The following is a 63,953-nucleotide window of genomic DNA, read 5'->3' on the forward strand; positions in this document are numbered from 1 at the left end:
GGGGGGAAGGAAATGGCGCAGTATCTGTCTCATATATCGGCGGACACCCGAACCGCGCCGTAAGGGAATGGATAAAGGAGGGAGTGAAAGAAGGAAGGAAGAGAGAGGTGCCGTAGTGGAGGGCTACGGAATAATTTCGACCGCCTGGGGATGTTTAACGTTCACTGACATCGCACAGCACACGGGCGCCTTGCAGGGCTAGAAGGTCGCGCAGTACATGACGTCACAAAAAACTGTCAAGAAAGGAAACTACATTACTACGGAGGGATACCGAATAGCCGCTAACACAAGTGCTTCCCTTCTTTTTGATCATAAACGCCTCAAGAATTTCACGTGCCACCTGATCGCGACTCCTGCTCAGAATCCTTGTTCCGTTAAGCACCGCCTCACACTTGCAATCTTTACAATGGGGACCCTCCTTAATAAAATGAAAGGCAAGAAGAAATCTCACGCTCAGCCGGGATGAAAGCGACCACAAGTGGTCTCCTATATACACAGAGTGCCGCACAGCTTGAAGAAGGTTGGTGGCCGGTTCGACTTACCTGTCGTTTTCTCCGCGCCCAAAAAGCTGAGCGGGTTATGCTCACGGATCGGCTGGAAGAAGAAAGCCCTGTGCAAAAAAGGCACGGCCAGCATATCGTATCCTGTGTCGTCGAAGTGGTGTACGAGATTCCTCTGACGTGTGGAAGGGTCTATATAGGCGAAACGGGTCGCTGCATTAACGACAGAGCACGGGAGCATGAGAAATCGTTAGGAAACGGAGGCGGGTCGAATTTTCCTCCCCATTGTAAACATTGCAAGTGTGAGCCGGTGCTTAAAGGAATAAGGATTCTGGGCAGGAGTCGCGATAAGGTGGCAGGGGAAGTTCTTGAGGCGTTTGTGATCAAAAAGAAGGGAAGTACTTGTGTTAGCGACTCTTCGATATCCCTCCGTAGTAATGAACTTTCCTTTCTTGACAGTTTTTGTGACGTCATGTACTGCGCGACTTTGTAGCCCGGCATTACTAGCGGCCGTCTTTTGTTTGTTTAGGTGGGCTGCTAATTGTTTGTTATTGGTTTTATTTTTATTTTTGTCGTTTTCTGGTTTCTAACGGCTTTTGCTTCCCATGTATGACTCTGCTGTTGCTACGATTGTTTGACACTGCTTTTGCTAAGAGATGGCCCCTCGTTTTTGCTTCTGATTTCTTTTATCAGAATCTGTTAGTTTATCTGCAGGGGTTAAAGTTTCCCCTTGGTTTTTCCTGATGTAGTTACTTTTTATTGCACGTGCTGGGTTCGGAGCCATAATGCAATGAGAATCTTGCTTGAGCTGAATGCTTAAATATGCCACCTTTCCGTGCAATAAGCAGTTGATAGTGTGCGCATGTGGTGTCTTTTTCATGTTAGTGTCCGTGTTTGCGCCGCCGTTCATTTCATCTTTAGGACTCTCCCAGATCCACTTCCCGTTCTCTCATTTGCGGAAGAAGGTACTGACGATATCTAAAGTATTTGTCCCCACGAACTACACAAATAGCTCCTCCCTGATATTCCTAGAGTCTAAGCCATAGAAACTCTCGGCCCGGTCTCCAGCTTGGTTCTGGCCATCAGTACAGTGTACTGTGTTTTTACTTTGCTCATTGCCGAGTCTACGTGTTCATAGAAGGTTTCGACGATGTGGTCATTGTTCCTGGATATAGCCGCATATTGATGTAGCCAATTCTGATTGTATTTCTTATTGAGCTAACTACGATTATACTAAAGAATTTTTCTATATCGCCAGCTATATCTTGGTTGATGAGAAACCCTACACATAGCATAGTACGTGCACGACCATTAGATCTGTGTACACCTCATCTGTCTTCCTAATTTCGCTAAGACATCCTGTTTAATACCCGCTTGTTCATCAAACAGCACTGCTGGACTAGCCTCACTGGATAAGATTTTAGCGGTAAACTTTGCCAGGTTCCGTTTCCAATGGCGGCCTGTCAGGAGGCAGATATTGTTACCACCCTTCACTGCGTCACAGGTCTGACCGCAGCCTTGGTCAGCTGCTTTTCAGCTGCTTGGGACTAAGAACGGATGGTTAATTGGCGTATTCGTGGCCAAACCCGGTTCTGCTGAGGGAGTGCGTTGTGAATTATGATAACCGAGATCAGGCGGCACACCAAAGTCGAACCAATGTCGCCTTGTATGCGCGGTGGATGCTATATCCCTACACCTCCGTTGATCTACATTTCACATCAAGTGGCAGGCAACCGCAGTTTCTCGGTGCTATAACCATTGCTACAGGGCAGTGTCCTATGAACAGGACGACCAGGCGTGATTGTGTTTTTTTTCCATTTGCATATAAGTAATTTCTCATCTAAACTATGCTTTTTTCTTTCACGAGTGGGGGGGGGGGGGATACGTGTACCTATCACCGCGTGACCCCCACGCTGACCTGCAACGACAACGAATCATACATGGCTCGTCAGGAGTGCTCCGGCCAGACCCGGCTAAGTAAATAAATATCTTCCTCGACTTCTGCGTCTGGCAGCATGAGTCCTTTTGATCGTGACAATATAAAGCACACTGTAACAAACAGGCGCAGACCACAGAATAAAGAAAAACTGACAGTCTGATAGCAGGACATCATGATTTCAAATAGACGTTCGCCTGAAAATAGTTGGAAATGCCTGACACGAATTAATTGGAATGATAAGGATCGCTACGGTATGACAGAGCTCACTCACGGCACACCAAGGTTCGCCTTTTTTATAAAGGAGAGCAGAGTGAGCAGTTGAGGCTTAGAAGAGGGTCTCCAGCGTACATCATGCACCAAACCTCTCCGTTGGTCGTCGTGAGCGTGTGTGCTTTAGCCCTGTCGGTCACACTATCTCCAGCACAAGGGAGGCACAAGGAAACGCATGATCTCCCTGATGCTTTAAAGGTAAGTGTTGCCCCGGTTGAAAACGGAACGGTACCGACTGTACCAAACATTTGTTAGGGCGCTCGAGCTCTGCTTGAAATAGTGTGGCGTCTTGCGAGGAGACACTCTGCGCGACTCCAGCACGTCAACCATTTGTCTCAGAGGCAGGCCAAACATAGGAAGGCAAGCAGATGTAGGATACTTGTATCGACCTCAATGCAAGCGCTATGATAGCAGTGTGTTCACCAAAAATTACCAGAGAAAATTGATGCCGTTCATAGTGAATTCACACTCTATCTGTTGTAAGAATCAGAATGGCTGCGGGTGTCCGCGAACGTCTGTATGAACATAACTGAGAAAGTTTGAGGTATATCTCTTACATTAGTTAAGAGAGCCCGAAACTTTTCAGGACCACCGGCTCATGATTGCGGTCAGTAACTGACTAGCTAAGCACGTCCGGGGCACTAACAAAAGATTATTTGCCACTCATTATGAAATAAAAGCTAAAGCTATGTCAGTGGCTGTAGGTGAAGAACAAAGAAAACGGTAATGAAGCAGAACTTACTGTGGATAAAAATGAAAAATTCACTCACAAGGATTACTTATGGCACACATGCAGTCCATGGGCAGGACTTAGCCGCTGCCATTTTTGCTTGCTTGTACCTGTGTGGATCTCCAGGATTGCCTCATTCTAGAGGTCCTGATGTCAAATATTAAACTTCGCTTTACCTTGTTTGATTTGATACAGAGATAGCAAAGTAAAACATCTGTTTCATAAAAGGCGGGCATCAGGTTTAGGTGTGGGCGTTTAAATACGGGCTGTAATGGACACTGGAGTCTGCGAGACGACGAACACGCAATGAAATTGCTAGACAGCCTGAACCAAAGGCTTTCATGTCGATTGCAGGTCGCTGCCCTGGCTAGTTTGCCGCATAAGTTTGGAAGGAAAATGTTTAAACTAAGCTCGCAGAAGTGTTAATGGGCTAAACTATTCATATTTCCCATTATGGAACATCGGGCGTGCAGCATCGTAAAAACATTTTCAACTATGAGTTTTCATTAGATCAACAAAATAATTGCTCACAGACAAAATTTTGAAACAGCGAAGCTTCATTTAACAGTGACCCGACAGTGGTCCAGGAAAACACAGTTCGCCTTTTAGAGCGATAGCTCTACTCGATGCACCAACTTCGCTCAACACCACGTGACCTGTCCGCTGTCTGAATTTGACCTGCATCCTAGCTCAGGTAAAAATGTGCCTATATAGAAAAGGGAGGTAAAAAGAAATCCTATCCACGACTGGGAGTGCACTTGTGGTGGCACGAACAGATCAGCTTCACAGCCCGCTGCTCGAGACCACTGGGCTATCGACACAGGTTTTTTTCTTTATAGCACGGGAGTAAACCCACCCTGACGGGCTTCAGGTCCGACTTAACCACGTGTCATCCTGGAACCCGTCACATACAGTCAGACCAGCATCCTGCTTTCTTTTCCCGTACATCAAGCTTCCTGAAGACATACACATGCATCAAGTAAAGGGACCTAGGCAAGAGGTCGATCCTGCGCAGCATATACTCCCCACATGATAACACATTGCTTTCTCAACAGGGCAGGAGGAGGAGGAGGAAGAGGAAAGGTAGGGAGGTTATCCGGAAGAATAAGCCGGTTTGTTACCCTTCAGAGGAAGAAAAGGGTAAGGCTATAAAAAGATGGAGAAAAGATAGTAGCAGGAAAAACAAATCAGACTTCGTTGAGCGCGGAGGCTCTGCGTGGTGATATGCCATGCGGCTATTCCACAGGCTAAACAGTCCCGTGAGCACTGAAACATCAGATGGAACCTTTGAAGCCTTCATTCTAGGCAAAATCTTATAGTATAGGGTATAATCTCAAAGTTTTTTCTGTCTGTCCAATGAAGAATGTCCCCCCTTACCACACCTAAAAATAAACACGGCATCACGAAAAGCCCAAAGCAATGATGAATTGTTTCTAGCTACTGACACAAGCGACAGTTCAGAGACCATGACACAAAAGTTTCTTTTTCACAAGCCACGTTTTTTACAGATAAGGTTGAGATGTGAAGTTTAAACAAGAAAGACTTTGCGGCCGAATGAACACGAATCCGTTGCACCCTCTTTAACGCACTGTTGTCTAGAAAGGGTTGGATAATGTTGCCAATACGTTGGTACAGGAACTGACGTCTCAATCAGAACTTTTGCCATCTCTGCTCTGGATAGACTGTAAAGGAATTCTAAGGAAAAGCGTACAAGAGGAAATTGAATGTGTCGGCGACTTTTTTAAGAGAAGCCCACAGAGACTCTTAAGTCCTATGGATACTGGGCGCAAGCAGCATAGGCAAATGGGCACTTAATCGTCTGTAAAACGGAGCTAGAAGGAAGGGGTTGTTTCCTGTTTTAAAAAAGAAAAACCTTGAAACAAGCTCATGAACAAACAAGTGCGGAAGAACATCTCCATCTGCCTCTAGAGGAAGATACAAATTGTCTCGACGCATAGGCTCCCATCAAGAGATCCGTGGAAAAGTCGCAATAATTCGATGCATTGGGCGCACTTCTTTCCTTGTTGAATGCAAAACTTGCTTAACATCGATAAGCTTCGAAATCAAGAATATATATAAAACTTGTGCTAGCGCAAACAGAGAGAGCTCGCTACTCATCCAAGCCTGGGTTTGTGGCCTAAATGACGAGATCTGAAAATCCCAGTGAGGCCTACTGTTACGATGCGCATGCTAGAGAACCCCAATTAATGTAAGTCTTTAGAGTTTCACCCAATGCCACCAAAAAAAAGAACCAAAGGCACAACCCCTTTGATTTATCAAGGTTAAATGACGTACCCGAACTTTCACTCAACTGCTCAATTACACGCAAAAACTGGAGCACACTGTTTTTATCCGAACAGAAAAGGGCAGCGTCGCCAGCATAGCCCAAAATGTTAATTTCACATTGCGGTACTGAGAAGGCACGAATTGATGTATTCTTGATGATACTACGCCATAGGGGCTCAAGATGTAAAGCAAATTAAGAGGCGATAGCGGGCAGCCCTGCTCAACAAATGCTTTAAGTGGAATAGGTTTACTAAACATTTTATTAACAATAAGTCTTGTAGTGGCCGCTTATAACATGGTTCTATGCCTTTAAGCAAGACGCCATCTTTGTTTCCACTCTCCAGTACAGGCAACAAAAAATCATGATGCACCTTGTCAAAAGCCTTTGCGAAATGAAGCTGAATAAGAGCCACTTGACAGACCTCATTTGACAGTGTCTCTAACACAGAACGTGCGATATGTAGGGTTTTGAATGCCACGGCTTTTGATTGCGCCCAATTGGTGTGGTCCTAATAAATCTAAAGCCACAAGCCGCAGTCGAGAAGAACCTTCGCAAATATCTTATAATCTACATTGCCTAAGGATATAGGGCAGCCGAAACGCCTCGTGTTAAACTACACCACACTCTCGCGCTGTGCATTGCAGGGCGCCGTGTTCACCAGCTTCCATCTGCTCCGCCCGGCGGCACTGGCCGCTAATCGCGGTCTTCTACGTTGCGCAAATCCATGTTTTGCGCTGATTCGTTTGTCGTAAACTTTCTCTGTAGTTGACAAAGTTCCAAACTTCAGCACGGCCCACCTCCGAAATTTGACATTGGCCGACTTGCTTTATAATCCATGTCAAAACATGACTGAATGTGCCCGACGCGGTTGTGGCCTCCAAATTTGGGCCGGCCTATTGCCAAATTGCTATCGCTCGACCTTCCTTTGGGTATGAACGTGATTAAACACTGCCGGATTTTTTCTTCTGAACACTGAATACAATTAACTTAGATGGAGAGTAGAAAATTGTGTTGCCCATTCAAAATTGTGCGCTCAGTGCAGGATTCGAGAGGGTGCTGCTGTCGCTTCATATAGTACTTCTGCTTAATAGCACGGATGAAGAAAGAAAGGACAGAATGTTACAGTTGGTGAGCGTAATCACATTCGTTATACTGCCCCGCACACGCTTCTGCAGCATTGTGCGTGTTGAGTTTTCCACGGCGCTGAAGTTGATGGGTGATTCCATTATCATGCACGCTCTGTCCGGCCAGGGCATGAGGACAGAAACCTGATTTTAGGCAGCCTCTCTTCGAGGTACTTGTAGAGTCCCCAGTATTGACCTAGAATAAATTTTTTCCCTTCTACCCCCGGAAACGGCCCAGCTTTAGGACCATCGAGATCCTGAATCAATTAGAGCCACTCCGTGCATGCGTATCTTCAGATTTTACGACAGACCTCTCTGAGAAAACTATATATCTGGATAAACTAAAAATGTTGAAATTTACTACGCTTATAAAAACACGGTGGAAGGTATGACACAGCATTAAATACGATATTCATGATCACACTTCTGTCGACGGGCTTTGGTTTTTGTCGCAGTTATTCGAGACAGTTTTATCGGGCACAGCCATTTTCGATCAAGATCTTGACGGAGATCTGGATTGTGTAACGGGGGTTCGTACAGAATTCGACAAAGAGGCGCAGACAGCGACTTACGTCTGGCTCCTGAAAGGACAGAATGGACAACCGGGGTGAGTGCTAAACGATTGGAGCAAGGCACAATACCGGTGTTTTACCTAGTTTCTATTGCAAAACCATTGCTTAGATAATTATTCTTGCGAGAACTATCGGTTTATGGATGCTAGCTTTGAGTGGGCATGTCGCTATAAATAATTGTGACTATAAACCCTGTCTAAGTAAATCATTTAATTGTTAGCCAGCGGATGCGTCTTTGTTCTTCGCTTCCGGCCTATCTATTAGCTTTGTTCTCTCGTTTCCATGAATATACACCAACCAGCCCGACTAGGCCTTCTTATTTAATGGCGATGGAAATGAACAATGTTATATATATTGCCGTGCTCAAGGATCTTGCATAAGTATTTTGTCAAAGAGATGGGCCTATAGTTTGACAAAAGTTGTTATTACTAGATTTAGAAATATGTCGTAGAGTGGACAATCTCCACGAGGAAGAAAAAGATTTTCTAGAAAAATGCGTGAGGTAATGAAATGACGAAAGGGCATAACGTAAGGGAATTATGTAATGTAAGGGAATCATGGAAGTGTATAAATGGATACGCGAAATCACGCATCACGAGGTACACTATCGGTAACTACATTTTTAATGTGATTTCAGGACCAACATTACTTTCCATTTGAAGCCTGGACCGACGCCTGACAAGGCTGACTTTCTTTCGGATGACTGTAAGTATTAAATTTGATGCGGCCACACTTAAAGAGCGCCGGCAATCTATCATTATGTTTCAGCGCGTGTAGCCAGTGGACGATAGATTATATATTGCGGGCTTCGCTCAAGTTAAGCTTTGTTTTTTATTGATTGAAAAAAAAAACGTTTTCAAACAGAGCAATCTTTGAAGTACATCTGAGCACATTCTTCGAGGTAGCAGAGCCCTTCGATGTGGCACATTGCGGCACCATACCTGCGCTGGAGTGAAAGACCAAGTTTTCCCTCATCGTAGATTTGCGTCATTATGAACCACTATGATGCTAGGTGCTATGCTGAGTATGACTGCGAATGTGACCTTGCATCATGAATGAATTAAGAGCGCATTGTTTTGCCGATTCCCTGCAGCTGACGGCCCCTGGCAGACTATGGAGTACCTTTACTCGGATTACAAAACCTGTCTTGTGTTGGACTTTCCGTTTAAGGAGGGCGACCGTAAGTAAACACCTTTTTTTTTTCTACGGCTTCCAACATTAGGTCCCTCTCGTCGGGTTCTTGGCCGTTATGACTCAGTTGTGGTACGCATTATTCATGCGCCAATCACACGTATGATCGAACTTTGTGCAGCCGCTTGTTAAATTGTATTCCCTATTTTGGCTGTTCAATTCCAACTCGTCCAGCCTTCTTGCTGAATAGGTTTAACACGTGTGCAAATGGGGAAGTCCGTGTTTACGTGCTTCTTTATTTAGCTCAGCTGATGTTTCACCATTAACCAAAAAGAAACGTAATTTTCAAGCGTTTAACGCGAGGCATCATTAGGTTGGCAATGATGTAACACTGGCTTTAATTTTTTTACACACAAAAAAAGCCAGAAATCGTAAAAAAGAGCACAATAACTTCACAAGAACCATTAATCTATTAGCGTTTACTTATGTGTGTCTTTGACTGCAGAGTGCATGTTGTGGGTGTGGAACCAAGTAAAGGATGACGTCCCACAGTGGTGCACAGACAATTTCAAGGACATCTGTGGCTACGAAGTGCTGGCTTACGACAAGGACAGCTGCGGCGACAAGTAGAAGGTCGCTGCAATGTTGCAACCTACAAAGCAACGCAAATGACATTTGATTGATAATCCACAGCGCGGTTGTCCGCAGTGGATGCCAATAAAAGGTGTCGTCAGACACTTAGCCGTCAAGGTATTAACGGTACATTAAGAAACAAAAATTACGCATAATCCCTGTTTTGAAGCAATCGTTAAAGGTGCACTGAAGATGAATCTGAACTCGTCTTTTTACCACGGGAACTCTATCTACACGTTCTGCGCATTGTCAGAAACTCCGAATTATTATCATGTGCTGCCGATTTCCCTAATTAAATCGGCTTAACCGTTTCGGTTCCCGCCTTTTTTTTGTGAACTGAACGCGGTAGGTAGGCGGAGTCAGCCAACTTGTGGAGTGCTTTTCAGCCAGTCCCGAGTAGGCTTCACTTTTATGTTGTTTTTTTAGGTTTCTTTGAATAAACAGTTTCTGTCACAGACAATATAACGACAAATTAGGCCCACAGAAATAAAAATACATGAGGACTCTTTGATTTACGTATCACTTCGTCGATGGCAGAGCGGCAGGCCGCCACGGGACTGGCTCATGTGTTCGTTGACTCCCCCTACTTACCGCGTTGAGTTAAAAAAAAAGGCGGGAGCCGGGACGTTTAATCTGGTTTAAATTAGGGAAATTGGCCGCAGAGGACAATAATTCGAAGTTTCTAAGAATGCCTGGAACGTGTAGATAAAGTTCCCGCAATAAAAAGACGAGTTCGGATTCCTGTTCAGTGCACCTTTAAGCACATTAAATGTGATTGTAGACAGAGGTGGTGTGACGTCGTCCATACAAAAATCTTCTCTGCACGAAGTGCAGTCTGGAGAAGAGCAAGCGTTTTCAAGTGCTGTCTAACATGGGTAAGTGATTTGGATATTCTGCGTGTCCGAATCAGTTATATAGCAGCATGGAAAGCCGTTCTCGTTTTATTTAAGCGGTAGGTAGGCTTAACATAGTGTGATCGCGATGATTGCATCGCTGTTCGGGTGGAGGGGCTTGTTCACCCTGTCAGGCACTTGTCACCGATCTATCCCGATCCACTGTCGCTGTCACTGATCCCACGCTGGAAAAAAAGTTTTGTTTATAGGTGTTTTAACCTCCCAAAGCGACTCAGGCTATGAGGGACGCCGCAGTGTAGGGCTCCGGGAATTTAGAACAACTGGGCTTCTTTAACATGCACTGACATCGCGCAGTACACGGCCGTCTAGAATATCGCCTTCATCGAAATTCGATCGCCGCGGCCGGGATCGAATTCGCGTCTTTCGGGCCAGCAGCCGAACACCATAACCACTCAGCCACCACGGCGGCGCTGGAAAAAGTGATTCTCAATAAATCTCTGACCGAACCCCTCGTCATCTGCTGCATAAGATGTCAGCTTGCTGTTCTGTTCTTCCCTCAAGAGGCATTGTTGATGCTGCCGACTTTAAGACCATCTGCGCGATAGGCAACTTTGTACAACCATTCGACCTCCTGGAACTCCACTAGCTACTTGAGTTTCCCGCGTCGGCGCCTTTGTGTCTGCTCAACTGTTAAAGCAGCGGAAATTGTAGCGCGAATAATTAGGCTCATCACATCGCATATTGTCCTGTAACCAGAGTGTGACAATACTAAGTTGTAAACCTTTTTTCGAAACAAGCGCAAGTCCTACTGACAGTGGGAACGAACGAGAAAAAAAAGGTTGCACTCGGCGGGAGGCGCAGGCTAATTATGAAGTAACAATTGATCTGTATTTGTTCGCACATTAATCACTTGGCGCTCCTGGTTATAGATATTTTTGTTCCTGCTTTTATTTCCCAAAACAAACAGTGGACGAATTGGAAGAGTAGCTGGCCTGCAGGTAACTGGAACCACTATAAAGGGCTAACGCTTGTCCCCTTTTCCAGTACACCTATGAATTTAGGCACACATGACTCAGTTTTCCGGCCGTCTGTTATTTGGTGAACAGAATCACAGAAATACTAGGGCATTTCGCTCTCGCTAACATCAACACATATATGGAACCGCCCTTTGTTATTTCTCTTATGTGCCCGTTTCCGGTGGGGTTCCGCAATCATCATCATCATCATCATCATCATCGTCATCAGCCTGACTGCACCCACTGCATGGCAAAGGCCTCTCCCATGTCACTCCAATTAATCCTGTCCTTTGCCAGCTGCCCCTACGCTATGCTTGCGAACTTCTTAATCTCATCCGCCCACCTAACCTTCTGCCGGCCCTTTTCCTGTGGTCAAAGTGTTGAATGACACACAATACAACTCTGGCTAACCTAGCGGAGAACACATACTGCGAAAAAACTGAGGGCTGATTGAAATCTAAGAAGTGCGGTAAACTCAGTTCATTTTGGCTACTGGAAAAGGTGGGAAACAATGTTGCGCGCCCGCCCCGCAGGAACTAATTGCTCGTTGACGCTTATTAGTTTTTGTACAAGCATAAAAGCAATGAAAACTTTGTGTGGAGCTCGAGCAAAACACGCTGCCTAGCTAAATGCTGCATCATTTGAAGAACCGAAAGGTCTGCATAGCTCAGAGCGGCCGCTAAAATTCGGAGCACACTTCGAGCTAAGGTCGGCCAGTTTTTGACCGATGCTTTTTTCCGCGTCTTGGGTGCATGCGGCGTGCATCTGCTTTATTGAAAGGTAGTCGCCTCAGTATAAATAAGTTACTAGTGGCACTCGTTCCATGTCCTTGATGATGATGGTGGATTTTTATGACGCAAGGGTGTCTGTGGCCAAAGAGCATCACGGTACAAGGTTTTTTTTCTGCCCAGGGTGGAGTCGAAGACCCAATTTCCCAAGCATTTAACCCTAAATAAGCCGACCAGCAGACCAGGGGAAAGCTTGCACCCATTGTATCACCGGTGGGTAGCCGGCGGCACTGAGGATCGAACCTCATGTTCCGTTTCCTTTTTCACCTTATCCTGTTTACGCGAACGTTACCAATTTCATAAATACGCCATTCTTCGTAAAACGTTTATATGTCGACGGAATATACAGGCATGACTTCAGCCCTGCATATTAAACCTCAATAGCGTGGCCTGCCAAACAAGTAAGTGCATCTTGTAGAACAAACAAGCAGTCCATAACAGTGCTATTTGCGAAATAATAAAAGTACGGCCAATCTCATAAACGGGAGCATGACTCTGACTTGCTTGGAAATATGTAAGACAATAACGGCCCGTGTACAGGTTGAATTCTTAACGAAACGGCAATGATTTCTTACTGTTTGCAGATCTGTTGCACTAATATCACTGTTGTAAACAAAATTTAGAGATAGGGCAACTGGGAGTAGCCCACGCGCACCATGAATTGAAGGGACGATGGTTTATTATAAGGATTGCAATTCTTACAAACGTTAACTTCATAGATTATGGATGGAATACCTGTTGTTCGAGGTCAACGTTCGCATCTTTATTGCTCACTGGCACCCGAGAAGAAGTACCAGAAGAAAATTGCGCCGTAGGTCACAGAGCGGACACAGAGAACCTAATAGATACAGCTAGAGCGACACACCGATTTCGACACATGACGGGACTATTCAGCCGGCGGCTTTGATTTTTGTGTGTGACAGAGAAAGTAACCTTTAATGAGAGGAAAGGTGGCGATGTCGGCCGGCGGTAAAATAACCACAGCTTGCTACTCCACGCGAGAGAAAGGAGAATGAAAAGAAAAGAAGAAGACTCGAGTGGACGGTGACGACGTCATTGCAAAATAATCTGCATGAGGTGATGCGGGCATTAGAAATGTCTACGTACACCCTGGCTGGCATTCATCTCACATATATTCGCCGCGTAGAACACATTCGGATGTATATTAGACGTGCTTCAGGGATGGGCCTCCATGCAAACGTACAACCTCGCTCACTGCCGTATAATCATGAATCTCTCTATGCGTGAGTGGGGTGATCCACGCATAGTCGCGCAGACGAGCTCTAACAGACGCACACACATGACGCAGGGCGGTCCACGCATAGTTTCGCAGGCGAGCTCTAACAGACGCACACACATGTGCTAACCCACACGCTTATCTACATGGGCGGTCCCCTGTGCATATCTTATATGTCATGAACAGCACGCACGATGTGTCACAGGCCGATGACGAGGGCTGCGTCACATAAAGCTGGAGAACGGCCTACTACGTCGCGCACCGGCCATCAGTGAGTTTCGACGGGGCATCCGAGAGAATTCCTCGGGTAAAGGACGAAAGCTCAATCTTCTCAGCGTAGCTTCTAGAGCTCTGCTCACATTAGTGTTTTGACGGAACTCGCAAAAAATGTGATAAATTGTTTCTGGAATGTTGCATTGCAAGCGATTCGGGCTAGCTTCAACTTTGATCTTGTGGAGCTTGAGTTTTGTGTACGCCGCGCCAAGCCGCGATTGATGGATGGTACACAGCTGCTTCGTGGCACATACATTTAAATGATAGTTGAAATCGTAAACCTTCCTGCATGGCAGCTTGCAGTGAATGGCAGAGAAATGCGGCAACAACACGTAGAATCAAGAGTGCTACATTGGCGAAAGCTCTATCAGCCTAAGCTAGCCTAGATTAAGTATCAGCACCTTTATTTCTCGGTAGGTCGCAATTGGTGAGTATCTGCTGAAGCCTTATTTTATGAACGCGTTGACGTCCTTCAGGTAGCAAGAGCCCGATTTCTATGACTAGCTGCTCGCATGTTCTTGGCTTCACCTATGTGCGTTCACTTCTGTTTTCTTTCTGGTCAATCAGAGGCTTTTTATCTCTATTTAGTGAATGCGCAGTTCCTGCATAAAGACTCCCTCTGGAACCGCAAAGCAGCCTTTTTTTCTGCGACGTGTAACACGCGCTGAGAAAGACCAAATAAAGACTTATGTTAAGCTGACAAGGCTAAAGGGAGATGCGGGGCTGAAGAATCAACTTCTGAGCTGCTACGCCAATTTTTATGAAATTTTAAAGGATGCTTTATCCTCACACCATTAGAACACATCCTAAATTGCAATCTTTATCTCGATCGGGAAGTGAGCCGTAGCCATCAGAATAAGCCACTGAGTGTGTCCGGTTAGATAAACTGGCACTTGAAACATACTTGCAAAGCTTGCAAAAATGCATGCCAGATGAGAAGAGATTGTTTATTACGAGCCCTTTTCCTCAATATCACACAAATTAAAAGCAACGTTGCTTTCATTGCTGTCCTCACTATTTTAAACGCATTTTTTTAAAACCGTAAAAGCCTTAGCATTTCACATGATAAATACATTATTTTATTCCGCACAAAATGCTGGTGCAGAAAGCCCCTTGAAAGCAATTTTCGGCTGGGCAGTATGAAAATAGTACTGCTCCTAAAGTAGAGTTTGGCTCAAAAATAAAATGGCGAGAAACAACTATCGCTCGCGTTTCTTCAATTACTTTGCATTTGACATCGCAGCCGGTAAATATTGGGCCGGGACGCAGGATACAGTTTTGCCGCATAAACAATGGGGTGCATTTACAGGCCCTTGTGCCATCAGCTTCAAATAAAGTGCGAAGAGGACAACTGCATCGCGAGCACAAAAGCCCAAAGATATTGCCGGCTGCAGAGGTGGTACAGGCGGCTTCGATTAAAGATTCAGGAGTGCGGTCTGGAAAGCATGATAAATGTACGTAAAATGCTGCATTATTTCCGTCATCCTCAATTAACTGCCGTGTTTCGTTGCTTGCAGTGTTTGCTTTTACATAAAGCTCAGAGCCATTCCATTATGCCCCAAAACTAGTGAATAATTTTCGCGATATCAGGTGTTAGAAATAGAACTGCTGTAATCCGCAGTGAAATATTAAACCTAAAACTTGACTCTGGCACTGCCTAATTTTCTGACTAATCCAGAACGAAAGTTTAACCCAAGGTCACCACCTAACTAAAAAAAAAAAAAACGAACGGCGCACGGTGGGGCCAGGCAGTTGTTGCCTATTCGTCAGGAAGGGGAATCAGGTGGTGTAAGTTCGCGGAGTCATTTCTACTACACTGGTTGCGTGGCGGGACGGCAGCAGGCGCAAAGTCACGGGTAATGCGTGCTCGTGGGATGAATTTGCACGTGCTTTTAGGCCGGACGGTTTTTATGTGTCTTGCTCCTAGAGAGCCTCCACTAGTTGCCTCAAGTAATTGAGGAGAATCGACTTTCTCGCAATGAAAAAAAACCTTGTTCGCCTTCCAAACGGGTAACTGCATCTCTCTAATTATTAAGCGCCGCCTATCTATAGTAGTTTACAGGTAACTAAAAGATTTTTTTCAGAATGTTTATTAATGAACGAATATCTCGCCTCTCCGACATATTTCACGATAGAATAGTGCTGCACGATGAACCAATTGCATTTTAACTGTAAAGCGCTCGCTTTTAATATTAATGGACGCTTTTTTCTTGGACCGGGAATAGTCGTGTTTCAATGAATAAAACGTGAGTTATTCGGCGCTGGTTAGTGTTTCCCGTTGCCGGAAATCATTCCGTGCTCTCGGTGACGATTTGAGTTCTTGTGCGAAAGCGACCTGGCTATTTAACTGCGCGGGGAGCGCTTGATTTGGCAGCTGAAACTTGGACAGGCGTAAATCCAAGCCACGCACAACGCTACATATCGGAAAGCCCGCACACTAAACCTGAAGGAAAGCAAAACAGGCGCCGCGTGGAAAAATACGAGTAGTCGTCCATAGAAGCTACAAGCGACAGTATGACATGGACCATTGAAGCATTCTGTGGGAATGTACATTTATGAATGTAAAACTGACAGGAAGAATGGCATAGAAGGAAAGACGACATGAACAATGAAGCTGTTGATACGGATGCAGCTGACACGGACGAATGAGAGAAATTGCAGACACGAGTTTATAAGAGCGAGTTGGCGGGATAGTTGGTTTTCTTGCCCCTGTGTGTCTTTCAATGTCTCGTTTTTTGCATCTCGTCCCTTACGATGTTCCCTCACCAAATGTTTATAGTAGAACTCACATGCTCAAAATCTACTCAATGCTTAATCTTTCTGGAAATGCAGCCTCACGGGAAAGTGGTAGTCGCGGCGCTAGCAGTATGAGCCCGCTTAAAACTGCTATCTTGTGTTTCACTTCTTAAAGTATGTCACAGCAGGCTTAGGTACACACGACCGCATATGCTTTTTATATAATTACCTGCTCGTGACCATTACTCGCTGGTCTGGTACCAGGTTCCTATTTATTTAAGGCTCGGTGGTTTTGGCGCTCGGCTGCTGATACCATGTGGCCGGCTCGGCCCACGCAGCGGCAGCTGTATATTGATGGACGCGGAATATAAAAACGCCCGTGTGCTGTGCGATGTGAGGGCTTATTATAGAACCCTACGTGTCTTAATTAACCCCATGATTCAACAGCTGTGCACATCCTAGTCCAGGTCGTTTCTGGGCGATAAACTTTAATTTGCAATTTAAAATTCAATTAACTGCCGTCAGACTCCGCCACGTGCTTAATAAATTCTCCATTGTGGTTTTTCATAAACACCTTTCTATTGGGTTATCTTGTACTGTCGGCTGACATACGCTCGGTAAAATGAGGCTGACGCAGCAAACTTTTGATAGCTCAGTGTAGAGGTATGAAAGTTTCATAATTGAAATGCGTTTCGCGGCGTGAGGCGAAAACAAGGACTATCATATTGAATAAGTGACAACCGACCATTAGACGACTTTTTTTTAAGTGACAGGAGACGCAGAAATAATGAGAAAACTTGTGACCAAACTAAACAGAATTTCAATTGTCACTTTGATATGACAATTGATTATGTCTCACGAAGTTAACTTTTACTATAAAATAGCCGAGAATGGGTTGTGCAGAACTGTGAGCTCCTCTGCGCTGTAAGCCATGCACTGGCCACTTCCGTTAGTATTGGTAAGCTTTTGTCTTCTAACATCGCTCCTCCCTCGTGCACGGGCAAGAGCGAAGCACCAGTTACAGCATAAGGAAGTGGACGCTTTCAAGGTAAGTACACCGCGGTTCAACATGTGAGACTGAACGCACTACCTGCGTAAACTACCCGTAATGGGTTAGAAAAGCAATAATTATATGCAAAGATTCATTTATAAAAAAGCTACGTAGTAGGCATGCACAAATGGTGGTAGCTGTTACCCTTGCATATTAAAGTTCATCTATAAACTAAATACCTGCCCTTTTACATGAAATCAAAATTGGTCTCGATGACAGAGCGGCGATGCATATAAGCTGAACTTCAGGGCGTATTGTGATCTTGCTAAACAACTGTGAAGACCAGTCATGATAGATTTGTCACGGTGCATTCACATCACAGAAACTTAAAGGAACAAGACACGCACGCACTGACATAACTGGATTTCGGGACTGCATTCAAACGAATCAGAAAAATTTTGGATTTCCGAAAACAATTTCGCTATTGTTGGGAGAAAGTAGAGTGGCGATGCTGGTGCCTTTCCTATCGTTGTAACCTTGTCTATGTCGCAGCTCAATGCTAGATAGAATAAGGAGGGGCACAGTGCCTGGTTTAGGCGTTCGGGATCTCCATAGCTTTTTAAGGTGTCGGATTTCCAGACCTGCCCCTAAAAACTGTTAGTGTTCCAAGGCCACGCGAACATATCACAGCGGCAAAATGTTGAGCAAACTAATATCTAACAAGAAGAAAGTGTTACTTCCCTTCCGTCTGCATCTCGTTCAGTCTTGTACACGTTACAGAAAGTAAATAATCGATTACAATCCCAATTACAATTACTCGATCTGAAACGTTACTGATCACAGTAGCCAATCACAGACACATAAAAATAACAAGAAAAATGTAATTGATTACTACTGCATGATTTTTCTTTCACCTTTTATTTCCATAACACAAATTTATTCTGACTACAATAAACTAATGTTGTTTACTTGATATATTGTTCCACGTTAACTTTCAAGAGGAGTTATTTTTTGAAGTTCTGGCTAACTGAACACTCGCTGAATATATGGGCTGGGGGGATGGTGGTGATGGTGCAACACGTTTATTAAAAGTCTTTATATTAGGCGTTATACATGTCCTGGCCAAAGTGACGATGGCGCGCTGCAGGTTTAGGTCCCGGGAGGTGAGCCAGATGGCACACGGTGGGGGCGGGGGGGGGGGGAGGATAGGCGGGGGACTGAAAGGCTGAGTGGCACGTGTAAGGCAGTGCTGAGCACTGAGGTGTGGAAGTCTATCGGTACAAATAAAGTTTGGCTGATGTACGAAGATGATTAAATTGTATTCGGATAAAAGTGTGAGTTTTACATATCGATAAGCCGACATAATGGCTAGCGCGCAAGGAAGACGCGCACAGAAGGAATCCAGACAGGACAAACGCTGGACTTGCAGCTGAATTATTCTTCGGAAAGGACGTATTTATACAATGATTTTATCTTCCATTCTCCTCTACTTGCGCCTCTGGTGCCACCTTTAGCTGCACTCGCGTCAAAGTGTGATAATAGAACACCTAAAAAAGTCATGTGTTACAAAAAGGCACGGGCGTTACTAAAACTGATGAGGCTGGTATGCAGAAGTGAAGAAATCATGAAAGATGTATATACGATCTAAACCCGAGGGAAAAATATAAGAGGTCGGCACAAAACGAAAACGCAACGGTGATGGTGAACGGAGCTTGTGAAAGGCAAGATAAAGGCTAAAACAGACCTGTGTATAGGCAGGCGAAGGTAAAACAGAGAATTCACATAAGATCACTAAAACAAAGAAACAATAAAATACAAAAAACCACCATAACCCGTGGAACGATAGGAGCGATTGTGAAAACAGCAAATGTGAAAAAGACATGCAAATATACGAGAGAACTACTGCCGCAAATACGCAGGTGCAGGCCGAAAGGCAGACGAGAATATCGCTCTTCAAGGCAGGGGCATTTAAACCCGCCAAGAAACCTAACGAAGGCTAAGTGGAACAAAAAAACCAAACACCAGCTGACCGGTTGGGAACAAAAGTAGCGGAAGTTCATAAGCTAGGGGGGCTGCGTACTGTTCTAGGAATTTTGTTTCTTTATTGGTGAGCGCGCCAGAGGGCCTGCTCACGCATTGCTTTCAAACCTGAAGGGCTTCTAGGATTTCCCTGCCCTCCCTTATTCTCATCTTCCCCATGGCAGCGGCTTCTTTCCATTTTGCAGTACAAGCTGGTTTGTGAGGGCATTTTTTTGCAAAGTTTGGCCAAGTGGTCATCTATCGCAACGACAGAAACCTTTAGCTGGTGCTCTTAGAGACTTTTATTTAGGCAACGGACTATTTTTCCTAGGTAGCGTTTGCCGCAGAGCAGGGGAATGTTGCACACAACGCCCTTCTGACATTTCGCGGGTTTTGTTCGGTACTTCTTGGTGCACGCATTATTCCTCTTGCTGTCGTTGACGGCTCTGCATAGCCTGCCCAACTTTGTCGGTGCTGTCAATACTAGCGAATCGCCGTTTTGTAGCGATAGCTACGTTACAGTAGCATTTCGAGCCTTCAGCGTGGCGGCGCCGTGGCGGTGGCTGCGCCACTACGCTGTCACGTGGTTGGTCACGTGGTGCGTAGCAGCTGCCGGTGGCGTGGCTGATCACGTGGTTTGTCACGTGGTTAGTCACGTGACTAGCCACGTGGTGCGGGGAAGCTGCTGCTGCCGGCGGCGCGGCGCGCCGTGGAAACCGAGCTGCCGCAGCTGTGCGCATGCGCCGTGTCAAGTAGGACAAAGATGAAGAAGGAACGCCCAGCAAAACGGAGCGGCGAAAGACTGACTTTGCAATTCAACTGAGCAAGTTCCACTCGGCCAGCTGTAGCTATCGCGCCCCTTCAGGTTTAACCAGAGCTTAACCACCGCCAATTTTTTCCCGCTATTTCTTTGAGGCGGTGAGACACGCCGTGTATGTACGGTACGGCCACTCTTCGGTTCTTTGGTATGCTTTTTTCAGTGTCCTTAGGGCAAGCCCCCTTATATACCTCTTGAACGAGGCCCTTTGCTACGGACGCTACGACTTCCATCAGATAGCCCGATTTTCTCAGCCGTGCCACCTGCTGAATGCCACCAAATTGAATACAACTACCAAGAGCCATGCAGTTCTACAGTGACAAACTAAACCATGCCGCTATAAACTTTTCACTGAACAAGCCCTCGGAAGTTGTAAAATCTTGGACACTAATCCACGTACCGCATGAATTGATCTCCGGAAAGAATTCGTTTGGATTGGTTTATATGGGCTTAACTTCCCAAAGTTACTCAGGTTATGAGAGCCCTAGTCAAGGGCTCCGGAAATTTCGACCACCTGGGGTTCTTTAACGTGCGCTGACATCGCGCAGCACACGGGCGCCTTAACGTTTTGCCTAAATCGAAATGCGACTGCCGCGGTTGGGATCTCCGGAAAGAATTGTATACAGATTACGGGACAAGTGCATACATGTACAGCCTTAAGGCTGCAATAACATCGGTGCGCCTCTATTACGTACTTACATGGCTTTCGACGTGTTTTATTATCCATTGATGTGGGCTTCTGGAGAAGCACCTGTGCTTTAACGAGGCAATCTCCTTTGTCGGCTCTTTTTCTTATTTTTTAGAGCGATAGCATTAAAAGCCTGACGAGAGAAAAAAACCCGACGGCGTCCGGAGATGTCCCGCATAAAATTTGATGATTGGTCGGCAGGGGGTGTAATGTCACGAGACCACCTTGCATGATAGGTGCTCTGTCACATGACTCGGTAGAGCACGGTGTCGGGCTCGGCGTGAGCTATCAGGGGTACTTGTTGGGTGCAGAAGTATCTAGACAACTCCGAGTATCAGCATTAAATGAAGCCAGAGTTAACGCTGCGTGTGTATGCTGCAGGGGAAGATCCCCATAGGCCGAGAGGGCGACTACGAGAGGGCGTGAGGGCCGCTTGTTTCGGTTGGATACATATACGTGTCAAATCGAGGTCTGCGGTTAACTACAATGAAAAACGTAACACATAGGGAGCGTAACTCCTGTGTATTCAGCCTTTCGTCCTTGATTAACTATTACTTCGCGAATACAGGAATCTTCGCCTATATAGCTCGATGTGTTAAAAATAACTAGTTTCTCCGAAAGGAACCTGCTCCCCCGCCATACTGCCAACCCCACCTTAAAATTTGGTTTCAACTGCAACACAAAACTCTTCTCTCCTGGAGTGCTGCGGTGGACTCCGGATCCTGGAGTCACGGTGAAGCTAAGGACTGTGCACGTGCCAAACATTGCAGACAATGCTTAGTTTCAGGAACACCGGTGAGCAAAATGCATACGCCTTTTCAGTGTGCAAAGTCTCTTGCCAAAACAAGGTATAAATAACAGAATACACATCTGTTAGCGCTTCTCTCTGCGCCGCATACGGGCTTAGGCTCAAGTACGCAAGCTAAGGTACATATCTAAAGCACTTGAGGGCCTAAAACGCCAGTAGATATATTGAGCCTTGGAGCTTTAAGATCTTCAGCATTCTTCTAATAAAAATTTGTGGTTAATGAGTGTGCGTTAGCAAAGAGACAGGAATTATCTCTGAGGACAAGCGTTTGCAAATCCTGCTCCAGAATGACTTTGACTCTTGGGATTTTTGCAGGTGTTCGAGGCATTTCCTGTCGGCATTGCCGTTTTCGACGAAGACTTAGACGGAGATTTGGATTGCCTAAGTTCCGTCCGGACAGATTTTGACAAGGAATCCCAAAAAGCGAGTTATACGTGGTTCCTTATGGGAAAGAATGGACATTCAAGGTGAAAGACAAATGACTGCAGCTAACTCAGCCGCTATATCAGCCGTAGAGCAGTGGTTTCATTTTGAAAACCACCTGGGCAAAATGTTTTGAGTTCATATTTTACGTATCATTATTTAAGCAAACCGGAGTTTTCTTATTCCTTCCGTCCCGGTGTACGGGCCTGACTCGATTAGGCAGAAAGTGGAGGCCATCCACTCTTTTGTCCGGTGGTCAACACTTAGTAAAAACGTGTACAGCATTGCAACAAAATGACTGCATTAAAATGATTGCAGGTAAAATTACAGTGCAAGAATTCCTCCTCCTTGCTAACCTTAAGTTAAAATATGTTCACTGAATATTCTTGTGAAGACGACTTAAGTGTGCTAATCATATGGCCTCTCGATGAATCAAGGGAGTCGTGAAAGGAAGCCTTTGAAGGCAGTCGTGTGTTACATTAGCAATGACTTGCTTCTTATCGACGTAGAATGAGGGCACACTCCAGGCAGGAAACGGAAGCATTGGTTAGGGGGCTGCTTGCATCAGTCAAGCCACAAAGCATGTACAAGAAGACTACAGTACGCCTAATTTCAGTAGAACTGGCACAAGACGCATACCTTTCGCCTGTTTATAATGATCCTTCCCTGATTCTTCAGTGAACGATCACGCAGATATGAGCGTAGCGAGTGCAGACCTCCTGCGCGTCATTGCTAAACTTCAGCATTCTTTCACGTCCTTCTCTGTGGCGACGAAGCTGTCAAGTGCTGATAGCAAAGAACCTTATATGTCCAACATATTGAGCGCAGGGGTTGTGAGGTTGGGACCCCGCATCTTGTCAACCAATTTTGCAATGAACACCAGCTCTTCCTTAGTGCTCGACTTCCCGGGTAGATATTTTAGAATGAATAGATCATTGAACCAACAGTAGTCCGACCAAGCACGTTAGTCACAGCACTGTTAGGCTACATCGCGTTTGCGCCATTGAAATCAGATCATCGTTACTGTCATGTTTATGGTTACATTTCAGTTCATTCGGAAGGCTCAAGAGAATTCACCTTATTGACAATGCGTACTCCAATTTTACCGCAGCCCACTGACACTATGCTGAATCCCTGTGGATCCACGTCCCTGTGGATCCAGAGACAAACCACGCTTCATACAGATGTGCATGCCATTTCGTATGAATAACTGTTTGTTTAGAGCCTTGTAATTGCGCACATCTGTTCTCGAAAGCGAAAGTCACAAACTTGGTCTTAACTGCTCCACTTCTCGCTGGAACCGTGCCGTACGAAAATAGATGAAGGTGGGAGCCAAAAAAGAAAGCCGTACAGTGTTGAGGGCCTTGAATATTTTTCCCCACCTTGGAATCATTAAAGTGCACCAGGTGGTGGAAATTATTACAGAGCCCTATATTACGGCCCCTCTTCCTCTTTTTTTGACACGTAAGGCATTTACTGAGACCTGAGTAAGACATGAGACTGTCACATTTTCCTTTGCTGAAAACAAATTTTTGTTATAAATCTTGAATTTTTTTTTGACGATATGAAATCATACGAGAAAATCGCTGTTATACAGATACAAATAATTTTTAAACGAGAATTGGCACTTGGTCAGGAAGGAAAGCTGTCAAAGTGTGTGTTTAGCAGTGCGTGAACCAATGGTCTTTGGGCAGTAGGCGATTTCGATATGCTCTGAGACATCGGGTTCTCTGCTTTGCACGTATGTTTCGTAGTCGCATGATCGTGAGCGGCGCATAGAAAGCAAACGTGAAAAGACCTCACTGACAAATTTGAATCGGTTGAAGGAAAGGCAGAGACATTTATATTTAATGAGTACAGGCCTGCTGAATCACTCACCCAACTCCTCCCTGAAGCCGACATTCTTACTCTGAATGAGCTAAACTTGCACTAATAAAGGTACCGTATCAAATGCTGCAAAAACTTAATCTTGATAATATCAACTTGGCCCATCATTCCTCCACAGACACTACCGACACCCTTAAACACTTAGAAACACTAAAAGACGATTCGTTATGAAATGTCTACTTGCAAAAAAACCTTTTTTTCTACTTGCAGTAAGATTACGAAAGTTACCTTGGTAATTTCATGACTAGGAGCGTTTCAATGCATATCTTCGCAATGCTAGAAGAGGACACCTCAGCCAATAATCACAGATTTCAAGCGTCAGCCTGTCTTACAGCTTCATGTTTACTGCTGTATTGTATCGCCATTAAGTTCCGTGTTTTTGGGATCCAAATCTAGTCGTGTCACTAATGTATCGAATGTGCCGGTGTTTTCAGATGAATGATGGTTTCTGTGAATTCGTTACAATAAAGCTTTTAGGTGTGGTACTTTTTTCGCCTTAAATTACCTTTACGTTCGTTCTTGGTGTACACGTCCTGTATCGGTTATTTTTGAACGCTGCAGGGCTTTTTATCTTGATATATTTTATGCTAAATGCCCTTCCTGTTACAACACTGAGGGAATTTATAATACGTGTACATTAATAAATTCACTTCGATTGCTGTTTATCTCACTGCTGGCAGTAAAACGTAGCTGCTAACGTACCTCTAGAAAAAATTTATTGATCAATTTTCAGTTTTTGGTTCTAGCCGTGTGCTCCCAAATCACGCTTTGCTAGCCACGCTGCGGCATTAATGTGTTCACTATATTTTCAGGAAAAACATGACTTTACATTTGAGGCCTGGAGCGACGCCCGACAAAGCTGTCTTCACAGTGGACGATTGTAAGCATTTATCTCGGTATTCTCATTCTGCAATAGAGTGCGTACTCGCTGATTAACCTTATTGGCTTTGGCTTCGAGACGATGGCGAAACCTTTGTGAAGATCAGCAAATATAACGCATTTTTACTTGTGTTGGCGCATAGCGGGATCATACATACGTCATATTTAATAAGAACGGTTTTTCAACACCGACGAAGTGAATTCCTGTGATATTCTGTTTGAAAGCGCTATCTTTTCAAGGGCTTCCTAAATAGTAAGTAACGCTTTCATTTGCGGACGCTTTGCAGCCGACGGGCCTTGGGAGACTGCTGAGTTCGTTTATTCGGACTACCAAGACTGCAACATTGTGGACCTTCCGTACGAAGGGACGGAACGTAAGTAAAAAAACTTCAATCGTGTTTCGCCCAGCTATGCCATCCTGCGATCACGTTTTTAGCTTTCATGTACATTGTCGCGCCCTTTGTTATGGAAAAAAATTCGATTATCAACCATTTACACTGGGCTACTAAGCAGGTTTCCTACGTCAGCGAACTAAGCTTGTTTTCCGGCATGTGCATGTTGTTTCTCGTTATGTTAATGTTCATACGAGTGCTAGGCGTCCTCATTCTTAAGTTAAACATAATAACGAGGAGCAGTTGAGGTGGGACTTTTATTGCTATATCCTCGCTATGAGAGAAAAAGAAGTCTTGATCGATGTTTACCGGAACAAAGTTCGGGTGTGCGCAATGAGTGTAAAACGGTGTTTAGTCTGTCTAAGTGTGTTCACTATTGTGTGCGAGTATGCTCCTAAAATAAGCATTTCTCGCTCTGCAGAGTGCATAATGTGGGTGTCGGACGAAGTCAAGGACGACGTGCCACAAGAATGCAAAGACCAGTTCGAGTACTTGTGCGAGATTGAAGTGATGGCGTACGACAAGGACAGCTGCAACGCAGTATAGAAAAACACTTTACTGCAGAAAGATGACTATGGCCAGCTGATAACGTTGCGCTCATTGTTAACTGCGTGATTTCTCCTCGAAGAGGAAAATAAAGTTTGTTGCTACGTGGTGCTGCTTCAAAGAAAAGGGCTTCTGTTCACTGAAAGACAATAAAGGTTGTAATCTTAGTTATTTCTTCTGTCTTATCTGAGATCGAAGACAATTTTGCGAACAGCATTGATGGAAACTCCGGGCATGTGGACAATTGACTATTTCTGGCTGAGCAGAGACAATAAGCTCTGCGTACTGCCTTAGAAGAAATTTTGACAGTGGTCCCATGGAATATATGTAGCGCAGGCCACACTTATTCAAATATTTCAGAAACGTGACGAAACATGTAAACTAGTATTAAACTTAAAACGATCCCCAGTGCCAATCTTAATGTTTAAGAGCGCAAGAGGGACTTTGCGAAGTTTAGCAAGTCATTTTAGAGGAGTTCCACTATCCTGGGATCGCAGGGTAACAAGGAACGTGTGCCGTAATTAAAGTTAACTTCTATCAAACTTGCATAATCTATCTTGCTTAATGTATGCCTAATGGACGCGAAAAGAACCGGAAAGATCAGTTTGCTGAATGGGTGGAAAATGTTGGCTAGCGCCCTCCCTTGTCAGGGCCTTATCGGTATTTGCATAATAATTGCCCTCGAGAGCCCACACGCAATGCACAAAGAAAGAACGAAGAACACGAGCTGCATGTACTAAACTGCAGCACGTGTAGGCCTAAGTGCAATGTGCTGCACTATAAGTATTTTTGTAGCATAAGCTACATTACGCTAGCATTTCGAGCCTTCAGCGTGGCACCCCTTGAGCTCCGTGGGGGTGCCGTGGCTGGTCACGTTGTTGGTCACGTGGTGCGGAGCAGCTGCCGGCGAAACCAAGTGGAGGGGGGGGGGAGAGACTGAATCCACGTCCTGGGACGAAGATGAAGAAGGAACGCCCAGCGAAACGGAGCGGCAAAAGACTGACTTTGCAATTCGACTGAGCGAGTTTCACTCGGCCAGCTATAGCTATCGCGTCACTCCAGGTTTAACCACAGCTAAACCACAGCCATTTTTTATATGTTAAGAAAATAGAAAACGGTTCACGTGAGATTAGAGAGGCTGAAAAACAAAGCAACTGGGTTAGGGAGCATATACTTGAACCCAAGATCTCTCTGACAGCGGACTTGCTTCTCACGGTCCCGATAAAATTGTCGTAGTCATTCGATGCTGTGGCAATTGCACGTTTTTCTAACCAAAATTTTGGTAGTTAGCGGTGTTTTTTTTTATACCGTCTTGTGTTCACATCAAATACGGCTTCGCGAAATGGAGCCAACAAGCCCAGGCTCTGACGTTTGCTTTTGCTCCGCTTTAAGAGGCCCAGGTTCATATTTTCGCTTATTCCTCGCTGGCACTCGTATTTCAGGCGACGTTTAGATAATTGTATTTTGAAAGGGTGACATAGTTTTTTGCTTCGGCAGAGAGCGAGACTGCTTTAGCACTGTGACAAGCCACGCGCCATGTGATGTGGAAATTAAAAAAACAGTATGATTTCGGACGTCGTGATAGTGCTGCACGTGCCGCAGCACCTAGGGCTCTGATTGGGTTCAAGTGTGTCAAAACGCCATGAGAGCGCAATGAATCGCCCTTTTCATTCGATCAAACTAATGTAGACTCAGTCGAGAGTTGCAACAGCAGGTCGCTTGGCAAATCAGAGGTATTTCGTGCACTGTCCATTCTTCGATGCGCGTGCAAGCACCAAAATAATTCGTGGCTCCGAACCCCTGATACAAAGCATTGTGCCGAGACTTGGCTATCTTAAACTGTCCACCCCGCCAGGTGGCAGGTAAAATAATGATTGCCGCGAGACATTGCTCGGTAAGAGCAACGTGCGTCTCACAAGCCCCACCGATGGCTGTGTTTGAAGGATCCACCTACCGGGGCAGTGGCGCAATGCGTAACCGCTAAGGTTAACCACTTAACGTAACGAGGTTAACCACTTTACCACGGTGTTAACACAGTGAACGAATTTTGACATTCAGGATAGTGCGAGAGGCAATGATGATACATTTGCGCAGTAAACAAGATCAGCAGATAAGGTATTCCACTGGAGAGCCGCTCTAGGAGAGAATAATTGTTAAAAACTATTGTTCTTGCAGGAATACTCTATAAGCTCTTGAGGGTGATAGGAATCTGTTGCACGTGGATTAGCGGTTTTAGTGTAACGCATTGTATCAAATCCTAGCAGGTCATTGTAAATCAAATCAATAGTTTGATCGCTCCTGTTGCTGTTAGGTGATATTTCTTTTTTTTTGGGACAGTGGCGTCAATTTGGATTACCAGTCATGTTTCTTCGTTATGTTTGTCCTGTTTTTTTTTTCTTTGAAATATGTTGTTGTGTTTTGCTATGTAGCTCACTGCTTGCTGGCGTAATGCTGGGTTGTCTTGCTGGGGATTTTTTACGATCGAGTGTATCAAATATTTTTGATCCTATGTATGCCTTATACGCCTACTCCTGCCTATACCCTGTCACTCAGGCGGGCAGTATTCTTCTAAATAAATGAAGAACAATGTCCCTGTATGTGAACTTTCACGCAAACAGATCCCCATGCCGCTTAAAAGGCTCATTAATGCTTTCGCGTCATATCCTAAACGAAGCCTAATTGTCCCCTCAGGTTTTTGCAGACACAACCTTTTTTTGAAATACATTTCGCGGCAGGAACTCGTTCTCACAATCCGGCGGGCAGGCTGCCACCTGTCACGGCGGGCAGATTGTGAGGGCGCCAAGAACACCTCTAGCACACCGCGGTTGTTTCCTATTATATTAAGTAGGAACAAGTAGGAAATAAGCACGGGGTCTCACTGGTTTTCTCGGCGCACTGCAAGCTGAGTCAGCTATGTGCACACGATGGAAGACATACTACCAAAAAGAAGGAACATGGCTGCGACGTGAAACACAAGAACCCCTATGTGGACTGCCAGTTCGGCGTAGTGCACCTGATCAATCTCACATGTGGCAAAATCTATATAGTGCAAACAGGCCGATGCATCAATGTTCGTGCTCATGAGCATGAAAGCTCAACTGAAAGACAGGTGCACCTTTATTTGTCGATGCATTGCTTAGCACATAAATGCAATCTGCTGCTCAAATAAGTAAACTTTCTGAGCAATTGCAATAATGAAAAAGGACAGGATCTTCTAGAAGCGTGTTTATTAAAAAGAAAGGAAGATAATGCATCAATGACAAGTCACTCACACTTTATAATAGGGAGGCATGCTGCCTCGAAAGTATGATGACGTAAACGCGATTTTTTTGTTTTCTTTTGTTTTTACTATACCTAAATGCTTTTGATATTCCTTCGTGCTTACGCTGGTAAGCATATGTATAAACCTTTGCTCCTCGAACAAACCCTACTTGATAGTTTACACCTGTCCCGTCTTCTTTCTTGTGAATGTCCCGTATGCGCAACCTATCTCTCTACTAACGCCATGAACCAACTTGGCCAACGACGCACCCTGCTGGAGAGGAACAAGCTAGCTAGGTGAAAAACCAGGCACGAGCATTTCTGGAGTTTGCCATACCATCACTGTCGCAGTGATCGGGAGTCTTTTTTCCAGAATATGAAATAAAAGGGCCACTTAACAGCCCAAGAATGCGGTTTTGTTAGTGTTGGTTCGCAGTGGAAAACTGAGCCTCTTAGAGAAGACAAGAAGCATATATTCGAGCGAGAGTTGGCACGAGAGACAGGAGAGACCTTTCGCTCGTCCAACCTTTTGGAGCTTAAAGTCACCGCCTGCTCTTAAACACAGAAATCACTTTAACTACAGGCGCATAAAAGAGAATTCGTGCTTCTCGTGTACAGTTGCCTCTGCTATTGGGTGTAGGCTAAAGATCTTAGCAAGGTGAGTTCGAAGGCGAATTAATGTGAAATGTGCTGCTGCGCATTAGTCTGGACTCGGAACCGTGCCACAGCTGACCAGTAATAGGAACTCATTTTTCTCTCTTCACACGTCCAGCCTCCTTTTTCTTCTTGCATTCAAATTAAACCGCATTTACGCCTTGCTATGCGTATGATCGAGTGATAACAAAGATACTTTTCCTGCCCTGTTTTCACTCGTCTTGATGCCCTGATTTTGAGAATGATCGTCGTTAGAGAGCAACTGCCTATTTCCCTGTCCCCTCGAAGAAATGCGGCGGCTTTCTTGTCAGGCGCGTTGTTATCTGTTGTTTTCGCCATTGTTTACCACATGAATGCTGGCCATTATCAATGCATGCAGGATAAAGTAGTCGGGAGGCTCCAACCAGCGTGCGGGCGGTTGCAAATCGAAGCACACTACCTGCATAGGCATGCAAGGGCCCGGACACTGAACGAGGAGCTGTAGGAAACACGCCTCTTTTTGTAACAATAGCTGTTTGTAAATAAGCACAAACAAATGTTTTACACCACCACCACCGCCACAGTTGAGCGGGATTTCATATACCACGCACAATTCACACTGCGCTGTATATCGGAAGACAAAGAAATAAACTTTAAATGCAGTGAATCAGGCAATGGTGCAAAAGGCCACCAGTCGTCACGTGGAAGGCACAAGTGTCGCAGGAATTCTCGTAAGTCATTAATGTATACATTATAAAAATTACATTTGCGAAAGAAAAGTTGAACGAAAGAACTATAGAGCAGGATAGGTGACATAAAAAAAGGAGAAGCTGAGGTGCACGCAGCGGATATGGCATAAATAATAGAAATACCTGGCATGCAATATAGGTGAGGTTCTATTCAACGTCGATTCAGTACTGCTGGTGGCGGTAACAAACCTATTGTTCAATAAGAACCTTTGCGCCCACCAAACTGTAAGGGACCCTTGACTCCTGAGGCCTTAGTTCTTGCTCCTCCTGGTGAACCTGCTATATTTAGTCCTCTATAGGATTCAGCTGGACATGACGGCCTCTGACTGCTCAGGTTTTGGGTTTTGAACTTCTGGGCTTGCTGTGTGCTCTGGCAAGCCCATGCGGCATGAAGTAGTGTACGGCGTTCCCCGCATAGCGCGAAAGTTTTAGGGTGCACAGTAGGGTATATGTGGTGTAAGAGGCTGAAGTGTGAGTATATGTCCGTCTGTAGCTGCCTCCAAGTGACTGTTTCTTCATGCTTGAGCGTCTTGTGTAGAAGCGGGGGGGGGGGGGGGGGGGGGGGGGCTAGATTTTTCTTTTCGGCTACTGGGGGTTAAGGATTTGACTGCATCACCTGACACCGGCTCCAGGACCGCTGTGACTTGTCCTGAGGCCCTCTTGTTGCATTAATCGACAGTATGTGATCGCGGCGCTAAGTGCATGGGCCAGCTTATAACTCTGAGCACGTGTTTTGCTCACCGAAATATGCCATATCAGGGACCACACTGGCTCTGAATACTCATACCTGCTGTCAGACTGAGGCGGGGTTGTCTCGTGACAGCTCGTTATTCAATGGAAGCTTTCCGACGGTATTTGTCATTTCTAAATTCACCCTAACTGTTCTTCGTGCCTCGCTTCTACCTCGGTCAACATGAGCAGTCAGCTCCAACGCGCCCGGTCAGTTGTGTTCGTGGCAGCAGTCATTTGATAGGGTGAATGTACGTTCGCAGAGCTCATACTTCACAAGCGAACAGTTCGTAGAATGAGTACTTAATAAGGTCTAGCGTACTGAACAGCTGAAAACAGGCACTCAGAGATATATTTTTGAAATTACATGGGGGGAACAATGAATAAAAAAGTCCAACAAAAATTAAGCAAAATTTCAAGTGTCACTTAGCTATGACAGAATTGGAAACGTCTAACGAATGTTACCTTTGTTATAAAAGAGTCCAGAATCGGCTGCGCTGGTCTGCGAGCTTCTCTGCACTGTACACAATGCGTCTCCCTCTTCCGTTAGTAATGGTAAGCATGTGTGTTCTGGCAGTGCTCGTACGCTGTGCTCGAGGAAAAGTGAACCACAAGTTACAGCATGAGGTGGTGGATGCCTTCAAGGTAAGTGGGGCTCGGTTCAATATATGAAGTGGAGCGCATTATCTGCGCAAAACTGTGAGTAGTGTAGTTAAATCTACATTGATTTCAGAAGAAACTGATTCTTTTCTCTGAAAGAAACACAAGTGATAGGCTTGAACGAATGGTGGTATGAGCTATATTTGAACTGAAATTAGAAACTTTAGTCTCACTGGATGCTTTTTGCTTAGATGCCACTCGTTCTCTGTGACGTTATGTCGATACTTTCTCAGCACTCTCTTCTGATCCAGGCCAATAGCGCTGCACTGGTCAGAGTGTAATTACACTCCAAAGGTTCAAAGATGAACGTGAAAATTACTTACTCGGATAACGTGATTGGGACCTCTTCAAATTTACCAGATGAAAGAATAGTTTCTGAATAAAGTCTCACTCGAACGTTTCTTTGGCGAGGCAATGCTGAAATGTATGTGTCTTTGATCTTGTTATAAATTGTATTTTTCGCAACTCAATCCGAGACGGAGAAAGGATGGAGAAGGGGACTGCATTGCTGATGAGATTAATGGTTTGGTTAGTTTATTGGGATTTAACGTCAAAAGAGTGACTCAGGCTATGAGGAACGCCGTAGTGAAGAGCTCCGAAAATTTCGACCACCTGGGATTCTTTGACGTGTACTGACATCGCACAGTACACAGGCCCCTAGAATTTCGCCTCCACCGAAATTACACTGCAGTGGCAGGGATGGAACCCAGTTCCTCTGGCCCTATTCAGTATTTCGCTCCGTTTTTCACCAATTCCTGCGTGGCATGGTCCGTGTGTGCATAGCCAACAGTTCTGGACAAAAGCATATTTTTCAGCAAGAAATTGTTTATGAGCTCACTGTTTTAATATATTAAGAATTCGCTACAGCAATTAATATATGTACAGATCTCACCGCTGCAGACGCATTTTTGTCATTAACTTTTTTGCTATCGTATAAAACGTTCCCCATTTGTTTTCTATGAGCGTCTTATCTACTCGATGCGAGCGATAGAAGAACTTTAAAACAAAGATTTTGCTACGCAGAGAAAGAATGAACCATATCTCAGATATTCCCATAACATTAAGTTACGTTATGAAAGTATTAAAAATTTCTCGCACGAAAGCTGGACATGACCGGGTATAAAACAGATACTATACCGTTCAATTCTCGGTAACGAATTTGTACAATTAAATACTGCTGTGCAGGCACCCTGGATGGCGTGCAATATAGTTATTGCAGTATGTTCTCAGGAGAAGCGTTTTAATGCGTTGGCGGCATCGTTTTCGACCTCGCGTTCAAGCTGACGCTGTATAAGTTAACGCGAAGCAGAAGCTTTACCGGAGAGGTGACGTGACCGATGACGCTAGAGGACCACTACTACTACGCTGTGGCTGGAGGACGTCCAACGTTCTCGGACCAAAAATTTTGGATATTGGAATACAATAAGATACTCTTATAGAAATGTTGAAGGTAATTGTTCATTATTCTGGTATATGGCAATATCTTTCTTTTAAAGTGTTTCCACCGACAGCATCGAGCAATTAAGGCTACCATAAAAAAACCAATGAGAAACGCTTTTGGCGATTCCAAAAACAGCAACTGAAAAAAAAAATCAAGACTGCTGTCGGGTGATCTGCAGATATGTTGATTGTTATAGTGAAATCTTCCATTATATGAAAAAGCTGCGTTCATCAAAGGTTTCTCGCTCAAAAATGCTTTCGTCCAAAATTTTTGAGTATGGAGCTTGACTTTAAAAGCGCGCACTGTTAAAAGCAAGTATTTGAGCAAAATGAAACACTTAGTACCACGCCGTACCAAGTATGGTGCCTCCGTTTTGATTTCATTCTATAAGCTCAACTCTGCTCCCGTTGAGTGTTTCAGTAAGCGTCAGGGCAGGTGTCATGGTGAAGCTCAGCAGAGATGTTCTTAACGTCGCAGAAATTGATGAAGGTGGATATAAAAACACTCTTGAGCTCACGGAATTCCATGCAGTTAACACCTTACAGATGTTTTTTCAATGTTTACTTCCTGTTTTCTAAAACAAAGTGTAATTGGTAAAGAGCAGCTTTGTTAGCGCTCCCTTCGAGTAATTTACAAGCTTGGGCCAAATCAAATGATGCAACGAAGTACTTCTGGAGCAAACACGTCGTTGCAGCTTAGGAGCAACTCATAGATATACTGAGTCCTGAAAGGTTTAGGAACTTAAGTCCTACTCTCACAAAAAATCATAAATAATATTTATAGATTAGCAAAGACAGCATTATGCATTAGCCTTTACAGAACACCAGCTACGCAAATAGTGCTCCTGAATAGTCTAACTGTTGGGGTTTTTGCAGGCGATGCAGGAATTTCCTGTCGGCATTGCCGCTTTCGATGAAGACTTAGATGGAGGTCTAGACTGCCTGGTTACCATCCGGACAGAGTTTGACAAGGAATCCCAAAAAGCAAGTTACGCATAGTTTCTTAAGGAAAAAGACAGACATGTAAGGTGAGCGACAAATTATTGCAGCAAATGAAGTTGCTACCTTGGCTCTAGAACAGGGACCTTCCTTAGAAAACTATTTTCGGAAAGATGCGTTCATAAGTAGGTTTTCGACGAACACTTAAGGTCGCGTTATTGCAACAGAACGCCAAACCACTATTTTTTTCATCTTGCACTGCTGTCTGTGCTCTATTTTGCAGCAAGTCTAGGCCATCCACGATGCCCAGAGGTCAGCGCACCGTAGTGACGCTAACATAATTTCAAGGAAACAGGATCACAGCCTCAAATATTATTAGAAAAAAGCACTACAGGATGTATTTATTTTTTAGCTTAGACCTCAGGTAAGAGAATTTCCTTTGAAGTCTCTTGTGAGGATTCCTGAAGCGTTCTCGCGACTTCGAGGTAGCGTACTCACCTCGGTTTCTACCCGCACTGGCAGCCGGCTTCCCACCGGCTTCTTCAAATCTGTACAAGCTATGCGCCGTTCTGGTACTCAGCTCTGCAGGGTGGACAGCTTGGGCAAGAAGTCTTCGCGTTCACATACCGTCGCTCTTCAATCAATATCAATCAATCAATCAATCAATCAATAATTTTATTTTCTTCCTCACAAAAAGATTAGCGGAGGACGAGGAGGGCTCGAAGAAAAAGTGGAAGTTTCCACTTGACGAGCTTCGGGCCCCCTATTTATGAGGCATATACAGTGGAACATTAAGAAACATACATCTTTATACATTAGAAAGTTTAAAAGTCAGTATGTGTAATATGCAATACAAAAATAATATACTCATTTTAGAGCCACAAATAAAGGTCAGTATGTACAAGGAATGCAGCCACGGTAGCACACCAATTCTACAAGAGAATTTCTAAAATACAACAACAATTTCATACACGCTCACTGTCGCGTTACAAAGGACTTAAGCATATTGTTGGTAATAGTGCTTATGTTAATTCCTTGACAATGAAGGTGGTTTAATAGGGTCGGTAGGGCATGACGGAGCATTTGTTCAGATAGTCTTAAGCGTGAGTAAGGAATTTTCCAAATTAGATTAGTGCGTGTATTGTAGTGTCGTGTTTGAGGGGTCAAGTTAGCAAGTGTACGGAGAATTTCAAGCGAGTCATGCTTATATCGCTTTGCAAGGTAGAATGAGTACATATGATGGATGGAAAGAATGTCAAATTTCGTGAAAAGTTCGGATGTATGTTCACGATAATGAACATTTGCTATGCTGCGGATCGCTCTTTTCTGTAGGACATGTATGCGATTTAAATTACCAAGTGTTGTTTTACCCCACACTAAGAGACAGTAGTTAACATGTGAAAGGAAAAGTGAATTGTAAATGTGTAATTTAACGGCCGTCGGTAAGAACGATTTATATTTAGTTATGACCCCAGCAGCTTTTGCTATCTGTGTGGTAACGTGGTCAATGTGCGTGTCCCAGGACATATTTTTGTGAAAGTGGACACCAAGACATTTTACAGAATCTACGATTTCTACATCTGCGTCGCCTAAAGTGAACGTCATCTCTGGAGCGCTGGCTGCTTGTCTGGTAGTGAAAATAATGGCCTTTGTTTTATTAGCATTAATCTGTAAAGAGTTTATTTCGCTCCAGGTGGTCAGGTTTTCCAGAGTGCTGTTTATTTCGGATTGAAGAGAATGATAGGAACGACTGCGAAAAAATATTGTCGTGTCGTCTGCATATGTTACGTATTCTGCGTTGCTACTAATGCACGTAATATCATTTGTGTACAAGTTAAATAATAGGGGACCAAGTATGCTGCCTTGGGGGACACCTGCTTTTATTGGCTGGCAAGAGGATAGAATTTCCTGTATGGAAACGCACTGCATTCTGTTTTCGAGGTAAGACTTTAAGAGGTCGAGAGGTATTCCACGTATTCCATATACTTCCAGTTTTTTTTAACAAAGTAACATGGTTTATGCTATCGAATGCCTTCGAAAAGTCTATATATACACCTGCAATTACATATTTTTCTTCGATTGCTTTCAAAATTATTTCTTTTTGAGCCAAAAGAGCATATTCTGTGGACATTCCTTTTCTAAAGCCAAACTGAGTGGGATTAATTAAATTATGTTTAGTGGCAAACTTGGTAATTCGTATGTGGATGAGTTTTTCTAGACCTTTTGAGAAGACTGGCAGGATGGAAATTGGCCGATAGTTTGTCAGATTATTTTTGTCCCCTTTTTTAAATATAGCGACTACCTTAGCGATTTGCATCTTCCTGGGGAAAGTGCCTGTTGAGAGGCAAATATTGTACAAGTATGTGAGCGGCGATAAAATGAGGTCTAGTGCATATTTTACTGGTTTGATCTGGATATTATCAATATCACAAGCAAAGCTGTTTTTCAGTGAATGGTACACAGCACAGACCTCAGTCTCGCTTGTAGGGTCAATGTAAAAACTTTGTGGGTTTCTAATCATTCCATTTATTGCCTCCGAGGAATGTGTGCTGGTGACCAAGTTTAGAAAAAAGGTATTAAATTCCTCTGCTAGCATCGCTCCCTTAATGACTTTATTGTTTAATATGATTTCATTAATATTTTCTTTTACGGGAACTCTATTTAGCAGCACATTAATTTTTTTCCACATATGTTCAGCTTTTGGGGCATTACCAACTTCAAAGTAGTTACATAAATAAACCTGTTTTGCCTTTCGCAGCTTAGCATTAGTTTTGTTTCTATGCCTTTTAAAAATTTCCCAGTCTTTCAGATTGCGAGTGTTTAAGAACCTAGTAAATAGCTTTTCTTTTTTTCTTATTAATTTCAAACAATCGTTATCGATCCAAGGTTTTCGAATTTTTCTTCTTTTTTTGCATGTTTTCATTGGAAATGAACTTGAGTATGCATCAATAAACAATCTCAAAAAAAGTTCCTAAGCACCATCGGCGCTCGGAGAGCTATACACTGGTTCCCAGTTTACCGCAGAAAGGTTTGTGCGAAATGTGTTCAAAGTTTTTTCATTAATTTCTTGAAATGCTTTAATTACATTGGCTCCGTCCGCATGTCTCCTTAGCGCATTTTTAGCGAGTAAGAAAATAGGCAAGTGGTCACTTATGCCGGACGTAATAACGCCACCAAAAACTTCGTGTTCAGGGATGTTTGTGACAAAGACATCCAATAAGGTACACGACGTTGTTGTTATACGTGTAGCGTCTTTGATCACATTGTGGCAGGAGTGTGATAGGAGTAAGGTTTGTAAGCACTGCTGAGTGTTGGATTTAGTCATCAGATCAATATTGAAATCACCACCCAAAAACAAGTTGAGGTTGTTATTGCTTGCATAGTTTAGGATGTCTTCAAGGTGACGAAGAAAAGAGTCAACTACTCCATTAGGAGGACGATACATGACAACTATAAGATACCTTTGACTTATTGCAGTAAGGCACTCTACATCATCGGAAACAATAGAAAACTGATCAAGCACATCACACTCGATACATTTTTTTACGTGCAACAACAGACCGCCACCACCTTTCCGAGTTCGATTCAGACAAAATGTATTGTACCTGTCATCAGTGATATTATCACACTCTGAATGAAGCCAAGTTTCTGTAAGCATTATTACCTCAAAATCGAAATTAAATTTTTCTAGTAGAATATTAAGAAAATCTTGTTTATTGCGCACTGATCTTATATTAAGGTGAAAGCACTTAATTCCATTTATGTTCTCAGAGGCAGCAATGTGATTTACTTCATGAGGTTCCATCGCCATTTCTGATGACGGCAACGGTCTAGGCTGCATATTGATGCAGTCACACTATCTTTTCAACATCTTGCTCATTTCTGATGTGGATTACTGTCGACGCTTCTTCTTGGCGGGCGAAAATCTTTCCGTCCCTTACCCACACAAATTTCCAACCACAGGCTTTCTTTTTTTCGACAGCTTTAAACATTAGCTTCTTCAGCACCGGGCAAAGATGTTCATTTACATATATGGGGTTTTCATCTGACCACCCAATGTCAGTAGTGGAAAGCCTAACCTTTCTTGCCCTCTGGAGCACTGAGTCACGTTTTGATCGGTGCTTGAATTGCACGATTATGTTAGGAACTGCATTTTCATTTCGAGTTTTAACCCTGTGGCAGACTTCAATGTCATTTGCAGTCACGGGCTCATTCAAAGCAGTGCCAATGTGACCTAGTAATGTGACAATATTCTCATTTTTTTCTTCCTTAATCCCTTTAATTTCCAAGTTGCGGTTTCGAGAGTACTGTTCACTTGTGAGGATTCTGGTCTCATGGTCATCAATTTGTTTCTTTGCATTTCGGTACTCACTTTTCAAAGCATCGTTTTCTTTCTTCAGTGCTTTATTTTCCTTCTCTAGCAGCTCATTTTGGTTTTTCGTCTGCTCATACTGTTCATTTAAAAATTCAAGGCTCTTTTTCACTTCTTGCAGCTCCGTTTTAAGCTGCTGCTCAATCTGTCTTTTGAATTTCTTCATTTCCCTCTCAAACTGCTCTTTGAAATCGCGTAGCTCGCTATTCATGTTATCAAGCTCTCACACACAAACACACAGAACAATCAATATTGGCAGCAGTGAGACAGCAGTTTTGAGAAGAAGAAAAAAAAAAGAAAAACACAGTTTCCAACCTGTGACAACAAGAAGAGGTGCGTCAAGCGGTGCGTTCTTCGCTGTCCCCTGCTGCCAAGTGGCCCTGTCCGCGAGAGCGTCCCGTATTTGTAGGCCAAGCCCCTGGTGGTGTTGCAGTGCCGTGACGTCAGCGAAGGCTGATATCACGATTCCGGGCGCAGCCACGTGGAGCCGTGCACAGATGCAGATCAGCTAGATTCCGGGGCCTTTATCTGTGGCAACAAGAAGAGGTGCGTCAAGCGGTGCGTTCTTCGCTGTCCCCTGCTGCCAAGTTGTTGAGGCTTGTTGAGGCAGTTTTACAGCAATTTTAATGTAAGCAGGTGTTTTCGCTGGTGCTAAGAGGTTCCTCGTTAACGGGGTCAGCACTGAAAGGTTGTTTCGGTTGTACAAGAGAAAAACAAGGCCTGATCGCTAAAAAACAAAAAGAAATCCCATTTCCTTTTTCTCATTGAGGAGACCGAGGAAGATTGAGAGAACACGGGACAAAACAGCAATAAAGGAAAAGCCACCGGGAACAGAATCCGCCCCGCCGCGGTGGCTCAGTGGTTAGGACGCTCGACTACTGATCCGGAGTTCCCGGATTCGAACCCGACTTCGGCGGCTGCGTTTTTATGGAGGAAAAACGCTAAGGTGCCCGTGTGCTGTCCGATGTCAGTGCACGTTAAAGATCCCCAGCTGGTCGAAATTATTCCGGAGCCCTCCACTATGGCACCTATTCTTCCTTTCTTCTTTCACTCCCTCCTTTATTCCTTCCCTTACGGCGCGGTTCAGGTGTCCAAAGATATATGAGACAGATACTGCGCCATTTCCTTTCCCCAAAAACCAATTATTATTATTATTATTATTATTATTATTATTATTATTACAGAATCCCGAACTGATACACGCATAGAGAGGCGAAGCGGTTAGTTTCTGGCATGTGACGGCCACAGCGGTCAAGGCAGCTCGGGAGCGAGTACCGATTAAGAGAATCCTGTCCAGCAACCTGGAAGCGCAGAGAGGGTCCAGGCGGGTCTTCCGGTTTGGAACTTCCCCGTTAGGTAGCCCAGAATGGCAAAGAGCGTCCGGGTGAGACAGGAATCGGCCGTGACAGGCAGGAGGCGCCCGGGTCAGCAAAGAACCGCCCGGCACAGACGAGAATCATCAGGGACACGCGGGAGACAGTGGAGAGTGCATCCAAGCGATGTAGACAGCGCCCGAGACACACGGGAAGCATTCATGAATGACAGGAGGCGGGTGAGGAGCCCCTGGGTCACGAACCCCAAGACGACGTGGTTCGTCCGTGGTGGCACAGGCCCGCTGGTAAGGTACCCCGAGGTGGTGAAGGTAGCTTAGGTCTGGTACACCGTGTCAAGTGTATTGGCCGCCTTGATGCCCAGTGGACACAGCGGGCGAGAGCGAGAGAACGCGTCCGTGTTTGAAAAACGCCACATCCTTTGGCGCCTTCTTTGCCATCTAGTCTCTCATCGACGGTGTGTGTAGCTTGCACCACACACCATGTAAGAAGTGTCTTTCTGTCTAACTCATTTTTCATGATTTGCAGTTCACCTCCTGAGTGACACAGTAAGGCAGTGTCATCAGCGAATCGCAGATTATTTAGGTATTCTCCAATAACTCTTATTCTCAACTGTTCCCAAATCAGGCCTTGGAATACCTCCTGTAAACAGGCGGCGAACAGCATTGGCGAGATCGTATCTCCTTGCCTGGCGCCCTTCTTATTGGAATTTTATTGCTGACTTTATGGAGGACTATGGGAGCTGTGCAGTTCATACATATATATATATATATATATATATATATATATATATATATATATATATATATATATATATATATATATATATATATATATATATCTTCCGGCATTTTGATATAAGGCACATCTACACCATGATTCCGCAATGCCTGTATGACTACTGAGGTTTCCACTGAATCATATGCTTTCGCTTAATCAATGAAGGCTATATATAGGGGTTGGTTCTATTCTGCGCATTTCTCTATCATCTGATTGATAGCGTGAATATCATCTATTGTGGAATATACTTTACGAAAGCCTGCCTGATCATTTGGTTGATTAAAGTCTAAGGTTGCCACGACTCTATTAGCGATTACCTTACTACATACCTTTTAGGCAACGTATAGTAAGCTGATCGTTCTGTAATTTTTCAAGTTCTTGGCGTCTCCCTTCTTATGAATTAAGATAATGTTTGCATTCTTCCAAGCTGCTGGTACAGTCGATGTCATAAGACATTGCGTATACAGGGTGGCTAGTTTTTCTAGCAGAATCTCCTCTCCGTCCTCCAGCAGATCTGCTGTTACCTGATCCTCAACAGCCGCTTTCTCCCTTTACATTGCTCCTAAGGCCTTGTTTACCTCCTCTTTCATTACTGGCGGGATGACGCATTGTTGTGCGTTACTATCTGTCTCATTAATGTTCTGATTACATTGGTTACTGTACAGACTTGTGTAAAACTCTTCGGTCACTTTAACTGTGATATCCATATTGTTAATGACATTGCGTTCCTTTTCTCTTAACGCATACATCTGGTTTTTATATATGCCTGGTTTCCTCTTCCCCGCTTTTAGGCTACCTCCGTTCTTTAGAGCATACTCGATTCTCTCCATATCAAAACTTCTTTATGTCGGCTACCTTGGGCTTATTTATTAATTTAGATAGCTCTGCTAGTTCTATTCTGTCGGTAGCGTTAGACGACCTCATGCTTTGGCGTTCTTAATCAGTTCTTTCTTCTCCTAAGATAGCTTGCCGGCCATATCCTGTCGAACCATCTACTGCGCACTCCGTAATGATAGCTGTCAGATTGTCGTTCATTGTATGAAGATCAAGAAGTTAAAGCTGAACATCTGCCCTGCAGCGATATCTCGAATTCCTGTATTTTCCTTCTTACTGCTAACTCCTTAATGGACGTCCTCTTCACTAGCTTCTTCCGTTCCCTCTTCAAGTCTAATTTAATTCGAGACCTTACCGTTCTGTGGTCGCTACAGCGCACCTTTCTGAGGACGTCTACATCCAGCACGATGCTAGGTTGAGCGCATAATGTCACTTACTCTTACGGTCGGTCAGCATTTTAGAGCTGCGTCCTTTATAACGTACGCGATTACTCGTCTTCTTCTCAACGGGATGTAAGGCGCACGATCCCGACAACAAAAGAAAGAATTTTCTCACGCAACAAAGCAGATGGTACACACAAGGTGACTGGAGTGCAGCTCATATCAACGGCTATGCTGCACGGTTTCCAGCCTTTGCTTTTTTTTTCATGACGGCATCAGTGACTCTACGGCCACACAAATGCTGGCATGGGCTCAAACTGGGAGACCGGGAGTGAAGACTTCCTGCGCGTCACCGAAACGCTGCAGCATTTTTCGATGTCCTGGTTTGCTGATCCAGAGTTGTGAAAGGAGGGAAAATAGTGTGACTTGCTTCATACAGTAGCCAGCAACATATCTTTGGTCGCGTCGTCTTGCAGTGCCTCGGCATATTTTTAAGCCCTGGCGCAAGTTAGCTGGGACATCCTGTATAGATGCAATGTAGTGCCGCGATCGCGAGTGGCTCATGGAATTCAACCAAAAGCACTGGCTCCACCCTAGGAAGCCTTGATAGAAACTCTTCCGAAGACAAATAAGGGAGCACCGTACAGGCACTAAACGCTGATTACAGCCGAATTATGTCGATAGCCCTCTCTTATAACCGCGATATTTATAAAATTACACTTTTTCGCATGTCTTCAAAGCACCGTAATTAATTCACTATTCTGAGTAACTAACTACATTTGGAATGGTTTATGAAGCGCTGAACGGCATCAGCCCCCATTGCATTTAATTTATTTCTCCTGAAACATCAGCATCCCAGGATGACAGCTTCTTGACATCGGCTATGTTTTTACGCGTTGTCCTCTCCGGAATAGCCGGTCAAAATTGGCTTGAAGAAAATTAGGGGCGTTCGCCGATATGCGTCGCGAAAAATTTTGCTCTACATTGCAGCATTGCTGCCGTGGGTGGTAGATTTATCTGCAATACAGTCTCGAACAGCTGCAACAGCTTCCTCAAGCCTTGCCAACATACCTGTACGATGCAAACCTGCTCCACATGGCTGCTCCACATTGGCGTGCTCAATATATTTGTTGCCTTTTGTCTAACATAGCAAACCTGTAGTTCCGAATGCGCCAGCTTTGCGCTCTGTGCATCGTAGTTTTCTTTGAGTGCAGAATTATTTAACACGAACGGAAAGCCCGCACCACATTGTTTATTGGTCGCGTTTTCTGTTTGCTTTTCTGCTATGGATAAAACTAGGCGACAGACATACATACGCCTCTGAATAGCTTAATGACAAAGTTTCTAAGTTTTAATTTCTGGCAGAACGCCGCCAGCCATGGTGTGGGCAATAAATTTTTGACTGTCATTTCAGGAAGAACATGACGTTGCATTTGAGGCAAGGAGCGACTCCTGACAAACCTGTCTGCACAGTGAATGCCTGTAAGCATTATTTTGTTCTAGTGACACTATAATGGAGTCTCAGCAATTAAACTTCATCAGCTTTAGCCTGTTGACGACGGGAGGCGTTTGTGAACTTGATTCCATTTATACTCGACATTCGCTATTGTAAACATGCTGATCTATATAATTGCATGCTAATTATATATCACAGGACTGAACAAAAACCAATCTAATCACAATTTACCATTTTGCCTCAGTACAGCATTTGTGAACTCCATGGCCACAACGTCAGAGCCACACTGGACTTTACGTGCTGCTCGAACTTATTACGGACACCATATGCTTAATTACCGACTCCCACAACTTTTAAACGAATTCATTGATTCAAATATTGATGTCCTTCGTGTTTAATTTTCGACCTTTTGAATTTTCATAATTGAGACCGTTTGATCTAACATTTTTTATTATGAGCAACACTACCACCACTTGCGTATGTAGCCTTGTAATATGGGTTATTCTTTGTTGTATTTTTCTTTTTTAGTTTTCCATACGTGTGTCTATATGATGTATGTGCACAGTGGAAATTTTTCTCGCTCTATGTCACTACCTCAAAGGTGGTGTGAACCCAGTCATGCGACTACAGCTTATTTTATCACGGCATGATGCATTGAAAAAGATTATTATTATTATTTTTAAATTTTAAACGCAAGTGAAGCGAAACAGATGCAGGCCAATGTCGATTGAGCAACACATCAGGGGCAGGAAAAACCATTAAGTTTTATTTCAACAAGTACAGCGCGCCTGGTGACTGAAGGGGACCTGATGCTTTAAAATGAATAAATCTTAGACACGCACTCGGCGCGCCAGACTGCTGCAAAGGTGGAATTGTGTGAGGAACCTGGAGACGAGACCCCTTGGTTTTCCCTACAGGTAGTTCGGATCCTTCTAGGGGAAGTAGATTTCGTTTTTCTGGATACAGTTGCCATGACAATACGACACTCCAGCTAGCTTCCGTCCGGCCGCTTTAGGCGGATTAGCGCTGACGTCGGCATTGACGGGAAAATGGCATATAGGGAAGTTTCTTACCCCCTGACCCTGTTCTAAGCGCAGAGAAAATCCTCTCACCGGGAACGGAGGATTTATAGAGGCGAATAGGCCAAGAAAACTAAATAGAGGTGTCGCCTTTACAGGTCGATGTCGCAAGTGAAAGACATAGGTCGGCACTGAATTTTTGCCGCCGATTTGCTTCAAAACGATGACAAGTGTCCCTCTCAGTGATGACGTCACGAGCCTAAATAGACTTGGGGGGGGGGGGGGGTTAAGAATCTTCAATTTATTCTTCTCGCCGATGAATCCCTATTTTGCTGTCATCAGACCACAGAGTAAGATGGACAGGAGCACCAAATCTGGCGTGCCACATGGCTTTAGCACTGAATTCGGAGGGCTCAGTTTTGCTACACGAACGTCCAGAGCGCGTACGGCGCTCAGAATTGCCCTGTACTCTCTCTTTCCTCTTCCTTCTTTGGTCGAAGCGACTTTGTGCACGCTTTCCCTCTTTCGCTATTCTCCTTGAATAAATAACCACACCGATGCGCCACCTCTCGGCACTCCCGCTGAAAGTCATGCTACAATGACCAGCGGCGCAGCAGAGGCTGGCACGCGCCAGTGCAGGACTCGAACCAGAGGACAACCGCGACGCCTGTGACGGCGCATGCGCGCTTGCAGAATATGGGTTAGAAAGAGGTTGCTACTATGGAGCCCGGAGTCGCTCAATCCGTGGTGCAGTGGGAGCGTTCTTACAGCGCGAAAGCCAAATCCAGCGCCGCTTATCAGATGCCCCACAAGTTTCTTTTTGGGTGCATCGAAACTGCTCCCTTTTTATCAGGTGGTCGGCGCTGCTTTCTATCTTATTCCGTGCGCGTGCAAAACGTCAATACATAGCGAAAGAACAACAGAATAAATTTTGTATAAGAACAATAATTGTGTGGGGATGTTTTAAGCCTCCGTTTGACCTCTCTCTTTTAGTACGAGAGGACTGGTAGTCTTTCAAAAAATCTCATTCGGTTTCATATGTACCTCGTCTGAATTTATGTGCTTTATTTGAGTCGTATGTGTGAGCAATGTTTGATGTTTGAGCTGATGTGGGCGGCATTAATGTTCATACGTGTCCCAAAAATGTCACTCTTGAATTTATATGTACAGGACAGACGTTCACACGCGTTACAAATTTGTCTTGTATGGATTTAAATGTAATATGCCTCAGCTGACAAGCGACACACGAGCGCATATATGAACTCAGGTTTGTCTTGTATGAACTCAGGTCTACGAAGCACATAGCGACCCATAAGGGCGTGGTAAATGCTGCGCATTTCGTGAACCACGTGGAAAGGAAGCGATAAAGAAATGACAATAAAGCGAATAACTAAAGCATAGGAAAAGATATGCACACGGCCTGTTTCGCAGAGTTTTGTCCGTGTATCGCAGTTTTTGCCCTCTTTCTTGCTTTAAATACCGGGTGCCAGCCTGTCTCTTCGGCATTCGTGATGTGCTGTAAGGTTAAGTTGCAAAGTTAATTGGGCCTTCTCTACTTTGTTGACAATTGCAAAGCTTTGGAACGAGTAACGCTAGGTATTTTAGCGACAGAGCTCGGTGTGTTTGAAAATATACGTGCAAAATAATGTACCAAGGTGTTCAACACTACTAGATGCACAACATCTTGAGACCCTGCAGGAATGCTCGGTACACTCCAGGCACAATCGTCTAGTTGCGGCCCAACGTAGTGCCGTTCACAGAAAGAGCCGAACATGCAAAAAAAATTAAATAGTGCGAGTCTTGTCGCAGAGAAATAATGCACCTAGTTCTCTTGGCGGTTGAGGCTTAGTAAAATACCAAAGCCATACAATACGGAGGAGCAGAATGACGGTGCGTCGTGCAGACCTCGGCGCACTGTCATATAGATTGTTTGAAGGAAGCAATTGCTCTGTATATATTTTAATATTCAAACATGACAATCCAGCAACTAATATCCTACTGTCATTGAAACCTTAAACGCAGGATTTTAGCCTTTGTGCGACAGTCATAGGTTGGCTGGCGGTTATTGCGTTTATGTTATATGTTTTATTTGGCAACAAAAAACAGCAGCTGCGGTGTAATGGTTAGTGCATTGAGCTGCAGATGTGCAAGATCTCGGTTCGCATCTAGTAGGGGGAATGTTTTTTCGTCCTTTTTATCTTTTTACTTTCCTAATTCGTATAGGGCCGATATTTTATAGTTCAATGATCTTTATTCCCGGCTTAGTATATCTCTCGCTTCATGTTCTCCTGTATTGGACACATATGAGACAGATAAAAAACACATGATGTATACGAGAAAGATATGAAAATTTTCGATAGGGTACTCTATCTCCCCCTAAGCCCAGTCGTGAGAATCTGCTGTAACGGGGAAGTGAAGCCTAGTGCACCTAGCCTAAGAGGTGGAGAGATTACGGCACAAAGCAAGGAGCTGGGTCAATCGAGAGGCGCGGCCGCGCCCAGATCACCCTGCTTGCTGTACGCGCTCTAAGGACCTTGCTTCTTTGCTAGCGGCCGTAGGTCTATTTGCTCCCGAGTACTGCGCGCCCACGTGCTTTGCGAGTTCCTGTTTAGCGCGTTTCCAGCTCTTAGCTACCGCTTTGAAGGCCGAGCATTAAGACTCCAGCAAGGACCCAAAAGGGGTTCGGGGTGCTGGCCACGCTGAACAGCAAGGGCAATGCAGCCAGTGACAGCGTGAGGCTCGACAGGTCGAAGGACCAGAACCAGATGGTGCAGCAAAGCGAGCTCGGCCAGTGGACCGATAACGTGCCTCGTTATCAGCCTCAGCGAGAAGCATCCTTTTGAAAAGGTTTCATCATAAAGGCATTCAAGCAGTATTAACGCTGCTTGAACGCGCTGCTCGATAAAGGTTGTCTCATCGTCAGTGAAACTTTTTTTTTGTGCTCGCGCATGGTGGGAGCCATGTCAGGTTTAAAAGCAATTCTTTGCTCAAAGCGTCGTAGTAAGTTTTCGAGAGAAACTCTGCTACGAGATGCTGTCTTTTCAATGCCTTTTAAACTCCTTTTGCAGTGACTTGAAAGGAGAGTTTTTTCGCGAGTGCGTTAAGAACGCTTTTATTTTTCAACTTCTTGCAGCTAGCGGCCCTTGGGAGATTTGTGAGTTCATCTATTCGGACTACAAAAACTGCACCATTGTAGACCTTCCGTATGAAGGGACAGAACGTAAGTTTGATTTGGTGTATGGGTTTTTAACATCTCAAAGCGACTCAGGCTTTGAGGGACGCTGTAGTGAAAGGCTCTGGAAATTTCGACCACCTGGGGTTCTCTAACGTGCACTGAAATTGCACAGTACACGGGCCTCTAAAATTTTGCGCCCATCGGAAATGGACCACCGGGGCCGGGATCGAACTTCCGCCTTCCGGGTCAGCAGCCGAGAACCATAACCACTGAGCCAGCGCGGTGGCCTAGAACGCAAGTAATGAACTAGAATCGTATGGCGACCTTGTGCACTTTCATGATGATTATCATGGTATCAGTTATCCACAATATGAATGTTGACCGGCTCACGTGCGCAAATGTGGGCCACGTGTGTGAGGACAGTGCTTACATGTGAGAATTAAACAAGGCTTGTTGGCGCGTGCACTTCAATTACTGTTATTTAAATATTCGTAATAGAGCCTAAAATCGTCACGCTTATTTTAAACGTGATAGCGAGTAGCAGTCAAGGCGGAACTGATAGAACGAGCAGTAGAAAAACTTTCATTTAACTAGTCAGTTGGTCGCCTTCCTCTTAGGGCGGTGTCCTTCGTTCAGGACTCCATTGGCAGTCACTATTTAGCCTACCCGCTCGATCAGCAGTGATATTGCTGTACCTTTAAGAATATTACCAGACCGTAAATTGTGTGCGAGCAGCGATTTTATAACGCCGCATAGTCTAAGTGTGTTTACTTTTGAGCGCGAGCATACTCATACAATGTGCTGTTCTCTCTCCGCAGAGTGCATTATGTTTGTGCCACAAGAAGTCAAGGATGATGTCTCACAAGAATGCAAAGAACAATTTGAGCACTTTTGCGAGATGGAAGTGATGGCGTACGACAAGGAAAGTTGCAGCGCCGTGTAGAATGGGGCTGTCTCACAGAAAGATTGCAATGTCCTGCTGATAACCTTAAGCTTATCTATAACTGCCTGGTTTCTAATTGCAGATCGCAATAAAGTATCTTGCTACTCATCGCTTCTTGGAAGCAAATGGGTTGTGTACACTGAAAAACAACGAAGCTGTGCAACAGTAATCCTTCCTTGTGTAATGTTTGAGATCCGAAACAATTTTGTGAACAGCATTCATCCGCGCTAGTGGCGCGCGGACACTTAGCCGTTTCTGGGCGAACACAGTGGCAGAAGAAGCCATGCGCAGCGCCATAGATATAACTGTGGTGGTGCTCGCGCAGAATACATGAAGCGCAATACACGGTTGTTCAGATAAATATTAAAGCTGAAAAATCTAGTGAAGTAGCTTCGATCCTCAAGCGAATCTCATTTCTTCACAGTCTGGTAACGTTTTCGAATGCCATTTTTTCTTCGCCTCTTTTTTTTTAGTTCCAGTGTTTTTCTTAAATATTGATAACCCATAGAGCTTACAGGGTAAGCGTGTTGGGAGACCTGCAGCGGGAAAGACTTCGGCAATGAACTTTTGCGCAAGGGCGCGGCGTTATCTTAAATGTGAGCAGGAATTACCGTGCATGGTTGCTGCTAAGGCTGCTGTGATAAACAGATTTCTCGGTGGTTTGGTGCGTTGCTTGATTATAATCGGCGAGAAAATACCCGCCATGTGCACGTTTAATTTTATTAAAACTTGTATTTATTAAAACTTGTAGTAAAACTTGTATTAAAACTTGTATTAAAACTTGTATTGTATTAGTGCTTGTATTCACTAGGGTGCGGGTTTCGTCGGGAGCTTCATTTAGAAATAGGGCTTTGCCTAAGCAGCTCTCTGTACGCCTTGTAGTCCCGTAACAAAGAGTTACGCCTGATATTTCTTTCTCCAGATGTACTTTTTACCACAACAGAAATTCTGGACTCATGGCCTCGGCGCCTTTGGCAACGGTCACCAATAGGCAATGTTCATTTCTGAAGAGCGAATGAGAGGTTTGCTGACGCTGAGTAAATCATTGTACAGGTGTTCGTTTAATCAAGAACTGTTGGGAGAAAATGAAAGTGAGTCCTGGAACTGACTTCTGTCTGACCTGCATAAACTGTCTAGCATAATGCGTACCTACTGGCGGCAATAAGAATACAAATGTTATGTTTGCTGAATGCGAAGAAATTGTTTACGCCAGCCCTTGCTTTCGAGCAGACAGTGGCACGGCCTGGGTTAGGAAACCAAAACGTTTTGCAGAAGAAAAAAAAAACGAACAAGTGGGGCTGCTTGCCCTACATTGCAACATGTATAAACCAAAAGGAAAGCCGCTGTACCGTAAGTGTTTTTTGTTCGGAGAGAAAATAAAAAGCAGTGTGCATGAGGTTACCAACGGTGAAAAAGCAGCCCGATTGGGGAACAGTTGTTCGAGCAACCCATCTACGTATCTGAAAATAGACTTGCATAAATTTGGCTTCACTAGAATTTTATCTTTCACTTCGTATTGCCATAGTTTAACTTGTATCAATTGTGTCACCGTCTTGTCGTTGTCCCTCGACATCTAATGTGTGGCATTGCGAAAGCCAGCCATTAAGGCACCGTTTAGGCGTTAGCTTTGAATCCACTTTCCTGAGGGGGCAGGGGGTCCTCAATACTAACACACTAACAGATTTGGTTTATGGAAATCAACCGTATTTTCCTATTATCCTTATGATTATTGGCACTTCAGCTCGCGCTGCGTTTTCTCAGCTGTGAACGTACGTTAGAAAAAATGCCGATTGCTTAGAAACAGGTGACCTACAAAAAAGTAAAGGGCGAAATGCGAATTATAAGTTATTAACTCCGAAATTTTATTTAAAAAAAATCTGCGGGCAGTTACAACTGTTTAACGCGAGATTTATCCAGAGCTTAGGAATTTTTATTTTGCGGTATATTACCGTAAAGAATTGGAGAGTGGCACATATAGGTGTCATCCTCATCTACCTGACTACGCCACTCCAGTGAAAAAGCCACTCCCATATCTCTCCAAATAACCCAGTCCTCTGCCAGCTGCGGCTACCTTATTCCAGCCGACTTCTTAACCTCATCCGCCCATGTAACTTTCTGTTGCCCCCAGCTGCGCTTTCCTTTCCTTGGAATCCATTTATTTACTATTAAGGACCGTCGGTTATATTGTTTTCGCATTATATGGGGTACCCACGCCCATTTCTTCCTCTTGATTTGGACTTGAGCATAACTATCATGCGTTTCTTTCCTCATCCACTCTGCCCCCATCCTGCGTGCTAGCGTTACGCCTACAACTTTCCCTTGCATAGCCCGCTGCGTAGCCCCCAATTTAAGCAGAACTGTTTTTGTTATCCGCAATGTTTCTGCACCGTAGGTGAGTAGCGCTGAGATATAGCTTTTATATATTTTTATTGGTTTGTGGATATTTAACGTCCCAAAGCGACGCAGGCTATGAAGGACGCCGTATTGAAGGGCTTTGGAAACTTCGACCACCTGGGGCTCTTTAGCGTGCACTGACATCTCACAGCACACGGGCCTCTTGAATTTCGCCTGTATCGAAATTCGACCGCCGCGGCCGGGACCAAACCCGCGTCTTTTGGGTCAGGAGCCAAACGCCATAACCGCTGAGCCACCACTTCTTATATACTTTTCTCTTGAGAGACATTGTATGCTAAACTGTCATTCTTGATCTGAGAGAACCTGATACACGCGCTCCACCTCATTCTCGTTGGAGCGAAAGTACTATTCCGATGTCTAAAAGCCCGAGCTGGATCCTGCGATGTTTGTGGGTTTACGCCATCACTGCCGATGATGCCGCCATTCCACAACATTGTTTACACTCCTAGCGCCCTCGCTAGCCCAAGAAAGAAAAAAAAAACGTTAGAGCATCGAGCAACTCATAAAAAAAGCGCTCGGACCTCAAAATCATTTCCGAGCAATTGAGAGTGTTGTTAGTAGAACGTAATCCTTTCAAGGGGCGTCACGTTGAGTCGTGGCACCCTCGGCATAAAAAGGCGACTCCAGTAAGCATGGAACGCGAAGCATGGAACGCGAGCAGGCTACAGCCTGCTCGAGTCTCAGTCAACCATGATGAAGCATGCGAGATGATCTCGAAACATCGGACTGAAAATATACTTTTAGAATAGGGTGGCGCTATCGGGTAGGGGCATAGGGGAATAGCGTAAGACCATTGCGCGGGCGCAGGACAGTAACGTCCCTCCCTTGGGTTATTGCCCTGCGCCTCCTCACTGGCGCCCTGCCATTCCCCTATGCCCCTACCCGATAACGTCACCTTATTCTAAGAGTCCCTAATAAATAATCGGTTGGTGTTAGTATTTCGCAAGTTTTATTTCACACTCAAAGAGGCTGTCTTCGAAGTTGTTCTCGTTTAAATCGGTGGACACCTCAACTGCACCGTGACGAAAGGGAGGAAGGTGGGAGTGAAAAAAAGCTGCGGAAAGAAGTGCCGTAGTGGAGGGATACGAATAATTTCTACCCCTTGTAGATCTTTAACGTACAGTCCCGGCCATAATATTACGGAGCACGGTTGGCGGTCGAACTCTTGTAATTCCTGAAAATTAACAGGTACTTTCTACATAGGCAAAGCTCTTGCCGCTAGTGCGCTTTTGTATGAGCTCAAGAAACCATGATAATGCCACGCTATAAAGCCCTCTAGTGGCGCCGTCACACGTCCGAAATGCACAATAAGGCAGACGCAAAGATTATGATTTGCACAACGCGGCCTATAGGAAGACTACAAAAATAAATTTGAGGGTCCACCCCATTTCGATAGAGGCGTAACGCAAAAGGCGCCCGTGTGCTGTGCTACGTGAGTGCGCGTTAAAGATCCCCAAGTCGTCGAAATTGTTCCGGAGCCCTCCACTACGGTACCTCTTTTTTTTTTTTCACTCTCACATTCCTTCCTTGCCTTACGACGTGGTTCGAGTGTCCACCGAGATATGTGAGAGAATTACTGCGTCATTTCCTTTCCTCAAAAACCAATTTTTTAGTTAATTCTTTTCAGCCGGTTAGGCTTCGTGTAAAAAGAGGACCAGTCATGACGTGAAGGATACGCGCGTCAGAGAAGCGCGCAAAGGTCAGTAAAGTATTGAGTTGAATTAAACATTAGTGAATGATATACTGAGTGACGCAATGTCACAAAAAGGGAGAATACATGCAAAAATATTCTAATAATATGGATGCACTGGACATGACCTAAATGCAATAAATCGCTGAGATGTATTTATAACTGCTGTCTTATTCTCAAAGATGACTTGATGCTTCCTCTATTTCGGAAATACTGCTGGTTGTGGTGATAAACATTTCGTTCAATAAAGAGCTTCGCGTCCCTGAACTCGGAGAGGCACTTAGTCCACGGCATCTGCGGCCTTCGTTGTTATCGCTCCTGATGAACCAGCTTTCTTTAGTCCTCTAGGCTTGAGCTTCGACAACGCGGTCTAGCTCTAACTCCTGAAGTTGAGTGTTTGGGATATTAGTGGCTGCCGGCATGTTTTGGCCAAGCCCATGTAATGTGATACAGTGCGTGGCATTCCCCGCATAGCATGCACGTGTTGGGGTATTGCATGGGGTGTAGTGACGCAAGAGGCTGAGTTTAGGACCGTCTATAGCTGCCTCCAATCTACGGCTTCTTTTCGCGTGAGCTTCATGTGTGGTGGGGAGTAGACTCGCCGATTTACCTTGTGGTACAGTAGAACTTGGTGCTGAGCTAGTTGATCACACAATTTTTGAAACTAAAGGTAGCGCTATTAAGGAGACTACAGAGAGAGGATGACGCAACAACCAAGAACGGTACTAACGTCTGGTTTATTCTTCGCTCAAGGAATAATATTTAGAAGCTTTATTAGATCACATGCGCACAACGGGGCGGCGCTAGCCGTTAACACGCTATTTTCTTAGCTCACAATATCTTGACTGCTTTGACAGTATAGCAAAGCAAGCAACAAGAAATGATTCTAATATGAACAAGATAAAAAATGCATCAAACAACAAGAACGAAAAGCGAAACGTTCAAGGACCATAAGCCTTTAAGCTCTTTTTTATACACGTCATCCATTTTATTTATTCATATCGGAATCATTTCTCATTACTTCCTTTGACATACAACGAAAGTAGATAAGAGAATGCGAGCTATAGTAATAGCGCGTTAACGGCTGTCGCCGCCCCATTGTGCACATATGACAAAGGATATCAATATTATTACTGGAGCAAAAAAAATCAACCAGTTGTTAGCGTTCTTCAGTGTTGTGCTGCCCTCGCTCTGTGGTCTTTGTAATAGTGCTACCTTAAATTTCAAGGCATAGGTAGGTAGTGGTAGTTGCAGGTTTCATTCTAAGGCTGTAGGACCGGCTGTTTGTCGGGCTCGGTTAGTGCATTATGGGGCAGTGTGTGATTGTGTACCTAAAAGAGTGGTGCTGCCTATAACCCTAATGTCTGTTTTACTCCCCCAAATATGCGAGAGTACGCTTAAGTATTTGCAACCACATTGTCTCTGTATGCTCTCAGCAGCTGCTAGACTGATCTGTTCGGCTAGTTTCAGCTTGTTACTTAACATCTGCTGTCGGACTGAACTTTTCGTGTGTAAAAATCAGCCTTGCGGTTCTTCATACGTCACTCTTTGCTCGGTTAGATTGTGTTCTCGGCGTATATACGCATGACCAGATGGGTGTGTAGAAGCAAGCACTTGATATAGTGAAGGCACAGGTACAAGGCTCAGGCACGAAATTAGAACACGGCGCAGAATGAGGACAAAAAAGGGTGAGCATACTCAATAATTGACTCCCACACCCAGAGCTAGGTTTTTTTAGATGATAAGGAACATCCAATAATTAAAAACCTCGCCGCCGCGGTAGCTCAGTGGTTATGGCGCTCGGCTCCTGATCCAAAAGACGCGGGTTCGATCCTGGCCGCGGCGGTTGAATTTCGATGGAGGCGAAATTCTAGAGGCCCGTGTACTGTGTGAGGTCAGTGCAGGTTACAGAACGCCAGGTGGTCGAAATTTCCGGAACGATTCGTTACGGCGCTTCTCATAGCCTGTGTCGCCTTGGGACGTTCAACCCCCATAAAACATAAAACACTTAAAAACCTCTATCTAATATAAATCCCAAACGTCACTTCGTTATGACAGAGTCGGTACTGCCGTACGAAGGTAATTTTCTCTTCAGAAAAGGGGAGAATAGGCTGCGGAGCTCTCTGAGCTCCTCTGCACTGTAAATGATGCGTTGGCCTCTTGCGTTAATATTGGTCAGCCTGTAGGTTCTAACACTCTTTCCCCTGTGCTTGGGGAAAAGCGAAGAGCGAGTTAACTAGACACCTTCAAGGTAAGTGCGGCTCTGTTCAACATAGGATACGCAACACACTCTCGCGCTAAAATTCCAAACTTCTAGTAGTGTAGAAATATGTGCAGTGACCGGAGTGAGCAAGCATTTTTTAAAAACAAAATTGTCCACTATTCAGTGCAATAGGGTATTACACGATAGCTTTAATGAGTTAATGCGCATATACGGAGTTGGTCATTCCCGACGTTACATTCATAGATCCCTGGAAGTTCTCATACAATTCCTGCACAGTGGCGCAACTGTTAAGTGATGCGCTACTGCCCTGCGATGGCAGGCGCTGTTACCGGTGGAGCTTCTGCGCCCCAGATTGTTCATCCCAAGCAGCCTCTCGCTACCAATCATTGCCTTAACTGCAACCTGCCACAGTGGTCAGTTCGCTGACAATTCGGTGTGCAGGTTGTGACGACGCCATAAGGCCACGTCAATGAGATAGCCACCTAGGTTGCTTCTCTGGGGGTTTTTCGCTCACAATGCGGAAGCCGAGGTCGGCGACGTAGGATTTCTAGCAGACCGGGAGCGTTAACGCTCTCGCGTTAAAAATTTTGCTGCCGCTTACTCTTGTACACTAATTTATAGCTGTAAACTAAATGAGTACTGCTTTTAGAGATGCCACTGGGACTCTTAAGGGAGTGTGTTTACTCTTATGAACGGGATGCATACATGTCGAAGAGGATTAAAGCGAAGATTTCATCGACCGGGATGATAACGAGGCAGCGGCAATTTCGACAGGTCGTTTGACCCCCCGACGACGCCACGAAAAAAAAAAGGATGTGCTGGGAACCTGCCTGAGGAATCTTTCCTACGCTTTTCAGGAGGAGGGGGGGATGACCTTCCCTTCGTCTGCAGTTCATCGCAAGACGCGACCGACGGTGTACAGTCGACGGGGGAAGAAGGGAACGGTGGCTGCCAGTAATTAACCGTGACTAACAAGAGCCGTCCCGACCGGAGAGAGCCCGCCGAAGTTGTGGCCACGGTGCGGTACTTGTGTTTGGATGGGCGCGTGCAGCTTGGGGCGAAGTAGCAGCGCACCTCCGAATTCTCCTCGCACATTCCCATGGTGCTCCACCTGCTATGTACTGCGTCACTCTTCCGATCTGTGCCTCGTGTGGAATTGGCCACCATGTGGTGAGATGGTGGAGCCTAAGGGCGCGTTCATACTTGCCCAAAAATTCGGCGAGCGAAGCGGATTTGGTCGCTTTTGACGCCGACGAACGCGGAAAGCGGCGCGGCGAGGCCGATCGGTCCGGCACCGATTTGCGCCGTCGCCGCCGCCGCGGCTACAAACATGGTGGCGCCCTTCGACGCAGGACCTCTGCTCGCCTCGGAATGAATTCGTTTTACCCGCCGCGGTGGCTCAGTGGTTAGGGCGCTCGACTACTGATCCGGAGTTCCCGGGTTCGAACCCGACCGCGGCGGCTGCGTTTTTATGGAGGAAAAACGCTAAGGCGCCCGTGTGCTGTGCGATGTCAGTGCACGTTAAAGATCCCCAGGTGGTCGAAATTATGCCGGAGCCCTCCACTACGGCACCTATTCTTCCTTTCTTCTTTCACTCCCTCCTTTATCCCTTCACTTACGGCGCGGTTCAGGTGTCCAAAGATATATGAGACAGATACTGCGCCATTTCCTTTCCCCAAAAAACCAATTATTAATTATTAATTGTTGCGGCATTTTTAAGCGCGTTCACTAGCCATAAATGAGACACCGGTCCATCGCTTCATCTCACCTCACCTATAAGTAAACGTATAAGTGATAAATTTGCTATATTTTTTATTTAGAGTGACGATTCTGCGGCTACTAGGCTTAAGAGGAGCGCCGGTTTTGTTGACATTACTAGTTCCCGTCCTGACAAGCAGATGGCGCCACTAGGCTGGGCGTTTTGTTGCTAAAAATGGGAATGTGCCTGCGTTTACGTACGTAAGCGTGCATACGGTTATGGCGCACAGACAGTATCGATTTATGCCCTTTTCTAACCATACCTGTGTACGCCGCGAGCGATGACGTGGTGGCCGGGAAGTGTGTGGAAAAGCGAGAAACAGCAGTGCAGCGGCGGTTCCGCCTCGCCCGAACGTCAAGAGATGAAAACTGGTCCTAGTTTTTCGGCGAGCGAATCTGCTTTTTTGCGAATCCGTATTTTTGGACAAGTGTGAACGTGCCCTAAGTGTATTTAACAAGCGACCTGAGTGAGAACGATCGCTCTGGGCCCTGACGATAAGTCTCAACCGGTCGCTCGACGCTATGAAATCTTCATTCTTGTTTGTTCAGTCTTTCGTAGACTATGTAAAAAAGTTTCTCTAAGTGCCAGTAAACCTGTTTGTGTTTTCATTCCAAAATGTCACCTTCCATCCTTCCTCATCCCTTCTCCAGCCAAACAACGCTACCCTGCGTCACAACAGCCGGTCAAGCTACCCGACCCGTAACAACCGGTGCCATCCGTGCTACAGAAGCGGCCTATAACATTACATATTGGCTATTTTCACGAAATCGATGCCACGCTGCGGCGGCGCCGCGAACTAGTCTCAGAAGGATCTGCAGCGCGTGGAAGACTGCGTGCTCCTTTGTGGGTGCTTTCTCGGTGCATTCAGACGTTGTCACAGTTTTTATATAAAATACTGGTGATTTTAACGGAATAGAGACCACCCAAAGTGGGCCGCGCGGCGATTCCGTCTATGGGAAACTCGCCAGAGAGATTCTCGCTGCCTGCTGCAGGCCGGTACTACGTAACAAGCATCTTCAAATTTCGACCTCGGAGCGTCGTAGAAGAAAGAAAGCTCGGCAGCACTGCTGCGTAATTTATGTATGTCAACGAGATGGAAAACACGGGAGGCGTCGTTCCATTGCTTAACCAATGCTAGCAGCCCGAAGAGTATGCAACTTTGGGTGCAGAAACTGCGGGTTGCCGCGGCAGCCACTGCGTCGATGGCCGTGTGTTCGTGGTAGTTTTAGGGAGACTACTTATTTCCGCAAGGTAAGAACTCGGTGCTATTTTAGCTCCCTTTCATTTGAATTTGAAGACTAGGATGGTAATTGTAGATGGCCGTTGTAAATTCTGCCGCAATGCAACCGTAATTGTAGCAGAATTGTACCTCGTCGTAACCCAAGCTGCAACTAAACCGCGGGCATTTAATTTTTTCCTGTCAGCGTTTTTCATTTCCGCATTGGTGTCGGTTTTTCTAAACTTTCCTGTTTCACGGTCCGCAATGTAAATCTAAATGTAAAGAGACGGAAGCGGCAAGAGACGAGCTATTTGAGAAAGTATGAGGCGGCGTGGAGAATAAAAATAAAGCAGTGAGGCAGGTCGAGCTACTGCCCCGGCAAGGGTTAGGTTTACCCACTAGACCCGATCGGTAAGCATCCGATTCACGCCTCGGTGAAAGCAGGCAAATTAAACCGGCAACTGAATATAGGAACAGCAGCCTGCGTCTACTACCCAAGTCGTCGCGGGTTCACGCCGCAGCGCTAAGACTGAGCAGGCTGGTACAAGAGTGCTGGAGCGCTCCCGTCGGCACAAACGAATTTAAGTTTTAGAACGGGTACTGGGATCAACGGTCGTTGCTTGCGCTGAAGGAAGCTGCATGTAAATAAAAGCAGGCAATGCGCACACTGTCCTTATAACAGCAGAGAAAGTGAGAGAGAGAGAGAAACCCTTTAATAGAAAGGCAGAGAATTTAGCCCACGTTTAAAAATCGCTGGCATGCTACTGTGCGTGGGGAAGGAAACTTGGGAGGTAAAAACGGGAGAGGAGTGCGGGGAAGGTTAAATTAGAGAAAGAAAAAAAAGGAGAGGAAGAACATAAAATGCGGCCTTTAAATGCCTACTAAGGGGCATTGGCGAGAAATGATGTAACATATGAAATGATGAGGTGCAAAGTGTGATAAATGACCTCACAATGCTCTGTGAGAAAAATGCATAAGAGCAACATGATGAACAAAATTGGAGCTTGTCGAGATGGCCAATTTCCTTCAAATACGCAAAAAAAAGTTTATTGCATGTCCCTGTTTCCTAGTTCAGGCTAAGAGACCCAAAACACGGTCCATTGTTAGAGGCACTGGGGAGAGTTTTTCTATTCATTGCTCATATTGCGCACTGTCGTCCGCATATGCAGGGCACTCAAGCAAGATAGGTCCTAGAGATTCGATCGAGCCGCAGAGTTCCCAAAGCGGACTGTTCGTTTCACTAGAACGGTATCGCAAGGCGTTTGCAAACGCAGCATTCGGGCGAAGTCCGTGATAAAGTGTTTCCAGGTGGCGAGGAGTTCTGGTTGAGTGTCTTGATCTCAGATGTGGGTCGACTGAGTAAAGAAACGGATAGTGATGTGTCGGCAAGCTGCAGAGCCGATACATTTCTTCTCAAGCAAATCTTTTAGCTATTTGAGACGCATCAGATTTTGTGAAGGAGGTCCTAATGTATCCCCGATGTTGGTGGCCGTTACGGGCCGCTTAATCTGATTTTTCATTGGCCAGAATGCCACAGTGTGCTGGTATCCACTGAAATGTTACGCAGTGGCCTGCAACAATAGTCAGATTATGTAGATACCCGATGTTAAGGGTAATGGGCTGATGACTGGTGTTCTTGAGCAGGCTGGACAGTATCTGCAGGGATGTATCTGAATCGGTGAAGATAACCCATCGGCTGAGGGATCGGCACAGGATATAGGAACAAGCTTCTTTAATTCCGTGAAGCTCAGCGGTCATAGAGGAAGTCTTCCGCGGTAGCCGGTAGAAACGACACAGCACTTTCGAGCTATGACAATGCTGCGCGGCAGACCGCTCCAGCGCTCTAAATAGGTCTGCTCACGAATGCACACACGAAGGCGTGACTTGCTCCATTGAAGTGATGGCCAGACGTAAATGGTGCTAGGGTTCAGCTTGCCGGATTGAAATCCAAGCATACGACCCTCGAAAGCGAAACCATCACGAGCCGTTTTAGTTGACAGCGTTATGCCATGATTTCGCAAAGCCCCGCTAACCTGCAAAGACGCAGCAATAAACCCGAGAAATGCTTCCATTTTTGTGGCTTTCCCACTGAATAGTAATTCTGCGCCGGTTGCCTTGACACGGCTAAAAACATTCTGAAGTCGGGCGACGATAGTGCGCGGTTCCGCGATACGGTGCAAGCGGCGCACGTTTGCAGACACAGGTCGAGGATCTTCGTTTATCATCGGCTCCTCTGTTTTTCATCGACTAATACGAAGAGCTCTGCTAAAACTTGACCTCACCTTGAATTTAAATACGTGACTCAATCGTGCAATTAAGAAAACATGTTGCCCGCAGAAGCATATGTCGCCGTTAAGTTTATGCGGAGTCCTCTTTACAGTGGCCATCTTAGCTCGACTGCGGCACCGCCTATATTTCGCGAAAATCACCAGTAAGCCAATTTTGACTGTGTACTGTATTCTTGCGAACAGTGCAGAAGACTGGTAAGGACTCAATAGTCAGGGTGCCACGAATTTTGATATTTGAGATTCAAAGATGAAGAAGAAAAATGCGTACACGCATAAGAGAATGTCGTCACGGCCTTGAAATGCATCAGATGTATGATCGATTTCTGAAAAAGCCTCAGTCCAACAATGTTTGTGTCGAAACAGTGCAAGAAGGCATGCTCCTGTGCTCTTGTTATAACCTTGTCTTTGCTGTAGCTCGCTGTGAGATCGAGCATGCAGAGGTGGATTGTGTGGATTGATTGTGTGCATAGATGGTGACTGCGGGAGAGAATGTGTGCTATTATAAGAGACTGTGCGCATAGCGGGGTAGATGCGACAGGCTTTAGGACATTGTTAATATAGAAGGGAGGCTACGATGGAGCAATTGCCTGCAGATAAAGCAAGGCTAACCCCGGGGACCTGTAGCATTCAACACCTCAACTCAACTCAACTAGAGGCGAAGGGCTTAGTGCGGGCGCCTCGTCATATCCGTAGCTTGGGTCCGCACATTGTGCTTTTTCTCGTTTGCGACCAGCACTCCCAGCGTTAGTCGTTCAATAAGCAGCATGGCCGTTCCTTGCTCTGCACAAGGCTAGATGAAGGGGTTTGCTTACTATAACATGCGCAGTCCTTTTTTCACTATTTCTTGCGTGAATATATGTTCCTGTGGCGACGAACACAAGGCATCGCGCTGAGAGAAGCCGATGCAGCCAATAAGTTTATTCATGTCCTTAAATGCCTCAGGTTGTCGAAATGCAGCAAAGTCCTCTTCTGCGGAACGTCTTTCTCTTTTCCACCTTTCACTCTTTTCTTCATTATGTCGAGGTTTCTTCGACATTTGATTGAATTTATTGTTTTCGTTTTGACTGTAAATCGAGGGAGAGCAAGCTAAAGGTGCCCAGAAACGCCTGATTGAGGCTTGCCCTCCCCATGTAAAATAACACAAAGTGGCACTTGGCAATGGTACAAAATTTCCACATGTAACACAAAGACCAAATACAGCGGACATAGTGACTACGAAACGTTGAGATCAGTCATGCATAATGCTACGCACACACAACTAACCTGGTTAGATCCAGAAGGCGCCACAATTATCTATAACAGAAATATTAGTGAACAGTTTTCCTAATCTGGCCTCGGACATACTTTGCAGGGACAATTCTGTTAAGCAATTGCGCGTCAACTGTGGAATATTGTAAAATACTGTTATAAACATATTGGTGGGAATGGTACGTAGCAAAATATTCCTTTTAAGAATTTGTCCTGTGGTCGGACCCAGTATTTGAGACTGCTATAAAAAATATTGGTGTGCGTTTTTCACAATAAATAGCAGGAGCCTGAAAGCGTTCCGAGGGGTGATCTACGGACATATGGATTGCCTTGGTGGGGTCTGGAGGTATGCGAAAAAAAAATTATGTGCATAAACAACTTCGTCCTTAGGAAATGCGCTTGTGCATAATATTTGGGCATTTACTTCCTCGACAGAACAGTTCAGGGGCCTATCGGGTGTGACGCTGATATTTCATCCTTTAATTCCGGATAACGAATTTTTATTACTCATATTGCAACTTTGAAGGCGCGCTCATCGGCACACCATCTAATTATTGGAGGACCTTCTCGTAAGAAGCGTTTCAACGAGTATGGCGGCATGTTTGTACTACCGCGAGTCCATCCTTATGCCACCGAAGTTAGAGCCATGCACAAGCGTTGTTCGCAGAGCGGTCACATGATCGGGGACGCTAGCTAGTCATACTACTAGGCTGAGGCTTGGCTTTAGGCCGCCTCGATGGCTAAGTGGTTATGGTACTCGGGTGCTGACCAGGAAGACGTGTGTTCGATCCCGGACTCGGTGGTCGCATTTCGATGGAGCTGAAATGCTAAAGGTCCGTGCACTGTACGATATGTCCATACTTTAAAGAAACCCACTTGCTTGGAATTATCCAAAACCTTAGACAACGGTGTTCCTCATAGCATGAGTCGCTTTTCCTATTAACCAAATCAAACCATGCGTGTATTTAACAGCTTGCACTGCTAACCATAGAGAGTTGTCCCGAAATAAATCTCTTAGTGCCGCACTGTACTATCGTACACAGCCTAAACATAGGCACAGGCGTAGCGGATGTCAGCTGAGAAGAAAACGTTTCTTGCGTTGGAGACGCTGAAGGAGACAGCAATAAAAACATCATTGTAAAGCCTTGGAAATGTCAATGAACACTTTCGGACGAGGTTTAAATGTGCAATTCATCTTTTCGAAATAAGGTATTATTATTAAAGTACAGGTCTGCTAGCACTTCCCTTCGTGTAGTCTTGAAGCTTAGCCCAACGAAATGCTACATCTAAAGTAATTCTGGAGCAAAAACACCCTCGTAACTGAGTATCAACCCGTCGATACACTGAGCCGTGTAGTTGATAAAAACTTCTGTGTTATTCTAGTGAAAATTTCTAGACGATATTTGTGACACCAGCGAAGGCAAAAAAGTTATTTTTTAGAACACGGATTACACAAATACGGACGCACAGTAGCTCCGATTTTTATTTATTATTTATTTTATTTAGGACATACTGCAGGCCCAGTGAAGGGCCCTGGCAGGAGGGGCACAATAAACACAATACAAAAAAAAGCACAAAACAAAAATCAATGAACGGCCTGTTCAATGGCATCAACGTCAACTGTTGATGATGGTGGTAACTGATTCCACTCGGTAATGGTGCGGGGAAAAAAAGAGAATTTGAATATGTTAGTTCTGGCAAAGTAATGTTTTAACGATTCAGTGTGCCTGTTTCTTGTTGACCTGGACGTTATCGGTTGGAGATACAAATCGGGGGCCATTGACAGTTTGTTAGTTTTCAATAGAAAGAGAAATCTTAACCTTAGTATTCTACGCCGAGTTTCAAGGGACTGTATATTATGTTGAAGCAACAGAGCAGATGGTGAGTCAGTGGTGCGATATTTAGAAAATATAAACCGAACTGCTTTGCGCTGAATTCTTTCAAGGGCATTAATGTTAGTTTTTGTGTGAGGATCCCAAACAGTGCATGCATACTCAAGTTTTGGTCTAATCATGGTGTAATATGCCAATTGCTTAACGTTAGGGGGAGCTAGTTGGCGTGTTGCAGGTGTTCGAGGCGTTTCCTGTCAGTATCGCGATTTTCGACGAAGGCTTGGATGGAGATCTAGACTGTTTAAGTTCGGTCCGGACAGAGTTTGACAAGGAATCCCAAAAGGCCAATTACACGTGAATCCTGATGGGAAAGAATGGACACGTAAGGTGAGCTGTATATGACTGTAGTAAACTGAGTCGCTTCATCGGCAGCAGAGCAGAGCTCTGCATAGCAAACCATTTCTGCTATAAATGAGTTGAATGAAAGTTTTGGACCCACACTTGACGTTACCTAATGGCAACAGCAAGCCATTTCATTATTCCTACTAATATAAGGTACGACTAGGACTCCATTATGCAGCAAGTGGAGTGAACCTAGCGATGTCCGGGGGGGGGGGGCAGCACTCCTTAAAGCAGTTTTAAACCATTAAACTGGAACAGAATAAGAGCCTAAAAAGCATTCCAGTAATCATATCAAGAAACTAACTTTTTTATTGATATGAACACTAAAGGAGAGGTTGGGGCTGCATAACGGCTCTGGCTACTCCTTTTCAACAAATCGTAGCAACCACTTGGTCCGTCGACGTACAGTTCAACATAACATAAAACAAACACAAACAGTACACAACTTTTGTTTGCTAACCTTGCGTGAAATGACGCTCCCTCAAGGTCCTTGTGATGACGTCTCAAGCGCACAACGTCTCTATGAACCAAAAGAGTCATCTAAGGAGGTATTTGAAGGTGTCGAGCTTTACGCATCCCATGACCTCGCTTCTTATTGACGCAAAGTCAGGAGTACGCTAAGGCAAGGAAAGAAA

General features: G+C 44.9%; 3 protein-coding genes across 5 annotated transcripts; all 3 read left to right on the forward strand.

The window, feature by feature from the left end:
* Positions 1–2,755: 2,755 nt before the first annotated feature.
* Positions 2,756–9,843, forward strand: LOC144124947 (uncharacterized). Its single transcript, XM_077657911.1, has 5 exons — positions 2,756–2,907; positions 7,306–7,457; positions 8,060–8,127; positions 8,516–8,602; positions 9,059–9,843. Exons 1-5 carry the CDS (start codon positions 2,791–2,793, stop codon positions 9,181–9,183), a joined length of 549 nt encoding a protein of 182 aa, XP_077514037.1. The 5' UTR covers positions 2,756–2,790; the 3' UTR covers positions 9,184–9,843.
* A 7,137-nt stretch (positions 9,844–16,980) lies between these two features.
* LOC144123329 (uncharacterized) lies at positions 16,981–25,711 on the forward strand. The gene is made up of 5 exons (XM_077656178.1): positions 16,981–17,138; positions 21,729–21,880; positions 24,536–24,603; positions 24,890–24,976; positions 25,416–25,711. Exons 1-5 carry the CDS (start codon positions 17,022–17,024, stop codon positions 25,538–25,540), a joined length of 549 nt encoding a protein of 182 aa, XP_077512304.1. The 5' UTR covers positions 16,981–17,021; the 3' UTR covers positions 25,541–25,711.
* Positions 25,712–31,341: 5,630 nt separating this feature from the next.
* Positions 31,342–48,949, forward strand: LOC144123330 (uncharacterized). Of its 3 annotated transcripts, none has more exons than XM_077656182.1 (5): positions 31,342–31,467; positions 33,889–34,040; positions 43,063–43,130; positions 47,257–47,343; positions 48,117–48,947. In XM_077656182.1, the coding sequence occupies exons 3-5, from the start codon at positions 43,070–43,072 to the stop codon at positions 48,239–48,241; spliced, it is 273 nt and encodes a 90-aa protein (XP_077512308.1). In that variant the 5' UTR covers positions 31,342–31,467; positions 33,889–34,040; positions 43,063–43,069; the 3' UTR covers positions 48,242–48,947. The 3 variants fall into 3 exon arrangements, with proteins under 3 accessions (XP_077512308.1, XP_077512307.1, XP_077512305.1); XM_077656181.1 differs by having other exon boundaries at positions 31,403–31,557; XM_077656179.1 differs by lacking the exon at positions 33,889–34,040 and having other exon boundaries at positions 31,410–31,557; positions 48,117–48,949.
* The last annotated feature ends 15,004 nt before the right edge of the window (positions 48,950–63,953 follow it).

Source organism: Amblyomma americanum, chromosome 3 (genome assembly GCF_052857255.1).
Source record: "Amblyomma americanum isolate KBUSLIRL-KWMA chromosome 3, ASM5285725v1, whole genome shotgun sequence".
NCBI classification, from domain to species: domain Eukaryota; kingdom Metazoa; phylum Arthropoda; class Arachnida; order Ixodida; family Ixodidae; genus Amblyomma; species Amblyomma americanum.

Bases quoted from the DNA above. Each gene is read 5' to 3' on its own strand.
- LOC144123329 (XM_077656178.1), top strand. From the start codon at position 17,022: ATGCACTGGCCACTTCCGTTAGTATTGGTAAGCTTTTGTCTTCTAACA. The intron at 21,881-24,535 runs GTGAAAGACAAA...CTATATTTTCAG, and splicing joins GGAAAGAATGGACATTCAAG to GAAAAACATGACTTTACATT. The intron at 24,977-25,415 runs GTAAGTAAAAAA...CTCGCTCTGCAG, and splicing joins TCCGTACGAAGGGACGGAAC to AGTGCATAATGTGGGTGTCG.
- LOC144124947 (XM_077657911.1), top strand. From the start codon at position 2,791: ATGCACCAAACCTCTCCGTTGGTCGTCGTGAGCGTGTGTGCTTTAGCC. The intron at 2,908-7,305 runs GTAAGTGTTGCC...TTTTTGTCGCAG, and splicing joins ATCTCCCTGATGCTTTAAAG to TTATTCGAGACAGTTTTATC. The intron at 7,458-8,059 runs GTGAGTGCTAAA...ATGTGATTTCAG, and splicing joins GGACAGAATGGACAACCGGG to GACCAACATTACTTTCCATT.
- LOC144123330 (XM_077656179.1), top strand. From the start codon at position 31,535: ATGAGGTGGTGGATGCCTTCAAG. The intron at 31,558-43,062 runs GTAAGTGGGGCT...CTGTCATTTCAG, and splicing joins AGGTGGTGGATGCCTTCAAG to GAAGAACATGACGTTGCATT. The intron at 47,344-48,116 runs GTAAGTTTGATT...CTCTCTCCGCAG, and splicing joins TCCGTATGAAGGGACAGAAC to AGTGCATTATGTTTGTGCCA.